This window comes from Arachis ipaensis, chromosome B9, assembly GCF_059453495.1.
Source record: "Arachis ipaensis isolate K30076 ecotype BB chromosome B9, ASM5945349v1, whole genome shotgun sequence".
In the NCBI taxonomy this organism is placed as follows: Eukaryota; Viridiplantae; Streptophyta; class Magnoliopsida; order Fabales; family Fabaceae; genus Arachis; species Arachis ipaensis.
In genome coordinates this window covers 50,201,863-50,273,951 of record NC_142444.1, presented here as the reverse complement: position 1 = coordinate 50,273,951, position 72,089 = coordinate 50,201,863, and the positions used below count along the sequence as shown (strand labels likewise).

The 72,089-nt window shown below is 39.3% G+C and overlaps 1 protein-coding gene and 2 non-coding genes across 3 annotated transcripts; all 3 read right to left on the bottom strand.

Moving 5' to 3' along the window:
• Nucleotides 1-22,769: 22,769 nt before the first annotated feature.
• Nucleotides 22,770-48,780, bottom strand: LOC148544610 (uncharacterized). Its single transcript, XM_088498964.1, has 3 exons — nucleotides 48,528-48,780; nucleotides 48,146-48,398; nucleotides 22,770-23,400 (listed from the first exon to the last, which is right to left on the bottom strand). The coding sequence occupies exons 1-3, from the start codon at nucleotides 48,778-48,780 to the stop codon at nucleotides 22,770-22,772; spliced, it is 1,137 nt and encodes a 378-aa protein (XP_088355090.1).
• LOC148544611 (small nucleolar RNA R71) lies at nucleotides 39,173-39,280 on the bottom strand. Its single transcript, XR_015901604.1, has one exon. It is a non-coding gene; the product is annotated as a small nucleolar RNA R71 (small nucleolar RNA).
• A 16,143-nt stretch (nucleotides 48,781-64,923) lies between the features above and the next one.
• On the bottom strand, nucleotides 64,924-65,032 carry LOC148544609 (small nucleolar RNA R71). Its single transcript, XR_015901078.1, has one exon. It is a non-coding gene; the product is annotated as a small nucleolar RNA R71 (small nucleolar RNA).
• Between the last annotated feature and the right edge of the window lie 7,057 nt (nucleotides 65,033-72,089).

The window sequence follows — 72,089 nt, the reverse complement described above, 5'->3', positions numbered from 1 at the left end:
ACCACTAACGTTGCCTCTTGGTCTTTCGCAAACGTTATTGGCATTCACCTTTTCCAATAACGTTTGCTTGTTGCCCTTCCTCCCTTAACGTGGGCATGCCTCAGCTTCGAGAGCGTTAGTGACACTTACCTTTGTCACTAATACTCCAAACGCCCCTTTTCATGTTAGTGCCTCACGTTAATTGTATTAACGTGGCCCCTAACGTGGTGATTGTCATCTCCAACGTTAGTGACAAAGGTGAGTGTCACTAACGTTGGCTCATCATTTCTTTCCTCCATGTTAGCTTCCACGTTAATGTAATTAACGTGGCAACTAACGTGGCTAATAGTGGCTTGGTCTAACGTTAGTGATAAAGGTGAGTGTCACCAATGTTGGCACTTCTTTGTTCCTTCCACGTTAGAGTTCACGTTAATGTAATTAACGTGACTCTTAACGTGGCTAAGTGTGCCCCTTTTTTCAACGTTAGTGGTATTCACTTTTACTACTAACGTTGGAGCTTTACTTCTCCTCCACGTTAGCTTCCACGTTAATGTAGATAACGTGGCAACTAACGTGGGCTATGATGGCTCACGAAGGCATTATTAGCGATCACTTTTCTCATTAACGTTGCAAGCAAGCTCCCATTCCACGTTAATGGTCACGTTAGTTAGACTAACGTGGCTATTAATGTGGCATCTTCCTTTCTTCCTTTGTCCTGAAATCAAGCATGTAAAGTGCATCAAAGCTAGGTTCTAACTCATGAGATCATGCATCATCCATTTTATCATTCAATTCATACATAGTTCTCATAAAATCATGTAAAATTCACAATGTTTGCTTGAATCAAGATATACGTGATTATCTACCCAAAACTTGCTTATTAACTAAGAAAATGCATGAAACTACCCTAAAACAGTAAAGAAAAGGTCAGTGAAACTAGCCAAAATGCCCTGGCATCACAACACCAAACTTAAAGCTTGCTTGTCCCTAAGCAAGTACTGAAACATGAGAATGATGAATGAAATGACAAGAGAAATGAGTCATTATTGTGGAAGTCATGTCCTTGGTTTTATGGGATTTCATGCATAGCAAATTAGGTTCATTCTTTCACTGGCTTTCAGACCTTTATCATGCCCTGGAATACTCACTTGATTGCACCCTATGAGACTTTTATTTATTGATCCCTTTGTCTTTTCAGAGTTTAATTGTGTTCTTAGACTAGGTGCTTTGTGAGAGGGCGACTCTTTAAGATAAGCTTTCAGTCAGCACTCCCGAACCACTTGGTTCAAGGTGCTGGGTGTTAAGACACCCCTAAGGACTTACTCCCTCAAGTCTCTTTCCCCCATACATACACACCACAGGCACATGGTTTGTTATTTTCTTTCCTTGAGGCCTTGGTGTCCAGCACCTCTTTGGGTTACTAAGTGTTCTGTAGCAAAGGTTACTCTTGATAGTGGACTTTCAGCTGATAATCCCGGGTTAGTTAACCCAAGTTACCAAGTGATAAGGCACCTCTGAGAGCTTATTCATCCAAGCATATCCTTTACACAAGAGCACCACAGACACTTGCCTCAAGATTCAACCCTTGGTGCCTAGCCTTATTTCTTACTCTTTTTCTTTATTTCTCAACTTTCATTTTTCTTTCTCTTTTTCTTATTAGGATCTTGTTATTTAGCTAGTCTCATGGAGTTTGTTTGAAGTATATGATTTAGGACAGATAGTTGCCTTCCTACCTTGTTGGTGAACCAACTTAGCTAAGTAATTACTACACCACAAGCTTAAGAACTTACTCCACAAATTGAACCCCACTCTGGTCTTTCATAACATTCTCTTTTTATTTAACTTAAAGGACAAGCATACAAGTGAGCAAGGTGAAAATGCAGCAGTGACATTAGACTAGCAAGCATAGACCTAAGTAATGCAAACTTAAAGGCAGAATTGAAAATCCTAAACTACCATGGAAACATGTTCTATTTCATACATGATTTTTCTTATTTAAAACTTGAAAAAGATAGGACAATGAGGGAACTCCACCACCTTTTACTCATGGGGGTGCTCATGCTCTCCCTCTTGTTTATCCTCTTCGTGTCCACTTGTGTTTCCTTGTATCCGTGCCAGTCTGGCTTTTTTCCAATCCTCAAGTGCCTTCCTTACTGATTCATGACTCTTTTCTACTCTCTCTCTTTCTTCTCGCGCTAATTCATCCTTCACTTCTTCATATCTTGTGATTCATGGATGCAGTATAGGCTATTGTCCAACTAAGTATCCGAGCCTGGCTTGAGTGTTCACATGATGTCCAGTCTCGTTCATGTAAACTCCTTCTGAGAACGCCCTATATTCGTCAAAGAGTTCTGCCTGTTCTGATTGCTTCCGATGCATTTTATGTATGTGTGCACCTTGATGTGCTTGGATGTTAATTAGCTTTTGGATGGCTTCTTGTTGTTGATCCTGCCTTTGTTCCAACCTGTGGAAGGATTCACCCCATTGTTTCCCTTGTTCCAGTTGCTGCTCCATCATTTGCTTTTGCCACTCCCCTTGTTGATTCATCCATCTAGAGAGTGATTCTTCTTGATGGTCCATCAATTGTAGTTGAAACTCTTTCTGTGCCCCTTGATTTTCCAAGTATTGTCTAGATAAGCCATCAATGGCTTCATGTAGTTGGTGCATGTCCAAAGGGGCTTGCTCCTCTAGGTTTTGTCCTTCTACCACTTGATGGGCTGGCCTCTTTCTTGGCTTTCATTGAGGTAGGGGAGATGCAACAGCATGCATCCGTCGAACAGTAATTGGGATGCCCACTTTTATGCACTCGGGGTTCTCATCCTCGAACACCACCACAGCCCTGTCACACAGACGAAAAATAGTGCTGGGGTAGCCTAACCTTCCTCCAGAATCGCTTTTCTCAGTCATCTTCCTAATGCCTTAGGCTATGAGTTCATGAACCTTGATCTCTCCCCCTTTAAGTATACATTGCACCATTGTTGCTCTCTTAAGATTCACCTCTGAGTTATTCCCGGCAGGAAGGATGGATCTCCTTACAATTTCAAACCACCTCTTTGCTTCAGGGGTGAGGTCCCCTCTCTTGATGAACTTGGGCTTCCCCTGAGGATCTCGTACCCAATCAGCTCCTTGCACGCAAATATCTTGCACTATTTGGTTATAATTGAGATTGCTATCTATTCTGGAGTGATAGCTTTCTTCTGCAAATGGTATGGTTCGTAGTTTTAACGCCCTCATGATGCTCATGGGACTAAAATCCACAGTCACCCCTCTTACAAAGCTTGTATATGACTCATTTGCCTTATCATACCTGACTGCATTTGCGTAAAACTCTCTTACAAGAGTTGCGTTTACTTTTGTGACCGGATCAGTGAGGAGCTCCCATCTTTTTTTTTCCACCTCTGTGATTTTGGGGCACTCCATTTTTCTGACTTGAAAGCCTAGCTCGTATATGATCTCCTTATCAGCCATCCACCCAAATTGAAATGCATGGTGAAAGGTTCTAAACTTCTTTTCATCAAAAGGGGGCTGCTCCATAGGCTCCTTCTCCTTTCTTCTTTTAGAGCTTGATGATGCCATAAGTGACTTTTGAGATGTGAATGTGTTGAAGGGTGTGGATAGGTGGTGGAATTCGGTCGGGTTAGGATAGGGTATAGTTAAGGAAGTGGGTGAGAGTGCTTTTGATAGGGTAAGAGGAGTTGTGCCGAAAGTGGGAAGTACAGAGAATGGGATTGGAATGTGAAGGGGGTACGGAATAAGAACCACTTATATAGGGAGATGGTGAGTAAATGAAAGGTGTGGATTGATGGAGTGGGTGTATGATGAACGGATGGGGTTTAGCATGGGATGAGCACAAGGATCATCAACTTTATGATGGGGTTGGTTCGATTTCCAAGCGTGTCATTCTTTCAATGTTGCATGGCAACATTTCCCAATGCATTCCCCTTGAAGACACGTGTATAGTCCTCTTCTTTTGAAGTGCCCAAACCCTTCCTCCTTCAATTGTCCCATCAATTCTCCTACAAAAGGAATGTGATTAATGAATTTATGGATAGTGGTGGCAAAATTAAAAAAAATGGGATAACTACTTTTTAAAGTTTTTTTTTTTGTTTCTAACTAACTAAGTGCTATTCATGAATGCAAACCAACTGACTATTTAATTGTCTATGTATGCAACATTGGTGACACCAAACTTAGTTTGTGGCCATGTGGTGTGTAAAGTTTTGTTCAAGGCTCTAAGAGTGACATGATATGAATTGCATTTATGCTCTCTTAGTATGCCTTGAACACCAAACTTGTTCTTCACTATATGCTGCATAAAAAGATTCATTCAAATATATGTCAAAGTTGATTTGGAATTCATGAACCTTGCATTATTAACTACTTTAAAAGCATATAAAACATGGGTTGCCTCCCATGAAGCGCTTCTTTAGCGTCATTAGCTTGACGTTCTGACTTTGTCAGGGTGGTTGGTAATGCTTCAAATCTTCCCCCCTCGCAGTAAATCTATCTCCATTGGCTTCATCAAGGATCTCCACATGTTCTAAGGAGAGAATTCTGTTGATGGTGAAAATTTTAGGTAGCTGAGATGGGATGGTGGGGAGATGTGGTGGGATAATTGGGAAATAACCTGAGATCACTTTATCCCCTAGAGAGAAATCCTCTGTAGGAATCTTCTTGTTCTTCCATCTCCTTGGTGCCTTCTTCTTTGTTTCTTTTGATGTTGCCATGCTCTTTGTGGCCTCTTTTTCCAATGAAATTTTGTTACTGGTCTCATATGACTCTGGTGGTTTAGGTTCCTCCTGGTTTTTCTTTAGCTGTGACAACTTCTGACTGTCTTGCTCATCAACCAAAGGGATTCTCAGGTGTACAGCTTATGTTTCAATGCTTGTTTCTTCCACTAGTGCTTTGTCGTGCTCTCCCCTTGGTTCCTTGCTTTCCTGATCTGCTTCTTGTGAGGGTTTGAAGACATTGAATGCGAGTTGTTCATCATGTATCCTCAGTATTAGCTCTCCTCGCTCCACATCTATAAGCGCTCTGGCTGTAGCTAGAAATGGTCTTCCCAATATGATTGGGTGAAGGGAACTTTCTTCCATTTCCAATATGACAAAGTCTGTGGGAAGGAAGTAGTTCCCAACCTTCACCAACACGTTTTCAACTACTCCTACTGCTTGTTTTTGAGTTTTGCCAGCCAGCCTGATGACTACATCTGTGGGCATTAGCTCATTGATCTACAGCTTCTTCATGAGAGATAGAGGCATTAAGTTAATGCTTGCTCCTAGATCACAGAGTCCCTTATCAATCAGTGTGTCTCCTATGGCATAGGGGATGTGAAAGCTCCCTGGGTCCTTCCTTTTTTTAGGCAACTCTGGTTGTATAAGAGCACTGCACTCCTTATTCATCACTATTGTTTGTCCTCCTTTGAGTGAGCTTTTCCTGGTCAGCAGCTCTTTCATACACTTAATGTATGAGGGCATTTGTTGGAGAGCCTTGATGAATGGTATGTTCACATGAAGGGATGCAAACATGTCGAGGAACTTTGAGTATATTCTCTTTTCTACATCACCCTTGAGTCTTTGGGGAAAAGGTACATAAAGGTTCAGAATCTCCTTCTGTGTAATTTTGGTTTCTTGGTGACACTCTTCCTGCTTCTCTGCTGAAGTATCTTCAGGTTGTTCTAATGGTTTGTTCAGCTCTTCCTCAGTTCCCTTATCATTTATAGTGATCATCTTGCAATCTTCCCATCTTACTTTCTTTGCTTCACCTCTCGGGTTTTTCTCTGTGTCACTTGGGAAGCTATCAGTAGGTTTGGGAATCTTTTTAGAGAGGTATCCCACTTGAAATTCCAGCCTCTTGATGATTTCTCCCTGGTTCTTGATATTGGCTCGCACCTCCTCCTTGAACACCTTATTTTCTTGGATTTCCTTGCATATGCCTTCAAGTAGAGTCTCAATCCTTGAGAGTCTATCTTCGGATGATGGTGAGTTGAGATTGGAAGGGTGAGAAGGGCCATTTTGGCTTTGATATGGATGTTCAGATGTGTTGTTAGATGGGTGTTGATATGATCTCTGTGTGGAATGTTGGTGAACTGCATTGTTGTTGGGGTTGTGACGTCTCTGATCTTGGCCTTGATCTTGTTGATTTCCCCACCCAAAGTTTGGGTGGTTCCTCCAACCAGGATTATAAGTTTTGGAGTATGGATCATGGGTCTGCCTAGGTGAGTTCCTAATGTAGTTGGCTTATTTCTGATCACCCTCTGCCTCTGCCTTCACTCCTTCTTGAGCTACTGATGAAGTGGTGATTGCTGCCACTTGGTTCCTTTCTATTTTCTTGGTGAGGTCAGCCAACTGCTTGGTGATCATCTTGTTTTGAGCCAGCAGTGCATCCACGTTGCTTAGCTCCATCACTCCTCTAGTGTTGCCTCTTTCAGAAGCATAGAAGTAGTCATTCTCAGCTACAGTCTCAATGACATCTATGGCTTCTTCAATGGTCTTCTTCTTGTTCAGAGATCCCCCGGATGAGTGGTCTACTGCCTTCTTTGATTTGTAAGAAAGACCTTCATAGAAAATATGTAACTGCACCCATTCATTGAACATATCTGGCGGGAACCTCCTTGTCAAGTCCTTAAACCTCTCCCATGCTTCATAGAGAGTTTCACCATCTTGTTGCCTGAAGGTTTGTACCTCAGCTCTCAACCTGTTGATTCTTTGAGGAGGATAGAATCTCGCCGAGAATTTGTTCACCACATCTTCCCAGGTTGTTAAACTCTCCTTCGGGAAAGATTCCAGCCATTTAGATGCTTTGTCCTTAAGTGAAAAGGGGAACAAAAGCAATCTATAGGTGTCAGGATGAACACCATTAGACTTCACAGTATCACATATCCTCAGAAAGGTGGTTAGATGTTGATTGGGGTCTTCTTGGACACTTCCTCCAAATGAACAGTTGTTCTGAACAAGGGTGATGAGCTGTGGCTTTAGTTCAAAATTATTGGCATGTATGGTTGGCTTTTGGATGCTACTTCCACAGTTTCCTGGGTTTGGGTTTATATAAGAGCCTAAAACTCTTCTCTCTTGTCCAGCATGATGCACTGGACCATCTCTGCTATGGTTGTAAGCCTCTTCTTCATGATGGTTCTCCATATTCTCATCCATGTCTGGTTCAAAATACTCTTTCTCTTCCTCAGCACTAACGACTCTCTTTCCTCTTGCTTCCCTCCTTAGTCTAAGGAAGGTCCTCTCAGGTTCAGAATCAAAGGAAGTTTAAACCCCACTTTTTCTACCTGTCATACAACCAACAAGGCACAAGCAAGAAGGAGACAGAGAGTATTCTTGTTAAAAAATGCTGTTAGTGTGAGTGATGCAATATATCAAACAGTTAGTGGGTTAGTGAACTGAATTGTAACAAATAAGAGAACACCACAAACGGGCAAGGGTTAAAGGAAAGAAAATAACTAAAATTGAAAGTAAATCACTCAAACAGAAATTAAATCAAACAAAAAAAATGCTCAATCTAGTTATCCACCAATTTAATCATTGTTGATACAAAATCAATCCCCGGCAACGGCGCCATAAACTTGATGCACGAAAACTTGTCTCTCAACAAATTTTCTTTCGACAAGTATACCGAATTGTCGTCAAGTAAAAACTCACAATAGAGTGAGGTCGAATCCCACAGGGATTGATTGGTCAAGCAACTTTAATTGGAGGAAAATTCTAGTTGAGCTAAGCAGAATTTGATTTGAGAATTGCAGGAAATTAAATGGTGGAAAAGTAAATGGCAGAAAATGTAATTGCTGGAAATAAAGAACTGAATGTAAATGACGGAAAGTAAATTGCAGAATCTTAAATGGGGAATGGGGAAGATGAACGTAAAAGTAAATGGCAGAAAGTAAAAAGAATGGGTAAGATCAGAAATGGGGAGTTCATTGGGCTCAGGAGATGTTGTATTCTCCGGATCAAGTTTATTTTCATCTTTTCCTCAATCAATGCATTCATTGATCTCCTTGGCAATCTTAAGTGATTGGATTCCAATTCCTTGGCAACCCAATCTCTCAAATCTTGATCAATAGCCAATTCTTTGGTTTAATTGCTCATGAGAAGAGATGAAGTATGGTCACTGATTATACCACATGTTTTCTCAAATCAAAGTATTGGTAGGATTATATGTCACCATATCCATCCAAACCCCAATTTGGTCCAACATGAGAAAGCATTTCTAGCATGATCTCTTCATTCCTCTTCCAAGTTCCGAAGAGATCCAAGTATGAATAGCTTCTTTTCCAAGACAACTACCCAATTGGATGAAGATTGAAAGCTTTCTAGTAAAATCAAGAGAAAAGAAAGAAGAAGAATATTGAAAACTATTATTGATCCATCAAATTACAACAGAGCTCCCTAACCCAATGAAAGGAGTTTAGTTGTTCATAGCTCTGGGAATGGAAAGCAAAGATGGAAAATACATTCTGAAAGTAAAACTAGAAGTTGCAGAGAAAGTAAAATTATACAGAGAGTAGTTCTCCCAATGGCCAAAGCTCTCTTACTAGTTCAAAACTACTCCTATATATACTACTCTTCTGATCTTCTAGTTGGCTCTTCAAGTCTTGGATATGGGCCATTGGATCTTTGAGTTGAAGCAGTTATCATCTTCAGTGGGCTTTGCTTTGCTTGCAAAAAAAGTGTGAGTTAGGCATGGACGTTAGTTAGGACGTTAGTGGTGTTAACGTTAAGTGAAAATGTGGATTCGAGAACGTTAGTGACGATCACCTTTTTCACTAACGTTCCTAACCCAAGATGGTCCACGTTAACTTCAACCTTAGTGGCACTAACGTGACCACTAACATTGCCTATTGGTCCTTCACAAACGTTATTGGCATTCACCTTTTCCAATAACGTTTGCTTGTTGCCCTTCCTCCCTACGTTAGAGTCCACGTTAGTGTAGCTAACGTGACCCTTAATGTGGGCATGCCTCAGCTTCGAGAGCGTTAGTGACACTTACCTTTGTCACTAACGCTCCAAACGCCCCTTCTCACGTTAGTGCCTCATGTTAATTGTATTAACATGGCCACTAACTTGGTGATTGTCGTCTCCAACGTTAGTGACAAAGGTGAGTGTCGCTAACGTTGGCTCATCATTTCTCTCCTCCACGTTAGCTTCCACGTTAATGTAGTTGATGTGCAACTAACGTGGGCTATGATGGCTCACGAAGGCGTTAATGGCGATCACTTTTCTCATTAACGTTGTAAGCTAGCTCCCATTCCACGTTAATGGTCACGTTAGTTAGACTAACATGGCTATTAACGTGGCATCTTCTTTGCTTTCTTTGTCCTAAAATCAAGCAAGTAAAGTGCATTAAAGTTAGGTTCTAACTCATGAGATCATGCATCATCCATTTTATCATTCAATTCATGCATAATTCTCATAAAATCATGTAAAATTCACAATGTTTTCTTGAATCAAGAAGTAAGTGATTATCTACCCACAACTAGTTTATTAACTAAGAAAATGCATGAAACTACCCTAAAACAGTAAAAAAAAAGGTCAGTGAAACTGGCCAAAATGCCCTGGCATCAGCAATTTGAGGTAATTCATGTAGATCTTATTTTCTTTGATTGTTGTTATTAATTCCTTGCAATAAGTAGTTGTTAGATTTCATTGTTGTTATCAATGTACTTTGCTTTACTTTTATACCTTCCAAGTGTTTGATAAAATGCTTGGTTGGATTTTAGTGTAGATTTTGTTCCTCTTGGCTATGGTAGAGTAATTAGTGATGCTTGAATTATCTAATTCCATTGTTGATGCATAATTAGAAGTTGCTAATTGATTTGGATACCACTAAAGCTAGTCTTTCCCTTGGGAGTTGGCTAGGACTTGTGGAATCAAGTTGATTCATCCATTTGACTTTCCTTCATAGTTAGAGGTTAACTAAGTGGTAGCAATGGATAATTGTGGTCACAATTGAGGAGGATAACTAGGATAGGACTTCTAATTCTCACAACCTTGCCAAGAGCCTTCTAGTTGTTAGTTTATTTTCATTGTCATTTACTTTTCATGTTTCTTATCAAAAACCCCAAACATAACTCATAACCAATAACAAGACATTTCATTGTAATTCCTAGGGAGAATGACCTGAGGTTCAATACTTCGGTTTATAAATTTAGGGGTTTGTACTAGTGACAAACAATCTTTTGTATGAAAGGACTATTGTTGGTTTAGAAACTATACTTGCAACGAGACTTCAATTGTGAATTCTAGACCAAACAAAAGTCTTCTCATCAAGCGCATCACCATTGATGGAAATGGAATGCTGACATTCTTCTTCTCAATCAATTTCCAAATCGATTTGCGCAATAAGGGCAAGATGGCTATACGCTTCCCTTGCATAATAGCCAAAGTAGCAAAGCAGTTCTAAATCTCACATGGGTAGTGTGGGTGCTCGAGATGATGTAGTCCACCATAATTTGATGCCATATACGAGCTTCAGAATTCAAATCAGAGTATGCAATACTAGTGGGAACAGAGTTCTTCCCTTTGCTATACTCCCAAGATGCACCAGGATGGCCTATTTTCTCAAGAATGGGAGTCAGAGATATTCTTCCTTCGAAGACATCCTCTTTTATCTTGGAGTATCCATCTTTCTCAAATGGAATGTGGGGGATTTTCAGGATAGTTTCTATAGCTTGATTGGTTGTATCCAACATCTTACCCCGGAGGAAGACTGACTTTGTTTCCCAAGCTTGGTAGTTTTCATAGAATTCCCGCACCATAGTCTCATTGACTTCAATGGGTTCTCGCTCGAGAAACTCCCAATGAAGCGAGGCGATTGACGTTAGGATTTTTGCCAGTAAAGAATTTCATAAAAACAGTCGCGTTGTAGATATAGTCTCTAAACCGACAGAAATCCCTTCGTACAAACGTTTTGGTTGTCACAAGTAACAAACCCCTAAATAAATTGTTAACCGAAGTATTCAAACCTCGGGTCATCTTCTCAAGGAATTGCAGGGAAGTATGTTCTTATTATTGGTTATAGAGATTGCAAATTTGGGGTTTTAAGAATGAGAAACAAATATGACAAATAATTTAAATGGCAATTAAAAATAAATAAATACTGTAAAGCAAACTTTTGGCAAGGGATGAGAAATTAGAAGTCCAAATTAGTTACCCTTCTCAATAATAAAGAAGATTGAATCTTTATTCCACTTAGTTAACCTTTGCTAAAGCAAAGGAAAGTCAAGGGACTAATTAGCTTGATCTTCGAATCCTATTTATTTCCTAAGAAAAGGTTGGGATTATTGAAGCTCAGTTCAATTAGCAAAGATAACAGTTATCTTTTATATTGAGCTAAGATAACTCCTGAGTTACTGATTTCTTAACCAAGACCAAAAGGGGAAAAGTAAATCTATTGGAATAAAGATGTCTTCAGAGTAAAAGCAATAATAGCATAAATAAAAGAAAGCAATATTAAACTGAAATACCTCAAATAATATTAATTCAAATAATCTGGAACATAGAAGAATTCATAAATTAAATGGCAAAGTAAATAATCAACTAAAGTAATGGAATGAATAAAAGTGAAAGGGAAGCTTAAAATAAAGGAACATTAAACCTGGGATTGAGAGTCACTCCTAAAACTAAGAGAAGTCCTAAATCCTAAGAGAGAGAGGAGAGAACCTCTCTCAAACTAGATCTAAATCATGAGAAATAACTAAATTGGCAAGCTCCCTCTTGAATGGATGCATTCCCACACTTTATAACCTCTGGTCTATGCCTTCTGGACTTGGATTTGGGCCAAAAAGGGCTTCAGAAATCACTAGGAGCATTTTCTGCAATTTCTAGTGCGTGGCTTCTGTCACGCGTCCGCGTGGGTCACGCGGTCGCGTCATTCGGAGCTTTTCTTGTCACGCGGTCGCGTCAGTCATGCGGCCGCGTCATATGTGTTTTGCTTAAGGTGCGCGGTCGCGTCAGTCATGCGGCCACATCGCTGTTATTCATGCTAGGCATGCGGTCGCGTCGTCCATGCGATCGTGTGGATGCCAGTTTATTTAGAAACTCCGTTTTGTGCTTTCCTTCCATCTTTGTATATTTCCTTTCTATCCTATGAGTCATTCCTGCCTTAGAAGATCTGAAACTACTCAACACACTAATCACGGCATCAAATGGAAATAAAGGTAATTAAAATAATTAATTTTAAAGCATAGGAAACATGTTTTTCACATACATCACATAATAAGGAAGGGAAAGTAAAACCATGCAATTAATATGAATAAGTAGGTGAAGGATTGAATAAATTACTCAAATTAAGCACAAAATATATCATAAAATATGGGTTTATCAACCTCCCCACACTTAAACAATAGCATGTCCTCATGCTAAATCCAAGGCAAAAAGTAAGGTTAAAGTGGTGGAATGTCATGCAATGCAATCTAATCTAAATGCAATCTACCTAGATGAATTATGCATCATGCAATTCTAATTTTTATTTACTTGAATATAAAGCTTGCATGTAGTTAAATTAACTCACATTCTCAAGGAGTCATGTAGATTATATAGCCAACCCTAGATAGTGATAAAGTGCCTTTACAATTGAGATGGGAGAGAAAAACATTTTAAAATTTTTTAATACAATTAACAATTTAAACAGAGATAAATGTTAATGAGCTATTGAACCCTCACTGGATTTTGTGTTTACTCTCTAATCACTCAGTGTTTATTGGGTTAATCACTCTATTCTTCTTTTTATTCTCTCTTTCTATAACTTTGTTCTTCATCTAACCAATCAACAATCATAGAATATAGTCATACCAAAAATCATGAGGTCTTTAATTAAGGTTGTAATGGGGCCAAGGTAAAGGTAAGGGTATATGTATAAGACTAAGTGAGCTAATAAGTGAATCCTTAATTAGTCTAAGATCTAACCTAACATACATACTTGCTGGAGCAAAGTTGATTTACCTATTTTCCCATATTTTCCCACTTTGATGTTACATGCTCATGCCTCAATATTTATTTATTTTTTTATCCCATGTGCATTGCTTTATTTGCATTTGGGGGATCCTTTGGTGTCCCCTTTATTCAAATATTGAAAAATAGATTAAAATTTTTTTTAATGCACATGGTAATTTAATTTCCTTCACATGAGCATGTTTTCCAAAAATTCTTATTTTGAAACATCTTTATTCTTTTTCAACATTCTACCCTTTGTTTCTATCATCCATGTTCCCAATAGGTTTTCCCACTTTTAAACTATACATAATTTTCTATCTTAAGCTAACCAAGGATTCAACTTAGGATTTTATTTTGTTTTTCTGCTTAAGGCTAGTAATGTGGCTAATAGAATAAAAGGGGATTTAAAGGCTCAAGGGGGCTAACAAGGGTGATGTAAAAGGTAGGCTATTTTGGGATTAAGTGAGCTAAAATCAAATAATGGCCTCAATCACTCTCTTGGTATGTATCTACATTCTATAATCGAACATATAGATTAAAACAAAGTAAAGAACACCAGAATATAAAAAAAGGGCAGAACACACAGGAATAAAAATTATGGTTTGAATGTAACCATACAATTAAGCTCAAAACTCACAGGCTATGTGTTCTCTAGCTCAAAAATCATTTATCACCTATGTATGTCATGCAGGTTTAGTTAAAAATTCCCATTATTCTCAATGTAAAACTTATATTGAATGGCTTTAAAGTTCTAGTGTTTCTCCTTGATGAAGTGTTGTTAACTAACATGTAATGCTATATATACAAGGTGTGGGTTATTTTGATTCTGTTAAAGTCTCTAGTTTACTTCCTTTTTCTTTTCAATCTATTCTGAGTTATCTTATGCTAAAAAGGGTAAACTATACTAATCAATCCACAATTTCTATAACTAATAAGTTAGAATTGTAACTAAACTAAGTGGCTAAAATATGAACTAAAAATATAAAATGCAGAAATAGAGTAAAAATACATGAAAGTAGCAATGTATAAGTACTCAGAGAATAAAAATAAAAATAAAAATAAAGAGAAAAATACAGAAAAATATCCAAAATAAAAGAAAAAGAGTCTGTAGTGGTTCACCAAAATAATACGCCAGAGATGACGACCTCCCCACACTTAAAATGTAGCATCGTCCCTGATGCTCACTCAAGCAAGGTGTGAAGGAGTGTTATCACTGGAAGGGTGGGTAGCTGGGGTCTCTGTGGTGGTGATCTGAGGGTCTGACTGCTGTGGAGGAGGTGCTGACTGAAGGGGGATCTCAGGGTCTACAGCCTGAATCTGGGGCAGAGCCTCCTGATGGTGTGCTGCCTGCTGAGTGCCTACCGGTTCTGCCTCCTGCTGTGGGTGGGTCTCTGCCTCGGGCGCATCCGCCTCCTCCTCAGATGCCTCGGATGGTGTGTCAGGCTTGGAGGGGATGTCGCCAGATCGTATCATCAGCTTCAGGTGCTCATAGCGTCGCTTGTTGCGATGCTCCATCTGGTCAAGCCGTCGAAACAGGCGGTGCACTAGATGATAGATGGGCTCTGGGGCAGGTGGAGGTGCAGTGGTGGTGGCAGGTGTAGCTGTGGAGGAAGAGGGGCCGGCAGATGGTGTGGCAGTGTCACCGGGAGCAGTGAGGACTGGAGGTCTGTAGCCCAAGGCCAGAAAGTTCCTGCTGTGCGGGATAATCTTCTTGCATTCTACAGCAGGTGGCCTCTCATCAGCATCCTCCCAAGGCACGTCAGCTCGACGGCCTAGCTGTGTGATCAAATATGGAAAGGGAAGAGTGCCTCGGATGTGGACCCTGGCCATGTAGAACCGGATAAAGCGTGACAGGTACAGGTCCTTACCCTCCATCACACACCATAGGAGGGTGATCATATTGGCAGGTATATCGGTCTCGTGAGTACTGGGCATAATGAAGTTGCTTAGTATCTGATGCCACAGCCGAGCCTCATCATTCAAGTATGCCCGCTTGATTCCCTTGGGCATGGTGGTATTTTGACCCATAATCCAAGGAACGGTCGGGTCAAGGGCTATCCGGGCCTTGACTGTATCCCAATCAAACTTTAGAAAGCGCATGTCTTCCTCAGCTTTCTGATAACCATCTGGCTGATCAGATTTAGGCAGAAGCTTCAGAACCTCTTCTATTGCCTCTTCAGTAACCAGAATCTGCTTTCCTCTGAGGTTCACTGCATCTAGGGAGGTCTTGAAGTAATTGCAGTAGAATTCTCTAACCCAAGATGCATTGACCTCAGTCAGGGGTCTCTCCAGGAAGAACCAGCCTCTTTGTTTGATCTGATCAGAGGTGTATTGCTGGGGTTCTCCTGGGATCTTCAGAGTCCTCTCCAGGTATAGGTTTCTGGAGTTTGCAAACACCGGATACTTTTGCTCACAGTATCGGTTTGCAAACTTTACTAGGTCATTAGCAGGGAGCAGCTAGTTGGCCCTCTCCTGCGGGGTGAAGTTTTTCTCCTGCCAGGAGGCATCATGCATGAGATCTATGATAGACATAGATGATTCTCCTCTTTTACGTTTGCCAGTGGTAGCCATTCCTTTTCCCTTTCTCTGGGAATCTGACATCTTGAAAAACAGAAAACCAGGATATAATAAAATTTGGAAAACAAATAGGCAAATAGTCAAAAGAAACACAAAGTGGCAAAGGAGAATTAGAATGAGATAAATGAGTTAAGTAAATATGCATTAAGGATTGTATAGGAGTTAAAAGTCTGAAAAGAAGAATGCACAATCCAAAATGTAATTGAATTCATGTTAAATAGAAAAATTATCATTATGCCATGGTTAGAAGGTTAAAAGAAAGTGAAAACCAGAAAAAAGATTTTAAAAGGTTAGCTTGGTTAGAATTAAAAAAATGTTTAGAAAGTTAAAATTAGGGAGTTAATGAAAAGTGGGTTAAAGTAAGTGGCATAATGAAAATATTCCAAGTAACAAGGATTCACAGGTAGGGACTATAAGTAACTCATAACCAAACAAGGAAAACAGGTTGATGCTGAGTCAAATAGATATAGAGAAAGCAAAAATTGGAATCAAACATCAAAATTGCAATATATGAACCAGGAAATCAAAGAGAATAAGAATGCGTGCCTGGCATTCATGAATGGGTTTGGGTAAAGCAGAGGAAAGCAGATTTCAAAATGCCAAAACCAAAACATGAATGAAAACATTTTACAGAAATTTGGGCAGCATTCCGGCTAAAATTGGATTGTCCCGAAAAATAAACAGCAGATAAATAGTTCATATGAATTAAAATTAAAGCTTGCAATTACATATAAGGAATATAAACATGGAAAGGCAGTATAAAGAGCAGCATGAAATAAGAAATCACAGCATATGAACAAACATCACAGCAACAGCAGAATTGCAAATTTGAGAAAACAGAAACATGAACAGTGCAAGTAAACAGGCCTAAATCCACTAACCACATCCTAGGCTACCTAACAACCTAAAATCCACTTCAACATGCATATCTAACTAGCCTAAACATGCACATAAACAGAAAAGAATGAAATAACGACTACGGATAGAAGGGGGGCATTCGTCGGAACCTGGTAGGCCGAATAAGGAGAGTGGACAGAAAAGGGGCTGGGGGTGGTGGCGGCGGCGTCTGGCGCGGCGGCTGGCGGCGGTGGGCACGGCTGTTTGGGGCAGGGGGAAAGAAGGGATGGGTAATGGGGTATGGGGTAAGAGGGGAAGGGAGGGGGTAGGTGTGTGTGTGGCGGATGGGGGTGGCGCGGCTGGGACGGGCGGCGGCGGCGGGTGGCGGTGATGGTGGCTGGATGGTGGTGGTTGGATTGGAGGGGAAGAGAGGGAGAAGAGGGTTTCAGGGGGGGCGCGACTGATAAGGTTCGCATGGTTTGGGGGTTATAAATTTGAATCCACGTGGCCGCGTGGGGCACGCGGTCACGTGGCTGGAGCGAATTGGGGGGTGATGCGATCGCATAGAATGGCTAAAAGAGTGAATGACGCGATCGCTTGGGGCGTGCGATCGCGTCGCTGGGATTTGTGCTAAACGCACGAATCCAGCGTCGTTTCAGCGCAACTCTCTGTCTCCTTTGGGGTGTTCGTGCAATCCATGCGACTCGGTCGCGTCACTCACGCGGTTGCATGGGGTTGGCATTGTGCAAGTGACGCGATTGCATGGGGGACGCGATCGCGTGGGTCATTTGTGCGAAACACACAATGGCTGCACGATTCCAGCCTAGCTTTCTAGACGTTGGATCTTTACGCCGATCTCCAGGTCACGCGACCACGTGGATGATGCGGCCGCGTGGGTAGTATTTTTCGCAATATGACGCGATCGCATGAGTGATGCGGTCGCATCGCGCACCCTTTTTTTTATGCAGTATGCAGGATGCAATGATTAGTATGAATGCGATGCAAAGTTTCAGGTTCAATATTATAAAATAAAATAAAACTTGAAAATAAGCAAAACGAAATAAAAATTAAAAAATGAACGATCATACCATGGTGGGTTGTCTCCCACCTAGCACTTTTAGTTAAAGTCCTTAAGTTGGACATTGGAAGAGCTTCCTGTTATGGCGGCTTATGCTTAAATTCATCTAAAAATCTCCACCAATGCTTGGAATGCCAATAGCCTCTGGGGTCCCAAACTAGGCATGTAAAGCTCCTGAGCAGCTTCAAACAAATTTTTAGGCTCCCGGAATGACGAATGTCGGAATAGATTCCAGGATCCCAAATTTTGCTTTTAAATCCACCTCCGTCTTGATCTATATTTTTCCATCCGGGCGGTTTAGAAAGTAGATTCTCACCATGGTGACCAAACGTTTTCCGAGATCCATTCAATTGAACGTGATACCAATCCGTGCACTTCAAGTTGAAGCGTGGAACCTTATTGAACCTTGTGCACCAGCTCTGAGCACGAGCCATTTCCCTCTTACTCTTAAAGCCGCAGAGAGCTCTAAGCTGGCCATATGTTTCAAGCAAACCGTATTCAAGTGAAAAAGTAAAGTTAAAAGTTAAGGATTGTACCCACTTGAAGCTTGTATTGGGTGGTAATGGCCTTGGGGAAGGTATTTCCGGTGGTTCTGTAAGTTCTACTCCCTTGTGCTCTTCTGTGAATTCCTCCATTTCTTTGCAAGACTCTTCAAATGCATCTGTGTCCTGGTCAAAGTCTTCTGTGTCTTCCTCATCACTCGAGTCATAGATTGGAGGTTGAGAGAAATCTACCTCTGCATCATCTTCGTATTCATTTGGGAAAGATTCTTCGATCTCAGAGAATTCACTTGCAGATGCAAGTTCATTACTAAGAGAGCTTGACTTGTGACTATCATCATCAAGGGAATTTGTGTCCTGGGTTATTCCGTCTAGTTCTTCATAAACGACTTGCCTTGGGGATTGTGTACTATCCTCCTTAGCATTAACTGTAACGTCCTTGACGGAGTTCTCTTCAGCTCTGAATTCCCATGGAGGTTCAGCGTCTCCTAGATCTTCAACCAACTCTTCTTCTTGTGTAATGACAGCTTCTTCTACTTGTTCTAGTACGAATTTATTTTCTGTCTTGGCCACTGGAGTTTCTAGTAATTCCTTCATACTACGCTCTTCATTAGATTGTTCACATGGGGCTGTGGTTGGTCCTTGAATGTTCGAACGTCTAGAAGCTAATTGAATTACTACTTGCTCCAGTTGTCGAATGGTTGCTTGAAGTTTATTTACTGTTTCCTTGAGGCGAACCTCTGATTCTCGGGGTGATGGATTTGGACATGAAACATGGGGAAGTGGTGGTGCTTGGGAGTGATTGGATTGGAACTGGGGTAAATAGGGATCATGTGGTGGCGAATGGTGAAGAGAAGCTTGTGAGTGTGGTGGTTCGAGGTTATGTTGAGAGGATGGTTTATAGGCACGGGGTGGGGCTTGTTGGTAGTTACAAGGTTGGCCACCATATCTATCAGCTGGGTATGCATTGTAGAATGGTCGTTGTCCATGATATCTTGGAGGGTGTTGTTGCCTAAAGGGTTGATTAGATCCTCTTGGCTCCATCCATCCTTGATTGGTCTGACCTTGATGCATATTCCTGCTGTAACTTCTATTTCCTTCAACAAAGTTAGAACCAAACTCAAAGCGAGAAGGGTGAAAGTTCATAGTAGCAAATAAAATTAAAAAAGGAAAAACAGAAATAAATAAACAAGTAAAAGAAAAATATTTACAGTAACCAATAATAAGGCACACGTTAGCAGTTCCCCGGCAACGACGCCATTTTGACATTAGGATTTTTGCCAGTAAAGAATTTCATAAAAATAGTCGCGTTGTAGATATAGTCTCTAAACCGACAGAAATCCCTTCGTACAAACGTTTTGGTTGTCACAAGTAACAAACCCCTAAATAAATTGTTAACCGAAGTATTCAAACCTCGGGTCGTCTTCTCAAGGAACTGCAGGGAAGTATGTTCTTATTATTGGTTATAGAGATTGCAAATTTGGGGTTTTAAGAATGAGGAACAAATATGACAAATAATTTAAATGGTAATTAAAAATAAATAAATACTGTAAAGCAAACTTTTGGCAAGGGATGAGAAATTGGAAGTCCAAATTAGTTACCCTTCTCAATAATAAAGAAGATTGAATCTTAATTCCACTTAGTTAACCTTTGCTAAAGCAAAGGAAAGTCAAGGGACTAATTAGCTTGATCTTCGAATCCTATTTATTTCCTAAGAAAAGGTTGGGATTATTGAAGCTCAGTTCAATTAACAAAGATAACAGTTATCTTTTATATTGAGCTAAGATAACTCCTGAGTTACTGATTTCTTAACCAAGACCAAAAGGGGAAAAGTAAATCTATTGGAATAAAGATGTCTTCAGAGTAAAAGCAATAATAGCATAAATAAAAGAAAGCAATATTAAACTGAAATACCTCAAATAACATTAATTCAAATAATCTGGAACATAGAAGAATTCATAAATTAAATGGCAAAGTAAATAATCAACTAAAGTAATGGAATGAATAAAAGTGAAAGGGAAGCTTAAAATAAAGGAACATTAAACCTGGGATTAAGAGTCACTCCTAAAACTAAGAGAAGTCCTAAATCCTAAGAGAGATAGAGGAGAGAACCTCTCTCAAACTAGATCTAAATCATGAGAAATAACTAAATTGGCGAGCTCCCTCTTGAATGGATGCATTCCCACACTTTATAACCTCTGGTCTAAGCCTTCTGGACTTGGATTTGAGCCAAAAAGGGCTTCAAAAATCACTGGGAGCATTTTCTGCAATTTCTGGTGCGTGGCCTCTGTCACGTGTCCGTGTGGGTCATGCGGTCGCGTCATTCGGAGCTTTTCTTGTCACGCGGTCGCGTCAGTCATGCGGCTACGTCATATGTGTTTTGCTTAAGGTGCGCGGTCGCGTCAGTCATGCGGCCGCGTCGCTGTTGATTCGCGCTTGGCATGCGATCGCGTCGTCCATGCGATCGCGTGGATGCCAGTTTAATTAGAAACTCCGTTTTGTGCTTTCCTTCCATCTTTGTATGTTTCCTTTCCATCCTATGAGTCATTCCTGCCTTAGAAGATCTGAAACTACTCAACACACTAATCACGGCATCGAATGGAAATAAAGGTAATTAAAATAATTAATTTTAAAGCATAGGAAACATGTTTTTCACATACATCACATAATAAGTAAGGGAAAGTAAAACCATGCAATTAATATGAATAAGTGGGTGAAGGATTGAATAAATTACTCAAATTAAGCACAAAATATATCATAAAATATGGGTTTATCAGCGATCCTGTGGTGAATAATCGTCTTGTATTGGCTTGGAACCTTCAATATCCGCTCCCAATGAATTGTACGTGCCTCAATAGCCTCGTATTGAGAGTCGGCTCTTCGATTAACCAAGGTAACCGGTTTATCCCCTTGGCGATCTCCCCAAACTTTAGGAAAGCAAGCGGTAGTTCGCTCAACTGGTGGAGGAACCGGTGTCTTACCCTTCTTCCTCATCTTGAAAATACAAATAAAAGAGCTTCGAGATCATAGGGCAACAATGGAGTAAAATCATTTAGGAAGCACTAATAATGTGAAAAGAGCTTATAGAAGTAGTGTGATTTACAAGAAACATGGTGTGTGTATTCCAATGATGCGCGCGGTTAGAACACACACACCGGCCAGATATCACGGCAATCACACGCTTGAGGCAATTTACAGTTCAAAGCTTCAAGCAAGCACCATAAGAGGAAATTATTCATTGTTCATTGTCAAAAAGTAGTGATCACACATACTATGTTCTCAAGTGGAAATCCAAAAGATGTTTGATCAAGACATCATCAAAAGTTTGAACATTTGTAGAGTGGTTACTTAATTAAAATTCAAGATGAACAATGAAACTTAGATTGTACCAACATAATGCATTTACAACCAAAATCAATGAAGGAATTGCATTGGTGATTTCAATTTCTACCATCAAAAGTCATAGAAGAAGTTACACCATTCATACAATATGCCTAACAAGAGATAAATTGAACACATATGATGGCCAAGTCATATGAATCAAACCAAATATTTATTGAGGCATTTTATCGAACATGTGGTATGCAATGTGCAAGTTCATCACAATTAAGCTCAAATTTGCTCATAACCGATCCCAACAATCAAACAACAACACTTTGCAAGTCAAAGAAACAAGAAAGAAAGCAACTAATTAAATCTAAACAACATAAAAGGAATGGAAATAATCGCAAAAATATTAACATAAGGAGAAAGGAAAAATAAGAACCTTAGATATAAAGGTGGAAAGGAACAAGAATTGGGGAGGAACAATGGCACTTCTTATAGCCACTGCGAGACCACGGCAGTTGGGGTCGCCGGAAAAGAAACAACATCGGAAGAGGGAGAGCTCACCGGTGGTGTATATAGAAAAGAGAAGGAAAGGAAGAAGGAAAAGAGGGAAGAGAAGAGAAGAAAAGAGAAAGAGAGAGGGAGTGGTCGCCGGCGGTGGGCTGGCCGTGGCGGCCAGGACCGGTGGGGCTGGGCAGAGAAGAGGGAGAGAGGACAGCTATGAAGAAGAAAAAGAAAAGAGAAGACTGCCTCTCAACAGGGCAGGTTGCCCTGTTATTGCCCAGAACAAGTCCTGTGTGGACGCACAGAGACGAAAACTTAGAATGGTGCAAACGCATACAGCGTGCGATCGCACAGAGGGTTTTTTTTAAACTTGAGGACGAAATCATGTGTGCGTGCGCACACAGGTCCGTGTGCTCGCACAGAGGCTAGAAGTGGGGGAGGTTGTGCCCACGCTCAAGCTGTTCCCTCGCTGCCACCAGAGGGACTATCAAGTTGCGTGCAGGTGCACACGTCTGTGCGGCCGCACAGATAGAGTATGTGAGGGTTTTGTGCGTACGCACGTAGCTGTGTGCATGCACAGGTCAAAGAAAACTGGGCAGCGTGCATGCACAGGCTGTGCTGGCGCTGCGACCAGAGGACACAAAAAAGCGTGTGCGGATGCACAGGTGGGTGCGGCCGGATAGATGGCGAAAAACTCAGTTTTGTGCGCACACACAGGTGGGTGCGGACGCACAAATGCCCTGTTTCAGAAAATTCTTTTCTCTTCAAAACTAAGGTTCCTACCCTTAGTATATCTGCATACCAACCCCAAACCATTCAAATAAGCTCAAATTCATAGTCCACAAGCAATACAACTTGAACAACTCAAAATTCATCAAATCAAACCTAAACTAACCATTATATCACAAAAAGGCAAACAAGGCAAAAGACTATAAATAAGTGATAGAGTTGGAATAATGTCACCATGGTGGGGTGTCTCCCACCAAGCACTTTAGTTTAGAGTCCTAAGTTGGACTTGCATGGCTTCATTGGTCACTTGGGAACTTCACCAAGGAGGAAGATCTCCAACTCCTTGGCATTTTTGGGTTGAGTATGATAGAGCTTCACCTTATGACCATTGACCTTGAACTTAACTCCATTAGTGGGGTGAATCACTTCCACCACCCCATATGGCTTGACATCTACTACTTTAAATGGCCCATCCCATCTAGACCTCAATTTCCCGAGCATGAATCGCAACCTTGAATTGTATACAAGTACTTCATCACCTATCTTGAAGTTCTTCCGCCTTATATTCTGGTCATGGAATGCCTTATCTTTTTCCTTGTAGAACTGAGCATTTTCATATGCTTCCAACCTAAGGCATTCTAATTCTTCCAATTGGAGCTTACATTCTATTCCCGCCCCCTTTAAGTCCGGATTGCAATTCTTCACTGCCCAAAAGGCTCTATGTTGGATCTCAACTGGAAGATGACAGGGTTTCCCAAAAACAATACGGAAGGGGCTCATTCCAATTGGGGTCTTGTAAGCAGTCCTATAGGCCCATAATGCATCTCCCAATCTAGAACTCCAATCCTTCCTCTGTGGGTTAACCACCTTCTCTAAGATTCTTTTGATCTCCTTGTTGGATACTTCCGCTTGCCCATTGGTTTGGGGTGATAGGCTGTAGAAACTTTGTGAATAACTCCATACTTTTTCATCAATGCCTCAATTTTCCTGTTACAAAAGTGGGTTTCTTGGTCACTCACGACTGCTCGTGGTGACCCAAATCTACAAATAATGTTATTTTTCAAAAAGGAAGCAACAATATTAGCGTCATCGCAACGGGTAGGAATTGCTTCCACTGATTTAGAGACGTAGTCCACTGCTAACAATATGTACACAAACCCATTGGAATTTGAAAATGTCCCCATGAAATCTATGCCCCAAACATAAAAAATCTCACAAAAAATTATCGGTTGTTGGGGCATCTGATACACGAAAAACTTGTCTCTCAACAAATCTCCCTTCGGCAAGTGTACCGAATTTGTCGTCAAGTAAAAACTCACAATAGAGTGAGGTCGAATCCCACAGAGATTAACGGATTAAGCAATCAATGGTTAATTGATTATTCTAGTTAGACGAATCATATTGGAGTGATAAGCAGCAAGGAAATGTAAATTGCATGAAAGTAAAGAAAGCAATAAAGTGCAGAGAAGTAAAATGGCAAGAAAATAAAATGTAAGAACTAAAAAATAAAATGAACATTGGGATCAAGAGATATTGCAATCCTCCGGATCAAGTTCATTCTCATCTCTTCCTCAATCAATGCATTCATTGATCTCCTTGGCAATCTTAATTGATCGAATTCTAATTTCTTAGAATTCAATCTCTCAAATCTTGATCAATAGCCAATTCCTTGGTCAATTACTCATGAGAAAAGATGAAGTATGGTCACTGATTATACCACATGCATTTCTCAAATCAAGTGTTGGAAGGATTATAGTCACATATCCATCCACACCCAATTTGGTCCAGCATGAGAAAGCATTTCTAGCATGATCTCTTCATTCCTCTTTTAAGGTTCAGAAGAGATCCAAGTATGAATAGTTTCTTTTCTAAGATAACTACCCAATTGGATGAAGATCGAAAGCTCTCTAGTAAAATCAAGAGGAAAGAAAGAAGAAGAAGAATAAGAACTACACTTAATCCATTGAATCACAATAGAGCTCTCTAACCCAATGTAAAGAGTTAGTTGATCATTGCTCTACAAAAATAGAAAAGAAAAAAAGTGCAGAAAAGTAAAGATGAAGATTAAAACTAAAATTGAAAATTCAACATTCATAAATGAAAATTACAACTAAAAAAAAGAGAAAGAAAAGTGTGTGAGGGGAGGGAGTCCGAAGACCCCTCTTCAATCCCCCATTCCTGAATCTCAGTCCCCCTTTTTCAAGATTGCTTTCAATGTAAAGACTAAGGCCTTTATATAGGCTCTCCTAAATTACAAAATGAAATTAAAAGCAAATTACAATTAAATGAAAATTCCTATTCTAGATGCTTCTTGTGGTCTTGATTGGTTGACAATTGTGGGCTTGCTTGCTTGAGCTTTGAAGTGGACTTGAGAGAGAGTGAGTCAAGTTGAGGTCCAGGTGCTAAATTTAGCGCTAAAGTTAGCCACACTAACGCTACAAGTGTGGCGTTAGTGCTAAAGTTATTGTGGCTAACGTTGCACTTGCTGCCCAGTTGGTGTTTTTGGGGCTTAAAAGATGCCTCTTGTTTGTACTCCAATTTCATACCCACTATAGAGTATTATATATCCTTGGAAACCTCTACATGTCAGCTTTCTAACGCAACTGGAATCACCTCAATTGGACCTCTGTAGCTCAAGTTATGCTCCTTTGAAGTGGACATGGTCGCTGGCATAGTTGCTAGCGTTAATGAAAAACTTGAGTGCCAATAACGCTAGCGATCAGGGCTTCATTATTGCCAGTTTCTGAAGCTCAAACTTAGTGTCCACCCCATACTATTATATATTATTAGAAAGCCCTGGATGTCTACTTTCCAATGCCTTTGTAAGCGCATCATTTGGAGCTCTACAACTCGAGTTACACTTCTTGGAAGGTGAAGAGGTCAGCTGGCCTTACTACAGGTTGATACCATGTTCATCTTTGCACTTTCGGGGCAGGTTTTCTCCCTCAAATTTAGTGTCAACCATATAGTGCCATATATGCTTGGAAAGCTCTGAAATCCTACTTTCCAATGCCACTGAACTCACCTCATTTGGAGCTTTGTGGCTCAAGTTATGCGTGTTTGAAGAAGGCATGGTCAGGCTGCCAGGTGGGACTTTTGCCCACGTTAACTTCCACGTTAACTAAGTTAATGTGGGAGTTAACGTGGCTCATAGTGGCTTGTGTGGCTCATTCCAACGTTAGTGACAATGTTGGGTGTCACTAACGTTGGCGATCACCTCCCTTCTTCACGTTAGCTTCCACGTTAACTAGGTTAACGTGGCTTATTGGGGCTTGTGTGGGTTCCTTCCAACGTTAGTGACAATGTTTGGTGTCACTAACGTTGTCGACCACCTTGTTTTTTCACGTTAGCTTCCACGTTAACTAGGTTAACGTGGGAGTTAACGTGGCTTATTGTGACTTGGCCAATGTTAGTAATAAAGTTGAATGTCACTAACGTTGGCTTCCCATTTACTTCTTAACGTTAGAGGCCACGTTAACTAAGTTAATGTGGCAACTAACGTGGCCACTTATGAGCTTGGTCCAACGTTAGTGATAATGTTAAGTGTCACTAACGTTGGCTCCATTTCTTTTCTTCAAAGTTAATGCCACTAACTTTTCCCACTAACGTTGGGACTTTCCTTCCTTCCACGTTAGTGCCCACGTTAGTGTAACTAACGTAGCCACTAACGTGGCTTCTTCTCTTCTTCTTTTGGCCTGAAATCAATCAAACAAAGTGCATCAAAGTCTTGTTCTTAATCATGGGATCATGCATCATCCAATTTATCATATAATTCATGCAAAATTCTCATGAAATCATTCAAAGTTCACAATGTTTGCTTGAATCAAGAGGTAAGTGAATATCTACCCAAAACTAGCTTATTTTCTAAGAAATTGAATGAAACTACCTTAAAAATAGTAAAAAAAAAGGTCAGTGAAACTGGCCAAAATGCCCTGGCATCACAACACCAAACTTAAAGCTTGCTTGTCCCAAAGCAAGTACTGGAACAAGAAAATGATGAATGGAATGCCATGAGAAATGAGTCATTCTTGTGGAAGTCATGTCCTTGGTTTTATGGTGGTTTCATGCATAGCAACTTAGGTTCATTCCTAGCTTTCAGACCTTTATCATGTCCTAGAATACTCACTGTGATTGCATCCCATGAGACTTTTACTCATTGATCCTTTTGTTGTCATTTCAGGGCTTATTTGTGTTCTTTAAGCTAAGTGCTCTGTAAGGGGCAACTCTTTAAAATAAGCTTTCAGCCAACACTCCCGAACCAATTGGTTCAAGGTGATAGATGTTGAAGCACCCCTAGGACTTACTTGCTCAAGTCTCTCCCCCATACATACACACCACAGGCATATGGTTTATTTATTTTCTTTTCTTGAGACCTTGGTGTCCAGCACCTCTTTGGGTTACTAAATGCTCTGTAGTGAGGGTTACTCTTGATAGTAGACTTTCAGCTGATAATCCCGAGTTAGTTAACCCAAGTTACCAAGTGATAAAGCACCCCTAAGAGCTTATTCATCCAAGTAGATCCCTCACACAGGAGCACCACAGACACATGCCTCAAGATTAAAACCATTGGTGCCTAGCCTTATTGCTTACTCTTTTTCTTTTAATTTTCAACCTTTATTGTTCCTTCCCTTTTTCTTATTAGGATCTTCTTATTTAGCTAGTTTCATGGGGTGTGTCTCAAGCATAGTATTCCTGACAGATAGTTGTCTTCCCACCTTATGGTTGAACCAACTTAGCAAACTTATGATCACACCATAAACTCATGAACTTACTCCATAGTATGAACTCCACTCTGGTCTTTTGTAAAACACCCATTCTCTTTTTCATTTGATTCAAAGGGATAAGCATACAAGTAAGCAAAGTAAGGATGCAGTAATGACATTCAAACTAGAAAACACAGCCTTAATCAATAAAAAGTTTAAAAGACAGAATTATCATGCTTATTCACAAGGAGAAAGCACAGATACATACAAAGAACATAGAAGACAATCATGCAAATTAAAGTGTTGGAAATAAGTAAGAGGAGAAAGGAACTTTACCACCTTGTATTTTATCTTCATTGTTGTTGCCCTTTTTCTCCTATTCTTCCCCTTCCCACACCAGACATAGAATGATTGCTTATACTCAGGCAACAATTAAAACAGTGGTGACGGGGTCCATGATGAATCATGAATGTCTTAGAATGAAGTGTGAGTATGCATGTGTTTCAGCAAGCAAGGTTAAGGATACAATAAAGACACAAGAGATACCAACAGAGACATTTTGATTGCATTAATAAGGGGTGTTGGCATGGTACTTTGCATGAAAGTTAAGTGGCAACACCAAACTTAGTGTTCCACTGTCAATCTAGAATGTTGCAAGTACCCAGTGAAGATTGAAATTCAAATTGTTGCATGGCAACACCAAACTTAGAGTGTAATCATATGCTAAATTATTGAAACTAAACTAAGCAAAGCAAGGAAATATTACCTACGGTTGGGTTACCACCCAACAAGTGCTCTTTTACTGTCATTAGCTTGACATGTTGTTCATGACTTTCTTCCTCTTCTTCCAGTTTGTTAAGAGGAATGACCTCAAGAGGAAAGAGGAGCCAGTTAATGCCCCTTGTTTTGAGTGCCTCTCCCCAGCAAGCTTTCTTTTGTTGTTAGCTTGTGTAAACTTGCTTGTTGGGGTAGGGTTGGGATGGCTTTTGGTTGACCTTTTCTTCTTCATGGATATTGTCCTTCTTTTCTTGGTCACCATCCTTTTGTTAGTGTTCTTGTTGATTGCCTTTACCACCTTGATTTTAGGATTTGGGTATTGTATGATGGTTGGAGCATCCTCTTCATCAAGAACTTCTTGAATTAGTGGTTCAATGAACTCACCCTCTATGCAACTCTCTGTTTCCTTGGAGTGTGGACTCCCTTGATTGACTTCCTCCCTTTCTTCTACATGATGTTGCATTGAGTCTTTTGGGAGTGAGTTTGCATGTTCCTTTATCACCACTAGTAACCTCTGTGGGTATGGAGCCTTAGGCTTATATACTCTCATAACCTCCTCCTTCTTCATAGAAATCTCACTTGGTATGGGTGCCTCTTTTTCTTGTTCTTCTGATTCCTCCCTTGGGTTTGCCATGGTATCACTGAGAGAATTGTGGGTAGTGATTTGCTTTGATAGATATCCAACTTGTGCCTCAAGCTTCTTAATGGCAACCCACCGGTTCTGCATAATGGTTTTTACTTCCTCTTGGAAAGTCCTTGTGTCCTTATATTCTTCCAAGAGCATTGCCAGTAGGTTCTCTATCCTTGATAGCTTATCCTCGAGGGGAGGGTGTGCAGCTGGGGTGAAATTTGGAGGTTGAGGGTGGCTACTTTGTGAATGGAATTGGTTGTTTTGTGGTTTTATGTTCTGAGAGTGGTATGACTTTTGTGGGTAATGGATTGAGTTTTGTGGATGGTGAAATGAATTGTATGGATTTGGGATAGACTTTTGTGCTGAGGCATACTCAAATGATGAAGAATTTAGGCATGTAAAACTTGGAGGTGAGATTGTATAATTGAGAGGTGATGGCTCTTGATGACTGGGGTATGAATGAGTGAAATCTCCTTGATTTTGATCTTCTCAGCCACAACTTGAGTAGTGATCAATTTCACCAAAATATGGACCATTTTGTAGCTATGGAAAGTACCCCATTTCATGTTCTTGAGACTCCCACCTACCATGAGCATAGTAAAGTAAATCATTCTGTGGTGGTGGAGAGTTTCCCATAAAATTTGATTGACTAAAATATGATGGATGCTCCTTTCTTTCCTGCAGAAAGCTCTGTCTCAAACAATAATCACCAAAAGAAAATTTGAATCTCCATTGTCACAGATGAGGAAATTCCCAGTGAGGCAATATCACAAACAGTTAGTTAGCAAAAGAAAATAAAGAAGCAAAAGAAAATAAAGACAAAAGAAAAGTGTCTAATCTAGTAAATCAATCAACCGGTAGTTTGTTAATCACAATTAATCCCCGGCAACGGCGCCATAAACTTGATGCACGAAAAACTTGTCTCTCAACAAATCTCCCTTCGGCAAGTGTACCGAATTTGTCGTCAAGTAAAAACTCACAATAGAGTGAGGTCGAATCCCACAGAGATTAACGGATTAAGCAATCAATGGTTAATTGATTATTCTAGTTAGACGAATCATATTGGAGTGATAAGCAGCAAGGAAATGTAAATTGCATGAAAGTAAAGAAAGCAATAAAGTACAGAGAAGTAAAATGGCAAGAAAATAAAATGTAAGAACTAAAAAATAAAATGAACATTGGGATCAAGAGATATTGCAATCCTCCGGATCAAGTTCATTCTCATCTCTTCCTCAATCAATGCATTCATTGATCTCCTTGGCAATCTTAATTGATCGAATTCTAATTTCTTGGAATTCAATCTCTCAAATCTTGATCAATAGCCAATTCCTTGGTCAATTGCTCATGAGAAGAGATGAAGTATGGTCACTGATTATACCACATGCATTTCGCAAATCAAGTGTTGGAAGGATTATAGTCACATATCCATCCACACCCAATTTGGTCCAGCATGAGAAAGCATTTCTAGCATGATCTCTTCATTCCTCTTTTAAGGTTCAGAAGAGATCCAAGTATGAATAGTTTCTTTTCCAAGATAACTACCCAATTGGATGAAGATCGAAAGCTCTCTAGTACAATCAAGAGGAAAGAAAGAAGAAGAATAAGAACTACACTTAATCCATTGAATCACAATAGAGCTCTCTAACCCAATGTAAAGAGTTAGTTGATCATTGCTCTACAAAAATAGAAAAGAAAAAAAGTGCAGAAAAGTAAAGATGAAGATTAAAACTAAAATTGAAAATTCAACATTCATAAATGAAAATTACAACTAAAAAAAAGAGAAAGAAAAGTGTGTGAGGGGAGGGAGTCCGAAGACCCCTCTTCAATCCCCCATTCCAGAATCTCAGTCCCCCTTTTTCAAGATTGCTTTCAATGTAAAGACTAAGGCCTTTATATAGGCTCTCCTAAATTACAAAATGAAATTAAAAGCAAATTACAATTAAATGAAAATTCCTATTCTAGATGCTTCTTGTGGTCTTGATTGGTTGATAATTGTGGGCTTGCTTGCTTGAGCTTTGAAGTGGACTTGAGAGAGAGTGAGTCAAGTTGAGGTCCAGGTGCTAAATTTAATGCTAAAGTTAGCCACACTAACGCTACAAGTGTGGCGTTAGTGCTAAAGTTATTGTGGCTAATGTTGCACTTGCTGCCCAGTTGGTGTTTTTGGGGCTTAAAAGATGCCTCTTGTTTGTGCTCCAATTTCTTGCTCACTATAGAGTATTATATATCCTTGGAAACCTCTGCATGTCAGCTTTCTAACGCAACTAGAATCACCTCAATTGGACCTCTGTAGCTCAAGTTATGCTCCTTTGAAGTGGACATGGTCGCTGGCATAGTTGCTAGCGTTAATGAAAAACTTGAGTGCCAATAACGCTAGCGATCAGGGCTTTATTATTGCCAGTTTCTGAAGCTCAAACTTAGTGTACACCCCATACTATTATATATTATTAGAAAGCTCTGGATGTCTACTTTCCAATGCCTTTGGAAGCGCATCATTTGGAGCTCTACAACTCGAGTTACACTTCTTGGAAGGTGAAGAGGTCAGCTGGCCTTACTACAGGTTGATACCATGTTCATCTTTGCACGTTCGGGGCAGGTTTTCTCCCTCAAATTTAGTGTCAACCATATAGTGCCATATATGCTTGGAAAGCTCTGAAATCCTACTTTCCAATGCCACTGGAATCACCTCATTTGGAGCTTTGTGGCTCAAGTTATGCATGTTTGAAGAAGGCATGGTCAGGCTGCCAGGTGGGACTTTTGCCCACGTTAACTTCCACGTTAACTAAGTTGACATGGGAGTTAACGTGGCTCATAGTGGCTTGTGTGGCTCATTCCAACGTTAGTGACAATGTTGGGTATCACTAACATTGGCGATCACCTCCCTTCTTCACGTTAGCTTCCACGTTAACTAGGTTAACGTGGCTTATTGGGGCTTGTGTGGGTTCCTTCCAACGTTAGTGATAATGTTTGGTGTCACTAACGTTGTCGACCACCTTGTTTCTTCACGTTAGCTTCCACGTTAACTAGGTTAAAGTGGGAGTTAACGTGGCTTATTGTGACTTGGCCAATGTTAGTAATAAAGTTGAATGTCACTAACGTTGGTTTCCCCTTTACTTCTTAACGTTAGAGGCCACGTTAACTAAGTTAATGTGGCAACTAACGTGGCCACTTATGAGCTTGGTCCAACGTTAGTGATAATGTTAAGTGTCACTAACATTGGCTCCATTTCTTTTCTTCAAAGTTAATGCCACTAACTTTTCTCACTAACGTTGGGACTTTCCTTCCTTCCACGTTAGTGCCCACGTTAGTGTAACTAACGTAGCCACTAACGTGGCTTCTTCTCTTCTTCTTTTGGCCTGAAATCAATCAAACAAAGTGCATCAAAGTCTTGTTCTTAATCATGGGATCATGCATCATCCAATTTATCATATAATTCATGCAAAATTCTCATGAAATCATTCAAAGTTCACAATGTTTTCTTGAATCAAGATGTAAGTGAATATCTACCCAAAACTAGCTTATTTCTTAAGAAATTGCATGAAACTACCTTAAAAATAGTAAAGAAAATGTCAGTGAAAATGGCCAAAATGCCTGGCATCACAACACCAAACTTAAAGCTTGCTTGTCCCTAAGCAAGTACTGGAACAAGAGAATGATGAATGGAATGCCAAGAGAAATGAGTCATTCTTGTGGAAGTCATGTCCTTGGTTTTATGGTGGTTTCATGCATAGCAACTTAGGTTCATTCCTAGCTTTCAGACCTTTATCATGTCCTAGAATACTCACTTTGATTGCATCCCATGAGACTTTTACTCATTGATCCTTTTGTTGTCATTTCAGGGCTTATTTGTGTTCTTTAAGCTAAGTGCTCTGTAAGGGGCAAATCTTTAAAATAAGCTTTCAGCCAACACTCCCGAACCAGTTGGTTCAAGGTGCTAGATGTTGAAGCACCCCTAGGACTTACTTGCTCAAGTCTCTCCCCCATACATACACACCACAGGCATATGGTTTATTTATTTTCTTTTCTTGAGACCTTAGTGTCCAGCACCTCTTTGGGTTACTAAATGCTCTGTAGTGAGGGTTACTCTTGATAGTAGACTTTCAGCTGATAATCCCGAGTTAGTTAACCCAAGTTACCAAGTGATAAGGCACCCCTAAGAGCTTATTCATCCAAGTAGATCCCTCACACAGGAGCACCACAGACACATGCCTTAAGATTAAAACCATTGGTGCGTAGCCTTATTGCTTACTCTTTTTCTTTTATTTTTCAACCTTTATTGTTCCTTCCTTTTTTCTTATTAGGATCTTCTTATTTAGCTAGTTTCATGGGGTGTGTCTCAAGCATAGTATTCCTGACAGATAGTTGTCTTCCCACCTTATGGTTGAACCAACTTAGCTAACTTATGATCACACCATAAACTCATGAACTTACTCCATAGTATGAACTCCACTCTGGTCTTTTGTAAAACACCCATTCTCTTTTTCATTTGATTCAAAGGGACAAGCATAAAAGTAAGCAAAGTAAGGATGCAGTAATGACATTCAGACTAGAAAACACAGCCTTAATCAATAAAAAGTTTAAAAGACAGAATTATCATGCTTATTCACAAGGAGAAAGCACACATACATACAAAGAACATAGAAGACAATCATGCAAATTAAAGTGCTGGAAATAAGTAAGAGGAGAAAGGAACTTTACCACCTTGTATTTTATCTTCATTGTTGTTGCCCTTTTTCTCCTATTCTTCCCCTTACTACACCAGACATAAAATGATTGCTTATACTCAGGCAACAATTAAAACAGTGGTGACGGGGTCCATGATGAATCATGAATGTCTTAGAATGAAGTGTGAGTATGCATGTGTTTCAGCAAGCAAGGTTAAGGATACAATAAAGACACAAGAGATACAAACAGAGACATTTTGATTGCATTAATAAGTGGTGTTGGCATGGTACTTTGCATGAAAGTTAAGTGGCAACACCAAACTTAGTGTGCCACTGTCAATCTAGAATGTTGCAAGTACCCAGTGAAGATTGAAATTCAAATTGTTGCATGGCAACACCAAACTTAGAGTGTAATCATATGCTAAATTATTGAAACTAAACTAAGCAAAGCAAGGAAATATTACCTACGGTTGGGTTACCTCCCAACAAGTGCTCTTTTACTGTCATTAGCTTGACATATTGTTCATGACTTTCTTCCTCTTCTTCTAGTTTGTTAAGAGGAATGACCTCAAGAGGAAAGAGGAGCCAGTTAATGCCCCTTGTTTTGAGTGCCTCTCCTCAGCAAGCTTTCTTTTGTTGTTAGCTTGTGTAAACTTGCTTGTTGGGGTAGGGTTGGGATGGCTTTTGGTTGACCTTTTCTTCTTCATGGATATTGTCCTTCTTTTCTTGGTCACCATCCTTTTGTTAGTGTTCATGTTGATTGCCTTTACCACCTTGATTTTAGGATTTGGGTATTGTATGATGGTTGGAGCATCCTCTTCATCAAGAACTTCTTGAATTGGTGGTTCAATGAACTCACCCTCTATGCAACTCTCTGTTTCCTTGGAGTGTGGACTCCCTTGATTGACTTCCTCCCTTTCTTCTACATGATGTTGCATTGAGTCTTTTGGGAGTGAGTTTGTATGTTCCTTTATCACCACTAGTAACCTCTGTGGGTATGGAGCCTTAGGCTTATATACTCTCATAACCTCCTCCTTCTTCATAGAAATCTCACTTGGTATGGGTGCCTCTTTTTCTTGTTCTTCTGATTCCTCCCTTGGGTTTGCCATGGTATCACTGAGAGAATTGTGGGTAGTGATTTGCTTTGATAGATATCCAACTTGTGCCTCAAGCTTCTTAATGGCAACCCACCGGTTCTGCATAATGGTTTTTACTTCCTCTTGGAAAGTCCTTGTGTCCTTATATTCTTCCAAGAGCATTGCCAGTAGGTTCTCTATCCTTGATAGCTTATCCTCGAGGGGAGGGTGTGCAGCTGGGGTGAAATTTGGAGGTTGAGGGTGGCTACTTTGTGAATGGAATTGGTTGTTTTGTGGTTTTATGTTCTGAGAGTGGTATGACTTTTGTGGGTAATGGATTGAGTTTTGTGGATGGTGAAATGAATTGTATGGATTTGGGATAGACTTTTGTGCTGAGGCATACTCAAATGATGAAGAATTTAGGCATGTAAAACTTGGAGGTAAAATTGTATAATTGAGAGGTGATGGCTCTTGATGACTGGGGTATGAATGAGTGAAATCTACTTGATTTTGATCTTCCCAGCCACAACTTGAGTAGTGATCAATTTCACCAAAATATGGACCATTTTGTGGCTCTAAAAAGTACCCCATTTCATGTTCTTGATACTCCCACCCACCATGAGCATAGTAAAGTGAATCATTCTGTGGGGGTAGAGAGTTTCCCATGAAATTTGATTGACTAAAATATGATGGATGCTGATGAGCGGATAATTTATACGCTTTTTGGCATTGTTTTTAGTATGTTTTTAGTAGGATCTAGTTACTTTTAGGGATGTTTTCATTAGTTTTTATGTTAAATTCACATTTCTGGACTTTACTATGAGTTTGTGTGTTTTTCTATAATTTCAGGTATTTTCTGGCTGAAATTGAGGGACTTGAGCAAAAATCAGATTCAGAGGTTGAAAAAGGACTGCTGATGCTGTTGGATTCTGACCTCCCTGCACTCAAAGTGGATTTTCTGGAGCTACAGAACTCGAAATGGCGCATTTCCAATTGCGTTGGAAAGTAGACATCCAGGGCTTTCCAAAAATATATAATAGTCCATACTTTGGCCAAGAATTGACGACGTAAACTGGCGTTCAACGCCAGCCTTCTGCCCAAATCTGGCGTCCAGCGCCAGAAAAGGATCCAAAACCAGAGTTGAACGCCCAAACTGGCACAGAAACTGGTGTTCAACTCCACAAATGGCCTCTTCACGTGTAACACTCAAGCCCAAGCCCAAGCACACACCAAGTGGGCCCCGGAAGTGGATTTATGCATCAATTACTTACTTTTGTAAACCCTAGTGACTAGTTTATTATAAATAGGACCTCTTACTATTGTATTTGACATCTTTGGACGCCTGGTTCTTAGATCAGAGGGGCTGGCCACACGGCCATGCCTGGACCTTCACTTATGTATTTTCAAACGGTAGAGTTTCTACACTCCATAGATTAAGGTGTGGAGCTCTGCTGTTCCTCAAAGATTAATGCAAAGTACTACTGTTTTCTATTCAATTCTTCTTATTTCTCTTCTAAGATATCTATTCGCACCCAAGAACGTGATGAAGGTGATGATTATGTGTGACGCTCATCATCCTTCTCCCTTATGAACGCGTGCCTGACAAACACTTCTGTTCTACATGAATTAAGCTAGAATGAGTATCTCTTAGATCTCCTAACCGGAATCTTCGTGGCGTAAGCTAGAATGATGGCGGCATTCAAGAGAATCCGGAAAGTCTAAACCTTGTCTGTGGTATTCCGAGTAGGATTCGATGATTGAATGACTGTGACGAGCTCCTAACTCGCGATTGCAGGGCGTTAGTGACAGACGCAAAAGGATAGTAAATCCTATTCCAGCATGATCGAGAACCGACAGATGAATAGCCGTGCCGTGACAGGGTGCGTGAGCATATTATTCACTGAGAGGATAAGATGAAGCCATTGACAAGGGTGATGCCTCCAGACGATTAGCCGTGCCGTGACAGGGCATTGGATCATTTTCCCGTGAGATGATCGAAAGTAGCCATTGACAGTGGTGATGTATCACATAAAGCCAGCCATGGAAAGGAGTAAGACTGATTGGATGAAGACAGCAGGAAAGCAGAGGTCCAGAGGAACGAAAAGCATCTCCATTCGCTTATCTGAAATTCCTGCCAATGAATCTACATAAGTATCTCTATCCCTTTTATTGTTTATTTTAAATCTAATAAAGTATCATGTTTAAATCCGCCTGACTGAGATTTGCAAGGTGACCATAGCTTGCTTCATACCAACAATCTCCGTGGGATTCGACCCTTACTCACGTAAGGTATTACTTGGACGACCCAGTGCACTTGCTGGTTAGTTGTATCGAAGTTGTGACATATTATGAATTAAGATCAGAGCACCAAGCTTTGGAGCCATTACCAGGATTTGTTTGAGCCTGGAGATCACAATTTCGTGCACCAAGTTTTTGGCGCCGTTGCCGGGGATTGTTTGTGTTTGGACAACTGACGGTTCATCTTGTTGCTCAGATTAGGTAATTTTCTTTTTATTTTCTCTTCAAAAATTTTTCAAAAATATTTTCAAAAATCTCTCATCTGTTTTCGAAAAAAAAAAATTAAAAATGTTTTCAAAAATTTAGTCAAGATTTTTAAGAATGAATTCTAGTGTTTCATGAAGCATGTGAAGCCTGGCTGGCTGTAAAGCCATGTCTATTCCTTTGGTAATGAGTATGTCAGGCATGTCATATCTGAATTACATGCTGAAGCTTGGCTGGCCATTGGCCATGTCTAGTGTTTTGGACCGGAGCTTTCATTGAAAGCTTGGCTGGCTAGTGAGCCATGTCTAATTCCTGGACTGAAGCTTTAGACTAAGAATGCAAGATTCCTGGAATTCATATTAAAAATTTTGGAATCCTTATTTTTTCTTTTAAATTTTCGAAAAATATAAATAAAAATCCAAAAAAATTAGAAAATCATAAAAATCAAAAATATTTTGTGTTTCTTATTTGAGTCTTGAGTCATATCATAAGTTTAGTGTCACTTGCATATGCATCTTGCATTTTTTCGAAAATATCATGCATTCATAGTGTTCTTCATGATCTTCAAGTTGTTCTTGGTAAGTCTTCTTGTTTGATCTTGATGATTTTTTGTTTTGTTTCTTTTCATGTTTATCATGTGCATTCTTGAATTCTTAGTGTCTAAGCATTAAAGAATTCTAAGTTTGGTGTCTTGCATGTTTTCTTTGCATTAAAAATTTTTCAAAAAAATGTTCTTGATGTTCATCATGACATTCAAAGTGTTCTTGGTGTTCATCTTGACATTCATAGCATTCTTGCATGCATCACATGTTTTGATCTAAAAATTTCATGCATTGCAATTTTTTTGTGTTTTTCTCTCTCATCATAAAAATTCAAAAATAAAAAAAAATATCTTTCCATGTTTCTCTCATCAAATTCGAAAATTTGAATTGACTTTTTCAAAAATTTTTAAAAATCAAGTTGTTGCCAATGAGTCAAATCAAATTTTCAATTTGAAAATCTTATCTTTTTCAAAATCCTTTTCAAAAATCAAATCTTTTTCAAAATTATTAGTTATTTTCGAAAATTTCAAAAATATTTTTCAAAAATCTTTTTCTTATTTTTATACCAAATTTTCGAAAATAACATAATCAATTAATGTTTTGATTCAAAAATTTGAAGTTTGTTACTTGCTTGTTAAGAAAGATTCAAACTTTGAGTTCTAGAATCATATCTTGTGATTTCTTATGAATCAAGTCATTAATTGAGATTTTAAAAATCAAATCTTTTTCAAAAACTATTTTCTATCATATCTTTTCAAAAATATCTTCTTATCTTATCTTTTTCAAAAATATCTTTTCAAAATATCTTTTCTAACTTCCTAACTTCTTATCTTTTCAAAATTTGTTTCAACTAACTAACTAACTTTTTGTTTGTTTCTTAACTTTTTCAAAAACCACCTAACTAACTCTCTCTCTCTAATTTTCGAAAATATCTCCCCCTTTTTCAAAAATTTCTTTTTAATTAACTAATTATTTTTATTTTTATTTTTATTTCAAAAAAATTTTCGAAAAATACTAACAAATTTTCAAAAACCAATTTTCAAAAATCACTAACTCCTTTTCAAAATAATTTTCGAAAATTATTCCTCCCCCATCTCATTCTATTTATTCATTCATGTCCTAACATCTCATCTCACATTCCAATCTTCACAGTTGTGTTTCTTCCTTTACATCACATCCTTTATCTCCCCCTCTTCTTCTACTTACAAAGGGATCCCTATACTGTGGTATAAAGGATCTCTATTATTATTATCATTTTTCTGGCCATTCTTCCTTGTCATATGAGCAGGAGCAAGGATAAGAACATTCTTGTGGAAGCAGATCCAGAACCTGAAAGAACTCTGAAGAGAAAATTGAGAGAAGCTAAAATACAACAATCCAGAGATAACCTTTCAGAAATTTTCAAACAGGTAGAGGAGATGGCAGGCGAAAATAATAATAATGAAAGGAGGATGCTTGGTGACTTTACTGCACCTAATTCCAATTTACATGGAAGAAACATCTCCATTCCTGCCATTGGAGCAAACAACTTTGAGCTGAAACCTCAATTAGTTTCTCTGATGCAGCAGAACTGCAAGTTTCATGGACTTCCATCCGAAGATCCTTTTCAGTTCTTAACTGAATTCTTACAGATATGTGATACTGTTAAGACTAATGGAATAGATCCTGAAGTCTACAGGCTCATGCTTTTCCCTTTTGCTGTAAGAGACAGAGCTAGATTATGGTTGGATTCTCAACCTAAAGACAGCCTGAACTCTTGGGATAAGCTGGTCACGGCTTTCTTAGCCAAGTACTTTCCACCTCAAAAGCTGAGCAAGCTTAGAGCTGATGTTCAAACCTTCAGACAGAAAGAAGGTGAATCTCTCTATGAAGCTTGGGAAAGATACAAACAGTTGACCAAAAAGTGTCCTTCTGACATGCTTTCAGAATGGACCATCCTGGATATATTCTATGATGGTTTATCTGAGCTATCAAAGATGTCACTGGACACCTCTGCAGGTGGATCCATTCACCTAAAGAAAACGCCTGCAGAAGCTCAAGAACTCATTGACATGGTTGCTAATAACCAGTTCATGTACACTTCTGAAAGGAATCCTGTGAGTAATGGGACGCCTATGAAGAAGGGAGTTCTTGAAGTTGATACTCTGAATGCCATATTGGCTCAGAATAAAATATTGACTCAGCAAGTCAATATGATCTCTCAGAGTCTGCATGGAATGCAAGCTGCATCCAACAGTACTCAAGAGGCTTCTTCTGAAGAAGAAGCTTATGATCCTGAGAACCCTGCAATAGCAGAGGTAAATTACTTAGGTGAACCTTATGGAAACACCTATAACTCAACATGGAGAAATCATCCAAATTTCTCATGGAAGGATCAAAAGCCTCAACAAGGCTTTAATAATGGTGGAAGAAACAGGTTTAGCAATAGCAAACCTTTCCCATCATCAACTCAGCAATAGACAGAGAACTCTGAACAAAATGCTTCTAATTTAGCAAATCTAGTCTCTGATCTATCTAAGGCCACTGTAAGTTTCATGAATGAAACAAGATCTTCCATTAGAAATCTGGAAGCACAAGTGGGCCAGCTGAGTAAAAGGATCACTGAAATCCCTCCTAGTACTCTCCCAAGCAATACAGAAGAGAATCCAAAAGGAGAGTGCAAGGCCATTGACATAAGCGCCATGGCCGAACCTGTGAGGAGAGGAGAGGACGTGAATCCCAAGGAGGAAGACCTCCTGGGACGTCCAGTGATCAATAAGGAGCTTCCCTCTGGGGAACCAAAGGACTCTGAGGCTCATCTGGAGACCATAGAGATTCCATTGAACCTCCTTATGCCCTTCATGAGCTCTGATGAGTATTCCTCTTCTGAAGAGAACGAGGATGTTACTGAAGAGCAAACTGCCAAGTTTCTTGGTGCAATCATGAAGCTGAATGCCAAATTATTTGGCATTGATACTTGGGAAGTTGAACCTCCCTTGTTCATCAATGAACTAAGTGATCTGGATCAACTGACATTGCCTCAGAAGAGACAGGATCCTGGAAAGTTCATAATACCCTGTACCATAGGCACCATGATCTTTAAGGCTCTGTGTGACCTTGGTTCAGGAATAAACCTCATGCCCCTCTCTGTAATAGAGAAACTGGGAATCTATGGGGTGCAAGCTGCTAAAATCTCACTAGAGATGGCAGACAGCTCAAGAAAACAGGCTTATGGACAAGTAGAAGATGTATTAGTAAAGGTTGAGGGCCTTTACATACCTACTGATTTCATAGTCCTGGATACTGGAAAGGAAGAGGATGAATCCATCATCCTAGGAAGACCTTTCCTGGCCACAGCAAGAGCTGTGATTGATGTTGACAGAGGTGAAATAGTCCTTCAATGGAATGAGAACTCCCTTGTATTCAAAACTCAAGGATCTCCCTCTGCAACCATGGAGAGGAAGCAGAAAAAGCTTCTCTCCAAGCAGAGTCAACCAGAGCCCCCACAGTCAAACTCTAAGTTTGGTGTTGGGAGGCCACAACCAAACTCTAAGTTTGGTGTTGAACTCCCATATCCAAACTCTAAGTTTGGTGTTGGAGAGTCTCAACAAAGCTCTGCACATCTGTGAGGCTCCATGAGAGCCCACTGTCAAGCTATTGACATTAAAGAAGTGCTTGTTGGGAGGCAACCCAATGTTTATCTAATTCTTATTTTTATTGTTTTTCATGTTTTCTTAGGTTCATGATCATGTGGAGTCACAAAATAAACAAAAAAATCAAAAACGGAATCAAAAACAGCAGAAGAAAAATCACACCCTGGAGGAGCATCTGTCTGGCGTTCAAACGCCAGAACAGAGCATAGTTCTGGCGCTGAACGCCCAGAACAGGCATGGTTCTGGCGTTCAACGCCAGAAATGGCAGCAAATGGGCGTTGAACGCCCAAAATGGGCACCAACCTGCGCTGAACGCCCAGAGTTGTGTGCAAGGGCATTTTGCATGCCTAAATTGGTGCAGGGATGTAAATGCCTTGACACCTCAAGATCTGTGGACCTCACAGGATCACCTCAGGATCTGTGGACCCCACAGGATCCCCACCCACCTCCACTCACTCTCTTCTCTCTTCTCAATCATCCTCTATTCCCAATAAACACTCTTCCCTAATTAACCCTTTACCACTCACATCCAAACACCCACTTTCCTTCAAAATTCAACATCTCTTTCCCACCCAATCCCACCCATATGGCCGAATACACATCTCCCTCCATCTCCTCCATATCTTCTTCTTATTCTTCTATTCTTTCTTCTTTTGCTCGAGGGCGAGCAACATTCTAAGTTTGGTGTGGTAAAAAGCATAGCTTTTTTGTTTTTTTCCATAACCATTGATGGCACCTAAGGCCAGAGAAGCCTCTAGAAAGAAGAAAGGGAAGACAAAAGCTTCTATCAAGGGTCTATAGCTCAGTGGTAGAACATTTGACTGCAAATCAAGAGATCCCTGAGATACCTCAGGGGATACATTTTCTTCCACACAATTATTGGAAGCAACTAAGGGTGGAACATCAAGAGCACTCCATCATCCTTCATGAAATCAGAGAAGATCTAAAAGCAATGAAGGAGGAGCAGCAAAGACAAGGAAGAGACATAGAAGAGCTCAAGGACATCACTAAGGTGGACTCATTCCTTGTTCTTACTTTCTCTGTTTTTCGTTTTCTATGTGCTTATCTGTGTTTGTGTCTTCATTACATGATCATTAGTAGTTAGTAACTATGCCTTAAAGTTATGAATGTCCTATGAATCCATCACCTCTCTTAAATGAAAAATGTTTTAATTCAAAAGAACAAGAAGTACATGAGTTTCGAATTTATCCTTGAACTTAGCTTAATTATATTGATGTGGTGACAATGTTTCTTGTTTTCTGAATGAATGCTTGAACAGTGCATATGTCTTTTGAAGTTGTTGTTTAAGAATGTTAAATATGTTGGCTCTTGAAAGAATGATGACTAGGAGACATGTTATTTGATAATCTGAAAAATCATAAAAATGATTCTTGAAGCAAGAAAAAGCAGCAAAGAACAAAGCTTGCAGAAAAAAAAATATAGGCAAAAAAATAAATAAATAAATAAATAGAAAGAAAAAGAAAAAGCAAGCAGAAAAAGCCAAATAACCCTTAAAACCAAAAGGCAAGGGCAAATAAAAAGGATCCCAAGGCTTTGAGCATCAGTGGATAGGAGGACCTAAAGGAATAAAATCCTGGTCTAAGCGGCTAAACTAAGCTGTCCCTAACCATGTGCTTGTGGCGTGTAGGTGTCAAATGAAAACTTGAGACTGAGCGGTTAAAGTCAAGGTCCAAAGCAAAAGAAGAGTGTGCTTAAGAACCCTGGACACCTCTAATTGGGGACTTTAGCAAAGCTGAGTCACAATCTGAAAAGGTTCACCCAATTATGTGTCTGTGGCATTTATGTATCCGGTGGTAATACTGGAAAACAAAGTGCTTAGGGCCACGGCCAAGACTCATAAAGAAGCTGTGTTCAAGAATCATCATACTGAACTAGGAGAATCAATAACACTATCTGAACTCTGAGTTCCTATAGATGCCAATCATTCTGAACCTCAATGGATAAAGTGAGATGCCAAAACTATTCAAGAGGCAAAAAGCTATAAGTCCCGCTCATATGATTGAAGCTCTGTTTCATTAATAGTTTGGAATTTATAGTATATTCTCTTCTTTTTATCCTATTTGATTTTCAGTTACTTGGGGACAAGCAACAATTTAAGTTTGGTGTTGTGATGAGCGGATAATTTATACGCTTTTTGGCATTGTTTTTAGTATGTTTTTAGTAGGATCTAGTTACTTTTAGGGATGTTTTCATTAGTTTTTATGTTAAATTCACATTTCTGGACTTTACTATGAGTTTGTGTGTTTTTCTGTAATTTCAGGTATTTTCTGGCTGAAATTGAGGGACTTGAGCAAAAATCAGATTCAGAGGTTGAAAAAGGACTGCTGATGCTGTTGGATTCTGACCTCCCTGCACTCAAAGTGGATTTTCTGGAGCTACAGAAGTCGAAATGGCGCGCTTCCAATTGCGTTGGAAAGTAGACATCCAGAGCTTTCCAGCAATATATAATAGTCCATACTTTGGCCAAGAATTGATGACGTAAACTGGCGTTCAACGCCAGCCTTCTGCCCAAATCTGGCGTCCAGCGCCAGAAAAGGATCCAAAACCAGAGTTGAACGCCCAAACTGGCACAGAAACTGGCATTCAACTCCACAAATGGCCTCTGCACGTGTAACACTCAAGCCCAAGCCCAAGCACACACCAAGTGGGCCCCGGAAGTGGATTTATGCATCAATTACTTACTTCTGTAAACCCTAGTGACTAGTTTATTATAAATAGGACCTCTTACTATTGTATTTGACATCTTTGGACGCCTGGTTCTTAGATCAGAGGGGCTGGCCACACGGCCATGCCTGGACCTTCACTTATGTATTTTCAAACGGTAGAGTTTCTACACTCCATAGATTAAGGTGTGGAGCTCTGCTGTTCCTCAAAGATTAATGCAAAGTACTACTGTTTTCTATTCAATTCTTCTTATTTCTCTTCTAAGATATCTATTCGCACCCAAGAACGTGATGAAGGTGATGATTATGTGTGACGCTCATCATCCTTCTCCCTTATGAACGCGTGCCTGACAAACACTTCTGTTCTACATGAATTAAGCTAGAATGAGTATCTCTTAGATCTCCTAACCGGAATCTTTGTGGCGTAAGCTAGAATGATGGCGGCATTCAAGAGAATCCGGAAAGTCTAAACCTTGTCTGTGGTATTCCGAGTAGGATTCGATGATTGAATGACTGTGACGAGCTCCTAACCCGCGATTGCAGGGCGTTAGTGACAGACGCAAAAGGATAGTAAATCCTATTCCAGCATGATCGAGAACCGACAGATGAATAGCCGTGCCGTGACAGGGTGCGTGAGCATATTATTCACTGAGAGGATAAGATGAAGCCATTGACAAGGGTGATGCCTCCAGACGATTAGCCGTGCCGTGACAGGGCATTGGATCATTTTCCCGTGAGATGACCGAAAGTAGCCATTGACAGTGGTGATGTATCACATAAAGCCAGCCATGGAAAGGAGTAAGACTGATTGGATGAAGACAGCAGAAAAGCAGAGGTCCAGAGGAATGAAAAGCATCTCCATTCGCTTATCTGAAATTCCTGCCAATGAATATACATAAGTATCTCTATCCCTTTTATTGTTTATTTTAAATCTAATAAAGTATCATGTTTAAATCCGCCTGACTGAGATTTGCAAGGTGACCATAGCTTGCTTCATACCAACAATCTCCGTGGGATTCGACCCTTACTCACGTAAGGTATTACTTGGACGACCCAGTGCACTTGCTGGTTAGTTGTATCGAAGTTGTGACATATTATGAATTAAGATCAGAGCACCAAGCTTTGGAGCCATTACCAGGATTTGTTTGAGCCTGGAGATCACAATTTCGTGCACCAGATGCTCCTTTCTTTGCTGCAGAAAGCTCTGTCTCAAACAATAATCACCAAAAGAAAATTTGAATCTCCATTGTCACAGATGAGGAAATTCCCAGTGAGGCAATATCACAAACAGTTAGTTAGCAAAAGAAAATAAAGAAGCAAAAGAAAATAAAGACAAAAGAAAAGTGTCTAATCTAGTAAATCAATCAACCGGTAGTTTGTTAATCACAATTAATCCCCGGCAACGGCGCCATAAACTTGATGCACGAAAAACTTGTCTCTCAACAAATCTCCCTTCGGCAAGTGTACCGAATTTGTCGTCAAGTAAAAACTCACAATAGAGTGAGGTCGAATCCCACAGAGATTAACGGATTAAGCAATCAATGGTTAATTGATTATTCTAGTTAGACGAATCATATTGGAGTGATAAGCAGCAAGGAAATGTAAATTGCATGAAAGTAAAGAAAGCAATAAAGTGCAGAGAAGTAAAATGGCAAGAAAATAAAATGTAAGAACTAAAAAATAAAATGAACATTGGGATCAAGAGATATTGCAATCCTCCGGATCAAGTTCATTATCATCTCTTCCTCAATCAATGCATTCATTGATCTCCTTGGCAATCTTAATTGATCGAATTCTAATTTCTTGGAATTCAATCTCTCAAATCTTGATCAATAGCCAATTCCTTGGTCAATTGCTCATGAGAAGAGATGAAGTATGGTCACTGATTATACCACATGCATTTCCCAAATCAAGTGTTGGAAGGATTATAGTCACATATCCATCCACACCCAATTTGGTCCAGCATGAGAAAGCATTTCTAGCATGATCTCTTCATTCCTCTTTTAAGGTTCAGAAGAGATCCAAGTATGAATAGTTTCTTTTCCAAGATAACTACCCAATTGGATGAAGATCGAAAGCTCTCTAGTAAAATCAAGAGGAAAGAAAGAAGAAGAAGAATAAGAACTACACTTAATCCATTGAATCACAATAGAGCTCTCTAACCCAATGTAAAGAGTTAGTTGATCATTGCTCTACAAAAATAGAAAAGAAAAAAAGTGCAGAAAAGTAAAGATGAAGATTAAAACTAAAATTGAAAATTCAACATTCATAAATCAAAATTACAACTAAAAGAAAGAGAAGGAAAAGTGTGTGAGGGGAGGGAGTCCGAAGACCCCTCTTCAATCCCCCATTCCAGAATCTCAGTCCCCCCTTTTCAAGATTGCTTTCAATGTAAAGACTAAGGCCTTTATATAGGCTCTCCTAAATTACAAAATGAAATTAAAAGCAAATTACAATTAAATGAAAATTCCTATTCTAGATGCTTCTTGTGGTCTTGATTGGTTGAAAATTGTGGGCTTGCTTGCTTGAGCTTTGAAGTGGACTTGAGAGAGAGTGAGTCAAGTTGAGGTACAGGTGCTAAAGTTAGTGCTAAAGTTAGCCACACTAACGCTACAAGTGTGGCGTTAGTGCTAAAGTTATTGTGGCTAACGTTGCACTTGCTGCCCAGTTGGTGTTTTTGGGGCTTAAAAGATGCCTCTTGTTTGTACTCCAATTTCATGCCCACTATAGAGTATTATATATTCCTGGAAACCTCTGCATGTCAGCTTTCTAACGCAACTGGAATCACCTCAATTGGACCTCTGTAGCTCAAGTTATGTACCTTTGAAGTGGACATGGTCGCTGGCATAGTTGCTAGCGTTAATGAAAAACTTGAGAGCCAATAACGCTAGCGATCAGGGCTTCATTATTGCCAGTTTCTGAAGCTGAAACTTAGTGTTCACCCCATACTATTATATATTATTGGATAGCCCTGGATGTCTACTTTCCAATGCCCTTGGAAGCGCATCATTTGGAGCTCTACAACTCGAGTTACACTTCTTGGAAGGTGAAGATGTCAGCTGGCCTTACTACAGGTTGATACCATATTCATCTTGGCACTTTCGGGGCAGGTTTTCTCCCTCAAATTTAGTGTCAACTATATAGTGCCATATATGCTTGGAAATCTCTAGAATCCTACTTTCCAATGCCACTGGAATCACCTCATTTGGAGCTTTGTGGCTCAAGTTATGCATGTTTGAAGAAGGTATGGTCAGGCTGCCAGGTGGGACTTTTGCCTACGTTAACTAAGTTAACGTGGGAGTTAACGTGGCTCATAGTGGCTTGTGTGGCTCATTCCAACGTTAGTGACAATGTTGGGTGTCACTAACGTTGGCGATCACCTCCCTTCTTCACGTTAGCTTCCACGTTAACTAGGTTAACGTGGGAGTTAACGTGGCTTATTGGGGCTTGTGTGGGTTCCTTCCAACGTTAGTGACAATGTTTGGTGTCACTAACGTTGTCGACCACCTTGTTTCTTCACGTTAGCTTCCACGTTAACTAGGTTAACGTGGGAGTTAACGTGGCTTATTGTGACTTGGCCAACGTTAGTAATAAAGTTGAATGTCACTAACGTTGGCTTCCCCTTTACTTCTTAACGTTAGAGGCCACGTTAACTAAGTTAACGTGGCAACTAACGTGGCCACTTATGAGCTTGGTCCAACGTTAGTGATAATGTTAAGTGTCACTAACGTTGGCTCCATTTCCTTTCTTCAAAGTTAATGCCACTAACTTTTCTTACTAACGTTGGGGCTTTCCTTCCTTCCACGTTAGTGCCCACGTTAGTGTAACTAACGTAGCCACTAACGTGGCTTCTTCTCTTCTTCTTTTGGCCTGAAATCAATCAAACAAAGTGCATCAAAGTCTTGCTCTTAATCATGGGATCATGCATCATCCAATTTATCATATAATTCATGCAAAATTCTCATGAAATCATTCAAAGTTCACAATATTTGCTTGAATCAAGATGTAAGTGAATATCTACCCAAAACTAGCTTATTTCCTAAAAAATTGCATGAAACTACCTTAAAAACAGTAAAGAAAAGGTCAGTGAAACTGGCCAAAATGCCTTGGCATCAGCATCTCATCTTTCTGAGAGGTATTTCCAGATTTCTGGCATTGATGACAGGATTCGCAAAATTGGTTGGCATCCCTAAACAAAGTGGGCCACCAGAATCCGCAGTCTAAAACCTTTTTCATTGTTCGTTGTGGGCCAAAATGACCCCCACTCTAAGATGAGTGGCAAAATTGAAGGATAGACTGGAACTCAGATTCCATCACGCACTTCCTAATTACTTGATCCGCTCCATGCCTCCACAGATGTGGATCATCCCAAAGATAATACTTAGCATCACTTCTCAATCTATCTTTTTGATGCCTTGAAAATTGTGGGGGAAAAACGTGAGCGACCAAGTAATTAGCTATCGGGGCAAACCATGGGGTGCTTTGGGATATTGCTTGCAAGGTATCTAAGGGAAATGAGTCATTGATAGGAGTGGGATCCAAAGTTAAATGTTCGAGGCGACTCAAATGGTCCGCCACTAGATTTTGAGACCCACTTCTATCTTTGATCTCCAAGTCAAATTCTTGCAAAAGTAATATCCACATAATGAGCCTAGGCTTTGACTCCTTCTTCTTTAGCAAATATTTCAAAGCAGCATGGTCCAAATACACCACCACCTTAGAGCCTAGCAAATAGGGTCAAAACTTGTCTAGAGTAAAAACAATGGCTAAAAGCTCTTTCTCATTGGTGGTGTAAATCGACTGAGCCGAATCTAGAGTTTTTGATGCATATGCTATAGTGTAAGGAGCATTACCATCGCGCTGTGCTAGCACAGCACCTACAGCGTGATTCGAGGCATCGCACATGATCTCAAAAGGTTGATTCCAATTTGGGCCTTGCACAATAGGAGCTGTGGTTAGCGCTTCCTTCAACTTGTCAAAAGCCTTTTTGCAATCTTCATTGAAATGAAATTCTACATCCTTTTGTAGTAGGCGGGAATGGGGCAATGCGACTTTGCTAAAGTCCTTGATGAACCGACGATAAAAACCTCCCAAGCGATCCAACATTTGGTCAATGAACGGCAACGGGTAATGGTCCTTCCGCAATGCTTGATTCAGCTGGCGGTAATCAATGCACACTCGCCAAGTGTTCTGGACTCAGGTGGCCACAAGCTCTCCACTCTCCATCTTCACCATTGTTACTCCGGACTTCTTCGGCACTACTTGGACCGGACTCACTCATTCACTATCGGAAATTGGGTAGATGATGTCCGCTTCCAAGAGGTAAGTCACTTCCTTCTTGACTACGTCAAGGATTGTAGGATTTAGCCGTCTTTGCAGTTGTCGGACCGGATTGGTGCCTTCTTCCAAGAAAATTCGATGGAGGCACACTTGAGGGCTTATCCCCACAATGTCACTTAAGCTCCATCCGATCGCCTTTTTATACTTCCAGATAACTTCAAGGAGTTGTTGCTCTTCTTGATCGGAGAGGTCGGTTGCCACTATCACCGGAAATTTATGTTCCTCATCAAGGAATGCATACTTAACATGAGGTGGTAGTGGTTTCAAATTTTCCCTTGCTTCTTGGTGGGGTAACTTGTCATCTTGATTGTGGAGACTTGGAGGGCTACTTCTATCTTCTTCCTCCTCAAGGTTCCCTACTTGGAAGATCACATCATCACTTAGACCTTTTTGAAGCTCATAGTGGCTCTCTTCTTCAAGTCCGTCCTGTTTCCTATCTTCAATAAATTTCTTACCCACATCAATAGGTTCCTCCTTCAGAAGAGCGGGTTAAAGGGTTACCTTACTAAGTGGCTCACTTCCTTTCGGAGTTATAGCATCAATGCTAGATTCCAGGATTGATGGGTATGTCAAGGGTGGAGGGGCAAGGTTACTAGGGGTGGAGTGAGAGGGTACTAATCACGACAAAGCTTCGGCAAGAGTGGCCATGCAATTCTCTTTCTTCCTTTGAAATTCCCTTTGCTCTTAGATGAGGACTTGAAAGCTAGGCTCCCCATAAGGGAAGTTAATTGAGGTGGAATGGTTGTGAAAGCTAGGTTGTCCCACTTGTGGCGGTAGGTAGATGGGTGAAGATGGAATTGGTGGTGAAAAAGGTAGAGGGGCTTGAGGGTATGATGGTTGTATCTCATGTCGAGGGCATGGAGCATGAGCATATGGATGGCCAAAACTGTAGTGAGGACGTTTCTACTAGGTGTGAGAGGTTGATAGAAATTAGGATCATAGGTCCCTCGCAACGGTCCTTGTTGCCAAGAGTTGACTGCTTGTGACCCTCCCTCAAATTGACATCCCATACCTTGAGGTGAACCAACGTCGGAATTGTCACCCCCTACAATATGATAAAAACTAGACTCCAAGCCAAAAGGGTAATAGTTCATGATGAATAGGAAAAATAAAACGCAACGATACCAACAAAATCAATGAACAAATGTGTATATATATTCTAATTATATCTACTAGTCTAGGCCTAAACAAACAAAAAGTGTTAGTTGCTATCAATACTAGGATAGACGTGCCTCTTACTAATTAGTGCCAAGTAGCAAACCAAAATCAAGTATTCATAATATTCACATATTTACAACAACCAAAAATTGTAGCACTGATTGCACATAAAGTGAACTCCCCGACAACTGTGCCAAAATTTGATGTGATGAGGGGTAACCAACTCACAGGTGGGTTAGGAACTCGGTTATCCAAAGAAACGGATTTAACGTTGTAAGTACAGTCCTAACCCGACAAGTTGGCCCCTCAACTCAAATTGGAAATTCACAAGATATGTCACAAGTAAAACCAAATTAAAACCAAGAGTATTAGACTCCCGAGTTGTCTCCCTAGGAGCACTTTAGAACAATGAGTGTGCAATTCCGGTTGTATTGATCAACGGGTTGTGAATGAAGAAATGAACATATAAAGCAATAAAAGAACATGAAAAATTGTAATAATTGAACTAATTAAGAAATTAAAGAACCGACTATGCAATATAAACAAGTATAAAAGAAATCAACATATAAAGGTATAAAAGATTGAAAGCATCAAAAAGAGTCTTGGCTTGGAGTGAGCTAAGGGTCCTTTCCTTGTTGGAACCACAACTATGATAATTATGATGGATTAGTCTTACTTGATCAACCCTCACATCAGAAGGTAAGTTGAATGAGCATAAGTGTCCTTTACCCACAAATCCTAACTTGCTTGCTAATTACTTTAGCAACAAATTAGCGTTAGTGGGAACAAGAACAATTAACAACCCAAGAATTGAAACTAAATGTTGGACATTCCAACTCTAGGAACCCAGTTGCTCACTTTACCCAAGCCAAGAACCAAAAATTTAGCCTAAAACCATGTTTGACATTATGTCAAACACTTGGTGGGCAAAAAGCTTAAACTTGAGGAAAATGAGAAAAGGCTTGAAACTAAAAGCAACAATTGAACTCAATCAACAAGAATACCACAAGAAATCATGTAACAAGCATCAAACATCAAATTCATCAACAAGAAATTGAAAGTGCAAGAGAGAATTGAAATTGAACTATAACTTGAATTAGAAGAAAGAGTAATGACAATGTAACTATAAAGAGTAATAACAAGAGAATACTTACAATGAAAGCTTGCAAAATCCAAGATCAAAAATGGAAATGGCACTTGAATGTAAAACCCTAATATAAACCCTAATAGAGATGATAAAAAACTTAGAGAAAAAAACTAACTAAAGCTTCCTACTACTACTTCTAAAACTACCCTAATGATATCCTATGTTATCTCTTCATTTCCCCCTCCAATATGAGCTAGAAGACTTCAGAAATGGGCCTCCAAAGCCCCCAAATCGCGAGGCACGTGCTATTTTAATGAAGTCATGTGCGGACACCTGTGCAGACGCACAGATGCGTGCGTCCGCACATTTCGCAAGAAATCCAGGCCTGTGCGTATGCACAAATAACCGTGCGTACGCACACTACGCGATGCTTGGCTGGACGCGCGACGCGCGACGCGCTCGATGCAATCCACGCACTCTGATTTCTCTTGCTTTCTCCACTTTGCATGCTCTTCTTCCATTTTCTCCAATCCATTCCTACCTTATATACCTGAAAGCACTCACCAACAACATCAAGGCATCGAATAGAAGGCAAATGGAATAAAAATTGATTCAATTAGGTATAAAAGAGCATATTTTCATAATCAAGCACAAATTGGGAAGAGAGATCAAAAGCATGCTATTCAAGGTAATAAGTGCAAGTTTATATGACGAAAATCCATCCAATTCTAACCAAAAATCATCTTAAAAAATGGATTCATCAATATGCAACTAGTTCGGGCATACACTCCTAGCCACCTCTTTAACACCCAACTTAAGATCCGCAAACTTGCTCAACAGTTCTTCTTCCTTGATCATCATCCAAGTAACACTTAGAGACTTTCTGCTCAAGGCATCTGCCACTATGTTTGCCTTTCCCAGATGATAGTTCAGCTCAAAATCATAGTCCTTCAATAATTCTATCGATCTCCTTTGAGGCATGTTGAGTTCTTTCTGGTGAAATAGATACTTCAAGTTCTTATGATCATAAAAGACTCAGAATTTTATTCCGAAAAGATAATGCCTCTATACATTCAGTACAAACACAACTACTGCAAGCTCTAGGTCGTGAGTTGGATGATTCACTTCATGCGGCCTTAACTGTCACAAAGCATAGGCTACAACGTTCTGGTGTTGCATCAAAACACACCCTAAACCTTTCAACGAAGTGACACAGTAAACTTTAAATGGTTCATAAGGTTCGGGCAATACGAGCACTGGTACTGTAGTTAGCCTCTTCTTCAGTGTCTGAAAACTCTCTTCATATTCGGACGTCCATACAAAGAGCGTATCCTTACGAGTCAACTTGGTCATAGGTTAGGCGATTTGCGAAAATCCCTTAATGAACCTTCGGTTATAGCCTGCTAAACCCAAGAAACTCCTCACCTCTGTAACAGACGTTGGTCGTCTCCATTCAGTCACTGCCTCAACCTTAGCAGGATCCACTGAAATGCCTTCTCAGCTTACCATATGCCCTAAAAAATTCACTTCTTCCTTTCAAAACTCATACTTGGAAAGCTTTGTATAGAGCTTGCTTTCCTTCAAGGTTTGCAAAACTACCCATAAATGCTCTTCGTGCTCCTTTGTAGTTTTATGGTTCATTAAGATGTCGTCTATAAACACCACAAGAAACTCGTCCAAAAAGGGTTGAAACACTCTATTCATGTAATCCATGAAGACAGTAGGGGAATTCGTCAACCTGAAAGACATCATTGTGTACTCATAATGACTATATCGAGTTCTGAAATCTATCTTTGGAATATCCTCCACTCTCACCCTAATCCGATGGTATCCCGACCTCAAGTCAACCTTTGAGAAAACTCTGGATCCTTACAGTTGATCTGTCAAATTATTGATTCTCGGGAAGGGATAGTTATTCTTTACTGTCACCTTATTCAACTGCCTCTAATCCATACACAGCCACATACTGTCATCTTTCTTCTTTATTAACAAAATTGGCGCTTCCTACTGGGAGACACTCAATGGGATAAACTTCTCATCCATCAACTCCTCCAATTGAATCTTAAATTCTACCAGCTCTAACAGTGACATTCTATACGATGCGACTAAGACCGGTCCTACTCCCAGCACCAACTCTATTGCAAACTTGATGAGCGAATATTTTATACGCTTTTTGACATCATTTTCATATAATTTTTAGTGGTTTTATTTAGTTTTTATTAAGTTTTTATAGGTTTTAGTGTTAAATTCATATTTTTGGATTCTACTATGAGTTTTTTTGTTTTTGGGCAATTTCAGGTATTTTCTGGCTGAAATTAAGGAGCTGGAGCAGAAGTCTGATTCAGAGACAGAGAAAGCACTACAGATGTTGTCCAAATCTGACCTATTTGCATTCAGAAGAGTTTTTCTGGAGCTACAGAAGTCCAAATGGAGCGCTCTCAAAGGCTATGGAAATCTGACTTCCAGAACTTTTCAAAAATATATAATAGTCTATGCTTTACTTCGGATTAGAAGGCACAAAACTGGTGTCCAACGCCAGCCTCCTGCCCCCTTCCAGGCGTCCAGCGCCCAAAAGAGCAGAGACTAGGGGTGTTATCAATTCGGTTTGGTTCGATTTTAGACCAAAAACCAACCGAACCGATCTGTTCGGTTTTCACAGGGCACCAACCAATCAGTTTACTGTCTGTGCAACAACCGAACCGAACCGAACCAAAAGCGGTTTGATTCAATCGGTTTTTTAGATTTTAAATCTTAACTAATAGAAAATTAATGACTATCAATAAACTGAAATAACATTACATTACATTCAAATTCAATACAATTTCAACTCATTCCAACAACTAAACATAATGTCAAGTCTAACATTTTTAGCTTCAACTTCAAGTCTGGGTTATTGGGCTGTTCATAGCTTGCTAGCTGTATATATACAAAGATAAATGAACAACAAAGATACATCAAGATCAAACAACAAATTAACAATGATACAATACATAACAAGTTAACATTTATCAAGCCAAAATCTGTTTAGATACAAACACAATAAATGAACAAAAATTCAGATACAACTAATACCTTATCAGTGCTCTAATCCAAATTTGTTCTCAAACAACAATAAGTCATACTAAAAAAATTTCAATATACAAGCAATCAAAACCAAAACTTAGAACCAGCAACAAATTATTCTCAAATAAACAACTAGGACTAGCAACAACAAATTTTATTAAAAACAAAAATTAAGACCATTAACTCTTCTATGTAAAAAATCAACAATATAATTCAAAAAACTCATAACACACAATATAATGATGACTCTAAGCAACCTCCTCAACCTAATGAAGAACAGACCAGCAGCAACAACAAATTTTATTCAAAAAATTGTGAATATACTAACCTCCGAAGAAGACATTATTGAGTGGCAGGAGATGGCTCGTGATGTTATTGCCCGGGGAGGAGAGGGCTGCTCGGTGACGGTTGCTACGACGTTGCGACTACTGTGACGACTCTGAATGATGCGGTTGCTCGATGATGGAGAGGGATTCTCAGCGATGGAGAGGACTGGATGATGGCACTCTCTGGCTCTCTGTCTCTGCTACTCCTGCAACGAAGACTGCTGCACTTGCGACTTGCGATGGCGTGCTTGAGAGCAATGATGACGGCTCTAACTGCTCGAAGCGCGTTTAAGTGCGACGATGACTGAGTGACTTGAACCGCAGAGAGAAGACGATCTGGTTACAATGGAGGCTAAGGAAGAAAGACTTAGAAGGTGCAGGCTCAGTGAGCTCAGGCTCTCACTCTCTGAGTGATCAAGGAGGAGGATGGGCTTTGGACAACACACTCAAAACAAATGACTTGAGGGAGGGAAGCGTACTGCGCGATGGCAATAGGGTTAGGGATTTTGTTAATTATTACTAGGTTAAAGGGAAAAATGGTAAAAGAACCATTACTATAGGCTAGTGTTCGGTTTGATTCAGTTCATTTTTTATCGATTCAACTGAAAACTGGACCGAACCGATCGGTTTAAGGAAAAAAAACCAAAAAACCAATTTTTTTTATTTTTAATTCGGTTGTTGTAAATTTCGGTTCGGTTTTGCGGTAATTTTCGGTCTGGTTCGGTAACTTACACCCCTAGTAGAGACCAATGTACAAACGCCCAAAGAGGACCCCCTATCTGGTGTTCCACGCCCAGAGACCTTAGAGCACGTGGATCTCATCAAAGCTCAGCCCAAATACTCACCAAATGGGCTCCAAAAGTGGATTTTAGTACTAAATAGATTATTTTACCCTTACTAGTCATTTGATCAGTATTTAAAAGTTATTTTACACAATGTCTTCAGACCTTTTTTGGAGGATACACATTATTTTCGAGTTTTACATTGTATTTTTTCTTTAGTATGAGTTTCTAAACCTCCTAGCTTGAGGGGAGGAGCTCTGCTGAATCCTATGAATTAATAAAAGTACTACTATTTCTCTTCGATCCGTGTTTGATTAATTCTAAGATGTATATTCGTACTTCATCGTGGTGGATAGGATTATCTAACCAATTAGCTCTGTTCATCACATTAAGATGAACATGCCTGACAAACACCCGCGTCTACTTGGGTTCAGAATGCGTCTTTCACCGGATAAGGACGACCAACATCTTGAATATACATCTCTCAGACGGCTAATCCACGACTTTGTTAGGGACTTCTCGAGACATCAGTTTAGCCTATTTCTGGGGAGTTTAGGGTCTCTGTGGTAGAGGCTAGAATCCATAGATACAGCATTCTCTGATCCGGATGATCCGACCTTGTCTGTGGCATTTTGAGTAGGATCATGAAGGAGAATGGATTGTACGCGCTTCACCCTCAAGTAGAGATGGATCCGCACTAAACCTGGGGTTCAGATCCAGAGGAGTATTATATTGGCAGCTATTCAAACCAGTGTCAATCACATACCGCCTGCCATTGAAGAAATCACTCACAAGCAAGGAGAGTAGTAGTACCATAGTTAATTGAGAAAGACAAAGCAACTCCAACTCTCAACTTCATTCCTATTTCTATCCTTTAACTTTATTATAATTTCGTATTCCTTTCACAAACATAAACCTTCTGATTCCGTCTAACTAAGACCTACAAGATAACCATTGCTTGCTTCAAACCACAATCCTCGTGGGATCGATCCTGACTTGCTCAGGTATTACTTGGACGACCCAGTGCACTTGCTGGTACTGCCCGTACGAAAAGGTGTGGGGTTTGCATACGCGTACTAAGTTTTTGGTGCCGTTGCCGGGATTGTTGAGTTTGGACAACCTGAAGGATTGTCTTGCTCCCTAGATTAGGTAATTTTTAATTTTGTTAGCTTTTCTACTTTTTGCTTCTTCTCAATTTTTCGAAAAAAAAAATTAAAATATTTTCAAAAATATTTTTCTTTTCTTTGTTTAATTTGTGTTCTTGGTATTGAGTCTTCAATGTTCTTGTTTCCTGTTTTTCAATTCCAAAAATTTTAAAACTTCTTCCTACACTCTTTTTTAAAATATTTATCTTTACTCTGTTTGAGTCTTTGTTTGTGTTCTTAGTTTGAGTCTTTGAGTCTTTTATTTTTATTTTACTCTTCTTCAAATTTTCAAAAATTTCAAAAAGTTTTTCAAAAATATTATTTTTTTTTGTTCAATTTTTGTTCTTGGTTTGAATCCTACATGTTCATGCTCTTCAATTATAAAAATTTTAAAAAAATTTTCAAAAACCTTTTTCATATAGTTTATTTTTGGCATCCTTAAGCATTCTCTTTGAGTCATTCTTTCTAAAAAATTTTTAAAATTATTTTTCTTTATTTAAATCTTGTGTCAAGTTTTTAAGTTTGGTGTTTTCTTGTTTATTTTCTTGTGTTTTTCAAAAATTTACTTTTGCTTTTCTAAAAATTTTAAGTTTGGTGTTCTTTTTATGTTCTTGAGTTCTTTGAGTCTTTAAATTTTGTTCTTTGTATTCTTGTGAGTCTTCAAAGTGTTCTTGAGTCTTATATGTGTTTTGATCTTAAAATTTTTTAGTTTGGTGTCCCTTGGTGTTTCCCTCCAAAAATTTTCGAAAAACAAGGGTGATAGATCTAAAAATTTTAAGTCTTGTGTCTTTTTTGTGTTTTTCTCTTTCATCATAAAATTAAAAAAATCAAAAAATATATTTTCTAACTTATTTTCAACCATAATTTTCAAAAATCATAAATAAAATTCAGATTTCAATTTAAAATTTTACCTTATCATATCTTAGTTGTCAAGTTTTCAAAAATTAAAATTTTCAAAATTAAAAATCGTATCTTTTTCAAAAACCTTATCTTTTTCAAAACTTATCATATCTTTTTCAAAATTTAAAAATCATATCTTATCTTTTTCAAAATTTAAATCATATCTTTTTCAAAAAAATTTTAATTTCTTATCTTATCTTATTTTTAAAATTCAAATATTTTCTCATCTTATCTTTTATTTTTATTTTTATTTTTATCTTTTCTTAATTAATATCTTATCTTCTCTCTGATCTTTTTCAAAACTACCTAACTAACTTTTCCTTCTCTCAATTTTCGAAAATACTTCTCCTATTTCTCTCTCTTCTTTTTCAAAACCACCTAACTAACTCTCTTCTCTCTTAATTTTTGAAAATTTCTTCTTCTCTTCCCTCCTCTATTTTTGAAAATTCAACAATTAAAATCAAAGTCTTTTTAAATTAATTAACTTATTTTCGAAAATTAATTAAATAAATAAAAGAAAAACAAAAATATTTTAATTCTTATTTACTCTTTCTATTTATACTGCTCTTCATCTCACATCTATATTATTCTAACTCTACTTTCTTCTCTTGGTCTACCTCAACTTCTTTATCTTCTTTCCTTTCTTCTTCACATCTCACTTGGAGCGTCTTGCCAATTGGCACAGAAATTTTTCTTGTGATTTCCTTTCTTTTATTTACTCTTATATACTATTTCCAAGGTCTTTTTCTTTTACTTCTTTTATTTATTTTTATTTTTATTTTTTATCTTCTTCTTTTTTCTCTACTTCTGACTTTAAGAAGGAGCTTCTTGTCTATTTGCGTAGTCTTTCTTCTTCTTTTTCTTTTCTTCTTGTTTATGACCAAGAATAGGGATAAAGAACCCCTCTTGACTCCTGATCCTGAACCTGACAAGACTCTAAGGAGGCGTTTACAACTAGCTAAAGCACAACACTCCGGAAGAGACCTTTCAGAAAGTTTTGAACAAGAAACAGGGGACATGGCCGAACTACAAGAGGAGCCTAGAAAGGTCCTTGGTGAATTCACCATGCCTACCTCTGACTTTTATGATAGAAGCATTACTGTACCTGCCATTAGAGCTAATAATTTTGAGCTTAAGCCTCAGTTAGTCTCTCTTCTGCAGCAGAACTGCAAATTCCATGGACTTCCACTGGAAGATCCACATCAGTTCTTAGCAGAATTTTTACAGATCTATGATACTGTAAAGACTAATGGAGTTGATCCTGAAGTCTATAAGCTGATGCTTTTTCATTTTGCTTTAAGAGACAGAGCTAAGTTCTGGTTGGATGCCCAGCCTAAAGAGAGTCTTTAGTCTTGGAAAAAGCTAGTTAACACTTTTTTGGCTAAGTTTTGTCCTCCTCAAAGGATGAGCAAGATTAGAGTGAAAAGTTCAAACATTCAGACAAAGAGAAAGTGAATCCCTCTATGAAGGTTGGGAAAGATACAAGCAACTGATCAGGAGATGTCCTCCTGACATGCTCTTAGAATGGTCCCTCATAGACGTGTTCTATGATGGCTTGTCTGAGATATCCAAGATTTTCTTGGATAGCTCTGCAGGTGGATCCCTCCACTTGAAGAAAACGCTTGTAGAAGCTAGAAAACTCATTGAGATGGTTGCAAATAACCAATTCATGTACACTTCTGAGAGGAATCCTGTAAAATATGAAATCTCTCAGAAGAAAGGAGTTCATGAAGTTGAGACTCTGAATGCCATCCTGGCTCAGAATAAGATCCTGACCCAACAGGTCAACATGATCTCTCAACATCTCACTAGGATGCAAACTGCACATGGCAGTAATCAGGAAGCTTCTCTTGAAGAAGAAGCTTATGATCCTGATCAACCCACCATGGAGGAGGTGAATTACATGGGAGAACCCTATGAAAACACTTACAACCCTTCATGGAGGAATCATTCTAACCTTTTATGGAAGGATCAACAGAAACCTCAGCAAGGTTTCAATAACAACCAAGGTGATAGGAACCAGAATAAGTTCCAGAATAGACTACCATTCCCATCTTCTCAAAGGAATATGGAGACTTCTAAGCAGAGCCTCTCTGACTTAGCCACTCTAATCTCCAGCCTCACTAAGACCACACATAGTTTCATTAATAAAACAAGGTCCTCCATTAGAAACTTGGAGGTACAAGTTGGTCAACTGAGCAAGAGGATCCCTGAGATCCCTCCTGACATTCTTCCCAATAATACTAAGGTTAATCCTAGAGAAGAGTGCAAGGCCATAACCATCGAGGTTGAGGCCGAATTGGAAGAGAATGGGAAGGCATTGAACACCAATGAAGAAGCCCTCACTAGGCGTTCAACGGTCACAATGGCAGCAAGCCTGGCATTAAACGCCAGTGAGGAACCCCTTACCAGGCGTTTAACCCCCATCCTGGCAGAAAAGCTAGCGTTGAATGCCAACCAGAGAGTACTGGCTGGGCGTTCAACGCCCAAACAGGAAGGCTTTCTGGCATTGAATGCCAGTGAGGAATCCCTCACTGGGCATTCAACACCCAACCAGGCAACCATTTTGGCACTGAACGCCAGTGAGGAACCCCTCACTGGGCATTCAACGCCCACCACCCCAGGGAAGCTGGCGTTGAACGCCTGCTAGGACATCCCTGCTGGGCGTTTAATGGCCAGAATGCTAGAGGGACTGGTGTTTAACGCCAGTCAGGGTGGACAGCAAGGGCGTTCAATGCCCACTAAGCTGACAGAGCTGGCGTTGAACGCCAGTCAAAACATACCTTTTGAGTGCCTGAATCCCACTCAAGAACCCTCTAGTCCAGAACCAAAGGAAACCATAAAGACAATTGAGGTTCCTTTGAATCTACTTCTGCAGTTCCTAAGTTCTGATGACTACTCATCCTTAAGTGAGGATGAAGACACTAGGGAAGAGAAAGTAGCTCGTTTCCTAAGAGCTCTAATGAAGCTGAATACCAAGCTATTTAGTACAAAGCCTCTGGAGGAAGAACCTCCACTGCTTACCAAAGAACTCTATGCTTTGGTTCAGCAAGAGCTACCTCAGAAGCTTCCAGATCCTGGACGCTTTCTGATTCTGTGCACCATAGGCACTATGACCTTTGAAAAGGCTCTATGTGACCTAGGGTCAAGCATCAACCTCATGCCACTCTCTATAATAGAGAAGTTGGAAATCCTTGAGGTACAACCTGCACACATCTCATTAGAGATGGCAGACAAGACCATGAAGAAGTTATATGGCTTAGTGGAGGATGTCTTGGTTAAAGTTGAAAACCACTACATCCTTGCAAACTTCATTGTCTTAGATATTGGAGAGGATGAGGATGAATGTGTCATCCTTGGAAGACCCTTCTTAGCTAATGCAAAAGCTTTGATTAATATAGCTAAGGGAGAAATGGTTTTCCAATTAGGAGAGGACTACATCTTATTTAAGATGTCCAATCCTAATTCTTCCTCCAGTAAAAAAGGGACAACTGTGCAACACCTAGTGTGCCAACCCTCTCTTTCTGTGCAAATCTCTGTAGAGCCCCCAGACATAAATTCTAAGTTTGGTGTTGGGCAGCCCTCAAAAAGCTCTAAGCATAAAGGTACTAAAAAGAAAGTACCTAAAGGCTGGAAGGACAAGAAAGTCCCTACTGAAGGCCTCTCACCTGGCATGAGAGTTGTCTTCACTAAGAATCCAGTCCTACCACATACTATGAACCGTGTCCTATCTCTAGAGCATGTAGAGCTCATTCATGAGAGGACATGAAGAAAATTCACTGTCAAGGGCAAAAAACTGAGCCCATACTCACCTCCGTAAGGAGCTAAAGGTCAAGTTAGTGACTTTAAAAGAGCGCTTGTTGGGAGGCAACCCAACCTTACTCAATCATATTTATTTTCTTTCATTTTGTTTCATTCTTAGATTCATGATCATGTGCATCAGTCCAGAGACAGAATTCACAGTAGTAAAAACAGAACACTCTAAAAAGAGGTCAAAGTTGAATGCCAGTGAGGAAGTTCTCCTGGGGGTTCAACACCCCGAGAAGGAAGCATTGCTGGCATTGAACGCCAGCCAGGGAGCAGCCCCTGGGCGTTCAAACGCCAGTGCAGAAAAGTAAATAATCTGGAATTTCCTAGCCTCTCAGGACCAAGAGGTCCCACAGAAGCTCCACCTACCCCCACCTTCTTCCCCATTGATCATATTTGCTCGAGGACGAGTAAAACTCTTAAGTTTCGTGTTGCAAAAGGTTTGCTTTGTGACTTCTACCACTCTTAAGTATAGAAGAAGAGGATGGAGCAAACTAGAGAGCATGCACATAAACTTGTGCAGCCGCCTCAACAGAGACAAATGAGTGACATAGAAGAGATTAAGCATTACATCGGATCCTCAAGGAGGAGCACTAGCCACCATTATTCAAGTGGATTCGTTCTCTTTTACCTCTTTTCCTGTTTTATTTTTCTGTTATGTTTTGTCTGTTCTCTTGTTCTAGTTGCATGATCATTTGAAGTGATGTCTTACAAGTTGTAAAATGTTCCATATATCTCTCAAAATCTTGCTTAAATATAAAAAAAATTATTTGAAAAGAATTGAGAGATGCATGAATTTCAAGTTTAATTTAAGATTAGTTTAATTAGTTTGATGTGGTTTCATTTGCTCTTGTTTTCTGAATGTATGATTAAACAGTGCATATTTGAAGTTGAAATTTTAGAATGTTGGCTCTTGAAAGAATAAGGAAAAAGGAAAAGTATTATTGATAATCTGAAAAATCTAACATTAATTCTTGAAGCAAGAAAAAGCAGCAAAAGCAAAAGAAAAAGCATGTTGCAAAAAAAAAAAGAAAAAATGGTAAAAAGAAAAAAATAAAAAGCAGAAAAATCTATTACTGCCCAAAAATGCAGAAAAAGGAGGGCAGATTGAAAAAGCCAATAACCCTTTAAACCAAAAGGCAAGGGTAAAAGGACCTAAGGCCTTGAGCATCAGTGGATAGGAGGGCCCAAAGAAATAAAATCATGGCCTAAGCGGCTAAACCAAGCTGTCCCTAACCATATGCTTGTGGTGTAAAGGTGTCAAGTGAAGAGCTTGAGATTGAGCGGTTAAAGTCGTGGTCCAAAGCAAAAAGAGTGTGCTTAAGAACTCTGGACACTTTTATCTGGGGACTCTAGCAAAGTGATGTGTGAGCATCTTTCCTATCTTTTCCTAGTGAATTTGCATTTATTTTGTTGAGTTTAATTTAGAATTAATTATCTTTTAGCCACTATGGATGCTACTTTGAGTCTTGTGGAATTCTGTTTATTTTAGGTAGCATTTGGGTGGATTTGATGGAGCTTCCACAGAAAAAGAGAAGAAGAATTAAAGGAGATGATAGCGAGGAGTGACGCGTGCGCGTACCTGACGCGTACGCGTGAAAAGTGAAGTTGCACAATGACGCGTGCGCGTACCTGACGCATATGCGTGACACGTGAAGAAGACCATCGACGCGTACACGTGACTGACGCGTACGCATGACATGCGCAACATGCAGAAAATGAAGAAAACACTGATTAATTAATTCTGATTTAAAACTTTATTTTTATTTTAAAATAGGAAAAGATATTATTTTAGTTTTAGAGAATAGATTTTAAATTAATTAGGATTAGCTATAAAAGGGAAAGGAAACTTCCCTTCTAGAGATCCCCACATTATCCCAACATTATTCCATTCCAATTAGTTAACTTTCCATTCCACCTCAGCCCAATTTACAATCCTAGTTTTCCACTCTGAACCATGAGCAACTAAACCTCCACTGTTAAGGTTAGGAGCTCTGTCTATTGTATGGATTGATACTATTTTTTTCTATTTTAATTCATGTCTTGATTTATATTTCAAGAATTGTTTTCGTTCTTTATCTTATGAATTTGGGTGGAACGGAAGTATGACCCTCTTTCTAATTGAGTTCTTGTATAACTTGGAAAAGCTCTTTACTTGAACAACAGCTTGAAAACATATTCTCCTAAATTTCTAATTATCTGAACTTAACGGGATACGTGACATATAATCCTCTTATATTTGGGTAATTAGGATTTTTGTGGCATATAAACTAGAATTGAACTTCACCTTCTAATTGGAATTAAGTGACCAAGGAATTGGCGGTTGATGAATTTTAGAGGAGACTAGAAAGGTCTAAGGAATTAGGGTATAGTCACATATAGTTTGCCATGAATTAAATCCTGCATCATTAAAATAAATTAATAAGAAAAGTCAATCCGGAAAATAGATAACTCTAAAGACTTAACTGCTTTCTCCATATTTTATTCCCAACTTATTTATTTGCCTGTCTTCTGATATTCTGAATTTACTGTTTAATATTTTTAAACTCTCAAACACTCTTTTCTGCTTGCCTAACTAAGTAAATTAATCAATCATTGTTGCTTAGTCCTTCAATCCTCGTGGGATCGACCCTCACTCACCTGAGGTATTACTTGGTACGACCCGGTGCACTTGCCGGTTAGTTTGTGGTTATAAATTCTGCAACAAGTTTTTGGCGCCGTTGCCGGGGATTGATAGTGATTAACAACTATTAGTTGTTTGATTGCTTAGATTAGGCGTTTTAATTTTAATTTTATTTGAATTTTTCTTATTATTTTTGGAAAAAAATAAAATAAATAAATAAATAAATAGCATTAATATTTTCCTTAATTTCTGAAATTAAGTTTGGTGTCCCCTAGTTATTTTTATTTCAATTTTTTCCTGTTTATTCTCCCTGTTAATTTTCGAAATTTTTTTTGTCTTATTTCAGTTATCATTTTCAAAATTTTTTTGTTTTATTTATTTAGTATATCTATTTTATTATTTTACATAGGTTACCTCACTAGGAATTCTCAGCACTCTAACGTAGAGATTCCCATCTTTTCTTATTTTCTGTTTGTTTATGCGCAGGAACAGAGACAAGGAACATCTCTTAGACTTTGATCCAGAACCTGAAAGAATTTTCAGGTGGCGTTTACAACAAGCAAGACTTTACCAGGTTGCATAATCCACTATGGATCCTAATAATGCTGTTAATGCCAATGTGGCAAATCGGAATGAGAATGATCAACAAAGGAGAGTTCTTGGCTCTTACTCTGCTCCTACTACAGATCTTTATGGAAAAAGCATTGTGGTGCCTCCTATAGCTGTGAACAACTTTGAGTTGAAGCCACAATTGGTCACCCTGGTGCAACAAATCTGCCAGTATCATGGTCTTCTCCACGAAGACCCAAATCAATTTATTTCTAACTTTCTGTAAATTTGTGATACTGTGAAGACAAATGGAGTGAACCCAGAGGTGTACAAACTCATGCTCTTCCCGTTTGCTATGAGGGATGGAGCAAAGCTATGGCTAGATTCCCGACCCAAGGAGAGTTTGGATACTTGGAACAAGGTTGTTACTGAGTTTCTTACTAAATTTTTCCCACCAAAGAAGCTGACTAAGCTTAGAGTGGAGGTTCAGACCTTCAGGCAGAAGGATGGTGAAACTCTTTATGAAGCTTGGGAGAGGTACAAGCTACTGACTAGGCAATGCCCTCCGAACATGTTCTCCAAAAGGACCCAACTAGATATCTTTTATGAAGGCTTGGGTGAAATGTCCAAGATGTGCTTAGATAATTCTGCAGGTGGTTCATTGCAGAAGAAGACACCGGAGGAGACTATTGAGCTAATTGAATTGGTTGCTAGCAACCAATATTTATACTCATCTAACAGGAATCCTGTGAACTCAGAGACTTCTCAGAAGAGAGGTGTGTTGGAAATGGAATCTGTTAATGCTATTCTTGCTCAGAACAAGCTTATGTCTCAGCAAATAAATTTACTTACTCAGTAGATGGGTGGCATGCAAGTCTGAGCTATCAACACTCAAAATCAACCTCAAGAGGTCTCTTATGACATGACAGGTAATTTTGTGCAAAATGATAATTATGGTTATGCTCAATCCTCTTCTGAACAGTTCAATTACATGGGGAGTGCTCCTAGAAACCCCAATAATAATCCCTATTCTTAGACCTACAATCAGGGGTGGAGAGAGCAACCTCAGAGGCCACAGAATTTTAATAATAATTCTCAGGGTGGTTTTCAACAGAAAAATTTTAATAACCACCAGTTTCAGTCATCTCAGCAAGCAACTTCTCAGCCCCAGCAGAATAATGATTTGAAAGCAATATTGACAAGTTTTAGACAGGAAACCAGAGCATCAATCAAGAACTTGGAGATTCAGATGGGTCAATTAGCTATAAAAGTTAATGAAATTGATCAAAGGACCACTAATAGCCTTCCTGGTAACACAATTCCAAATCCAAGAGAGGAATGCAAGGCTATCACCTTGATAAGTGGACAAGTGACAAGTACAGAAGCACAAGTTAATAAGGAGCCAGTTGAAAAAGAAAATTGCAAGGTTGTTCAATTGAGAAGTGGTAAAGTAGCTGGCTCTGAGACCAAGGTCAATGGAGAGTTAGTTGAAAAAGAAGCTTCAGATGAGAAAAAGGAAGAAGTAGAGTACGTCCCTCCAAAGCGTGCAGACAACCCATTCACAAACTCTCTTGACACTTATCCTACATTGCCAAAAGCTCTTGAGTACAAGCCTAAAATGCCATATCCTCAGAGACTTCAAAAGGAGACCAAGGACAAACAGTTTTCAAAGTTCTTGGAAGTCTTCAGAAAGTTGCAAATCAATATTCCTTTTGCTGAGGTTTTGGAGCAAATGCCTCTCTATGTCAAGTTCATGAAGGAATTGTTGTCAAAGATGAAGCCTTTAAAGGGAGATGAGTGATGAGTATTTTGGTGAAAAATAAATTTCTCCCAAAACACACAAATCTAACCGGCAAGTGTACCGGGTCGTATCAAGTAATAAAAACTCACGGGAGTGAGGTCGATCCCACAGGGATTGAAGGATTGAGAAATTTTAGCTTAGTGGTTAATTTAGTCAAGCGAATCAAGATTTGGTTGAGTGTTTTGTGATTTGCAGAAATTAAATTGCATGGAAGTAAAGAGAACAGGGAATTAAAGTGCTGAATCGTAAAGAACAAGAAATTAAATAGCAGAAACTTAGAATGCAAGAAATGTAAATTGCGGAATCTTAAAGTGCAAGAAATATAAACGGATGGAATTGTAAAAGGAATTGGGGATTGGATTTGCAGAATTTAAACAAGGAAAATTAAATTGCATCAAGCAGAGAAGTAGAAGAAGGTTTGGGTTAGATTGGATCTTGAAGAAGAAAAGTAAATGAACATGAAAACAGTAAACAGAAAATGTAAAATTGGGAAATTAGATCTCAGGACCCAGAGACTAGAAAACCAAGTCTAGATCTCAATGCCTTCCTAGATCCAACAAGAAATTGAAATTGAAATTCAAAGAAAGTGGATGAAGAGCAATTAACAGAACTTGAAATTTAATCAAGCAGTAAATAAAGCAGTGAGATCCAAGGTTGAGATTGAAACAGAATTTCTTCAATTCTCCCACCCAAAATCCAAGACAATTGTAATTGAAATTGAAAGCAATAAAACTGAGAGGAAGAGAAGTGAATTCTCCTTCCCCAAGACAAAGAAATTAAAGATCACTCAATATCCAAGGCTCTCCGAAAACTATTATGAAAATTCCAAAAAAAGCTCTCCGAAGAACTTGAATTCTATCCTATTTATACACTTTCTTCAAATGATCTTCAAGCCTTGAGTTGGGCCTTTGCTCTTGGTGGAATTGGGTTGAAAGAGGCCTTGGTTGATTGCTCTTGAAGTTTGGAGAATAACCAAAGTGAACCAATTGAACCGGTTTAGAGTTTTGCAAAAGTTGGACCAAAAGTTTGAGCAAAAGTTAGGGGGCTAACTTTTGCCCAAACTTTTCATATCAGCAGCTATACCCATCTGATACCAACGTTGGTGCCAAAGTTAGGGGTCTAACTTTGGCCCTAACGTTGGCCTTACCTTGTGCACTTGTGGCGCCAACGTTAGCCACCAAGTTAGGGGTCTAACGTTGGCGCAAACTTTTGGTACCCAGGGAGTGATTTTCATCATGCCAACGTTAGCCTCCAAGTTAGGGGCTAACTTTTCACCCAAAAGTTTGTGCAAAAGTTTGAGGCTAACTTTAGGTCCAGCTTTTTGCTTCCTGGTTCAATTTCACTTATTCCATTGTCTTCTCTTTACTCCTAGCTATTCCTTTTTTGCTTCAACCTTTCTCCAAGCTTTCCTCACCTATCATTAATCAACCAAACACATCAAAGCTATGCTTAAAATCATGAGATATTCATTCTTTCATAATATGTGACAATTATAGTATAAAACCTCATGAAATAGCATGAATTCATACATGGTTGATTAAATCAAAGGAAACATGAACATCTAGCTAATTGGCTTGCTTGTAGCTCAAGAAAGTGCATAATTCTAATGAAAACAAAAGAAAAAGACTAGTTAAAATAGGCTAAGATGACTTGTCATCACAACACCAAACTTAAAGCTTGCTTGTCCCCAAGCAAGAAAAGATTTATTGAGAAGAAAGAATGAAATGGAAGAGGATGTTCATGCTGGCAGAGTATTATTGATAGTTCATGGGGTTTTGTGTGGATATGTAAATACTCACTTCTTACTGACTCCTAGGCCTAGAAAGTCTCCTTCAAGCTTCAAGTAACATACTGCTATGACCTCTCATTATTCCTTTATCCTTGGCTATTACTTTGTTTATAAGCTTTATTTGAGTGTCATGTGTAGCAAGTTCATTTTCTTTTCTTTATACTTGACACATTATTCACCATAGATACTTGGCTCACATTCCTTCTTAAAACATTGATGCCCAGCACCTCTTTGGGTTACTAAATGCCTTGTAGTTAGGTTGCTCTTGATAGTGGACTTTCAGCTGATGATCCCGGATTAGTTAACCCAAGTCACCGAGTGTTGATGCACTCCTAAGAGCTTACTAATCCAAGCAGATCCTAGTACAAAGACATCACAGGCATATATTTTAAAGTCCAAGCTATTGGTGTCCAGCTTTGTTTCTTTTTTTTTCCTTTTGTTCTGCCACTTTTTGGCTATCTCTTTTCTTTCCTTCTTTTTGTTTTTCTTTCTAACCAAGGAATTTTTTTTATTTAATTGAGATTCATAGACAGTAGGCCACTCTTTACTTAGAAAGAGATATCCTAGCTCTTTATTCACTAAAAGTGAGCTATTATACAACCACACACATACCACCACTTACTTTTATTCTACTTCTATCTAACAGAGATCATCTTGCTTCACATTCAAACTTTTCTTTTATTGAACTTAAAGATGCAGGGGACAACACATGCTTCTTGTCAAGTGAAAGTAAACACACAAGCACACACATAAACTAGCCTACTTATTTTAAAAGAAACAAACATAATGCAAAGACTTTTAATTAAAAAGAACTACTTAAAGATGCAAAGACAACTTAGAACAGATAGAATGCATGCTTTTTTCTTTGTAGTGATGAACAAGGAGCAAGTCCACCTTTCATTTGTCATGCTTTTTCTTTCTCCTTTCATACACTTGGCTGCTAGTGTTCCCACCATCCGTGTTTGGTGTCTCTTGGACTCGCCAGAATCCAGCCTTATTCATAGCCTCCTCTACTCTATCTTCAAGTCTCATAGCATTGCCTACCTCTACCTCACTTCTCTTTTTGAAGAATTCATCAAACGTTGGGAAAGTCGGATCCATGTTGTGCAAATGTTCTCCAATATAGTTCAGTTTGATTTGGCTATTGATGTTGTAATCGGCTTGTACTCCATACCTTGCATCTTGGAGTGTTGTGAACTCTTTGAGAGCCCTCAAATTTTCAGCTTGCATTTGTTCCAACTTTCCAAAAGATTCATGAGATTGAAAAGCATGTTCTTCTTGCATCACAAGGAATCTTGACTCGAATTCACTTTGTTTGTTCATTATTCTTAGTTCCCTTTCTTCTTGTGCTTGTTGGTTTTTCATGTACAGAGAATGGTATTCCTCTTGCCTTTCTTGGATTCTCGTGTACTGTTGTGACAATTTTCCTATTGCTTCTTGCATTTGAGTCATATCCATATTGCCATGTGGGAAAAAGTGTGGCTGTTCCTCCTCCTCTTGTGGCTCTTCTTCTATGTGTGGCTCATCTTCTTCCATTGGTTCTTCTCTTTCCCTTCTTTCATGTGGTCTTCGGCCTTGATGTGCTTCAAGGGGCATCATCATTCGTTCAATGGTTATGGGCATGCCTTGACTTAACCACATTGGATTCTCCTCTTCCATTGGAACTTTAGCCTTTGCACACAACCTCCAAATGGTACTCGGATAGTACAACCAAGATCCGGCCAAATTCTTTTCAGCCAGCTTTTGAATGTCTTTTGCAAGGATTTCATGAACTCTTATCTCTCCTCCCACAATGATGCAATGCAGCATCACGGCTCTCTCCCTGTTAACTTCTGAGGTGTTCACTGTGCCCAGAATTGATCTTTTCATTAACTCATACCATCCTTTTGCTTCCGGGGTGAGGTTACATCTCTTCAGGTACTTATATCTGTTCTTGTTATCTCCTTCCCACTCTGAGTTCTCCAAACAAATGTCTCTCGCAATCTCCTCATAATCCTGATCCTCATTCAATCTTTGTTGGTATCCCGGTTCACTAAAGCGGACTGACTTTAGTTTCAAGACTTTCTTGATTGCATCCGGGCTAAAGTCTACTTCCACCCCCCGCACATAGCTCTTGTACGTTGGGGGCTCACGCATGTCAAGCCTTGGGACATTTGCATAGAACTCTCTTATGATATTGGCATTGATTCGGATGGCTGGTGATGCAAGTTCCTCCCACCTCCTCTTCCGAATTTTGTCCTTCATTTTTTGACATCTATCATCCGGCAACAAGAATGGAATTTCAGGATAGATTCTTTTCTCGTTCATCCATTGAATTTGCATTTGATGAAACCAAGACTTGAATCTCCGTTGGTCATATTCATGTGTGTCTTCCTCTACCATGGGATCTTTCCCTTTTCTTCGTTTGGTTCTTGAGGAGGAGGCCATGATCACTTGGTTGGTTGAGTCTTGTGAGGTTAGAAGGAGTGTGAAGAATGTTGGAGAGTTTGATGTGTGTTTGGAGCAAAAGGAAATTAAGACCGAACGTGCTATGACAAGAAATGATGAAGAGAAGTTTAAATGGTTGGAGTTTAAAGTAAGAGAAATGTTGTACAGAGCTTGTTATGTTGAGGAGTGATGAAGGGAGTGATGTTTCCAAGGTTGGAGTGATTCAGTCATGTGCATAGCTTGAAGGTGGTATGCTTTTAAATGAGCAATGAAGGGCTGGGATGCAATTAGACTTATGGAGATCAAAGGTATGCATGTAAGGATGAATGAAGACAAAGTTTGCTCCTTCCCTTGCCTTTGCCGTGATCATTCTCAAGGAGTGGCAGATTTCTTTTTCGAGGCATGTGATGGGATTTTGTCCTCATGCTATGCTTTCCTTTGTCTTGTCTTTTTCTTTGAAGATTCTTTGACCTCCTAGTCACCACAACAAGACAACATACATTAGTTTTATCCAACCGTAGCAAGGGTGTTCTTTTTATTAATACTATGTGAACCATCAATTCTTATATCATTTGAACCGTGACACTCTCTTTTGAGGACACCAAACTTAATATTTGGTCATATATAAAGAAAATGAGTATCTTCCTCCAATTAGTGAGATTCAAATGTTAAATGTTCATAAGAATTGTTTTCATCATACTTTCTTTTTCTCCCTTTTTTTTTTCATGAAGGATCAATTGTATCCCTAAATCGGTGCATCAAGGTTTGATGAACACCAAACTTGTTTCTTGTCAAAGGGTACATCACAATTAATGCCTTCATTACCGGAAAAGAATTTTTCCATTTATAAAATTTTGGAAAACAACAATTGTATGATTATTGATGCATGAGTTTCTACTTTTCATGAAGCTATGTGGACACCAAACTTAGTGTTTGGCCATATGCTTTGTCAAGATACTCCAAACATGCAAAATGGAATTATTTGTAACATTGGTTTAGTGTGCTTGAAGGCACACCAAACTTAGCATATGTTTCAAAATAGTGCATGCAATCAATGGACATGTTCATGAAAAGAGAAAAGAATTCATGCTCAATTGATCATAACTTATTGAATTTAAAATGACATGAATCTTAAAGCATGGGTTGCCTCCCATGGAGCGCTCTTTTATTGTCATTAGCTTGACATTGAGGCTTTCTTTTATGGTGGTTGGTGCTTGTAGGGCCTCAATTTGTCTCCTCTGACCGTGATCCTCTTCTTTGTTCTCTGGTGTTCAATTTCAGCATGCTCTAATGAGAGTATGTTGCTGACAGTGTAGTAATCCTCAGTTTGTTGAGTTGCCCCCAGCTGTTGATATATCAGTTGCACTTTGTCACCTTTGGAAAGCCCCTCTGTTGGAGTCTTTCTATTCTTCCAACCCCTTTTTGCTTTGTTTCTGCGTTTCATCTTTCCTTTTGTTGATCTTTCTTTTCTGGCCGTAGGCTTTCCTTGGGGGCCTCTCTTTTCAGTGGCTAATACTCTAATATCCTCTTGGGTTTCTTCATCAGTCTACACAATCCTTAGCATTGGGATGTTGCTGTGACCTTCCTGGTCATTTTTCATATAGTCTTTCTTCTCCTT

What these genes read in the sequence shown, in the direction of transcription:
- LOC148544610 (XM_088498964.1), bottom strand. Translation starts at nt 48,780, where the DNA reads ATGTTGGATCGCTTGGGAGGTTTTTATCGTCGGTTCATCAAGGACTTT. An exon ending in TGTGCTAGCACAGCGCGATG is followed by an intron (nt 48,399 to 48,527) that starts GTAATGCTCCTT and finishes CCTATTTGCTAG; the next exon opens with GCTCTAAGGTGGTGGTGTAT. An exon ending in ATATCCCAAAGCACCCCATG is followed by an intron (nt 23,401 to 48,145) that starts GTTTGCCCCGAT and finishes AAGTTTCTACAG; the next exon opens with CCTATCACCCCAAACCAATG.